The following is a 60,948-nucleotide window of genomic DNA, read 5'->3' as shown; positions in this document are numbered from 1 at the left end:
GAGTTAGTTGGAGGTAAGATCATGAACACCCCTATAGGTGAACTCCAATAGAAAGACTAGACACAGATGCCACTAGAGACAAAGGGTCCTGATCTCACTCCTCCTTCTCCACCACAGGTCACAATGGTAGATAAGAGTTATGTAACTCCCCCACCTCCAAGTTTAGAAGAGGAACATGTTCAAAAGGAAGCATCATCACAAGATAAAATAGAACCAATGGTTACTGATGAGGCATCAAAAGAGGCAAAGATAGTAGAATATGTGCAACAACCTTTTCAAGATGTTGAGGATCAAACTATAGGATCTACAGAGACTGAGACTACAGAAGAAGAGTCCTCATAGAAAGAGACTCTGAACAAGAGTAATAAAGGGAAGGAGGTAGTTGAAAACACCCCTTCATCATCTAGAGCCAAGGTTATAGAGAGACACATCCCAAGATGGTTCTGAAAAGAAATAATGAGAAGTGCCAAGCATTAGTTTTGTGATTCAGAGGACAACATTTGTGATATTGTAGGGATCTATAACAAGCTTGAGTCTCCATTACATGGTGCAATGCCATTTTCATTTCACAAGTGGCTCACCCTTCTGAAGATACAAATGCAAAAGTTGTTAGTCTTGAGGACTATGAAGTGAAAGATATTATGTTGGGAAAGCCTACATGGGATACAACCTAACACATGATGACTATGGGAGTCAAAGACATTCTCAAGCACATGGAGTAGGATGAAATTGAACTAAAAACTCTTTTAAGGAAAGTTGAGATCCTAAAGGGATATTTTGCCAAAGTTGTTGGTCCTCTTGATCTTGAGTGCCCCGAGGAGACTCTAAATACCATTCTTAGAGGAGGGGAAGGTGTACGGATCAATCCATTTTTTAAAGCTTGTTAGGAATAGAAAGACAACCTTGAGGATAAAGGTGTCACTATAATCATAGGAAGTTTGAAGTTGTTGCATGCTATGCAAGAGAATGTTGATAAGATTGTGGCAATTTTGAGGCAGGACTTCAGTATCATGGATGAGGTATGGGCATGGAGCAAAGATTTGCAAACTCTACAAGCCATAAAGGGCCAAATGTACCACACTCTGATTGATGTATATACTAGAGAAGAGTTAGACATGATAGATGATTGGATATAGAAGATAGTGGATGGAAATAAATTGATGGAAACATTACATGAGGAAATCCATAGGCTCAAGGACCAAGCCTAAGAGTGAATTTTGGAAGTAGAAAAGATGTACAGTGTTGCATGCTTGGAAATTTTTGAAGATGAATAATGAGAGAATTTTTTTTCCAATTGAGGTAGTAGTGGATAATTTTAAGAAGATTGTAGACAAAGCATCTAGTGATGAAGACATCAAACAAGCCTTCAGGACAAAGGAAGCACTATTAGAGTTGGACACTAAACTTGGAGATTTTGCAAAGACTCAAATTAAGGTGGAAAACTATAGACATAAGGTCAAGGACAAGTATGAGGCTTTAGATCTTCTAGATGTGGTCAAAATTACTGAGATGATAGATAAATTCAAGGGCAAACATCCAAACATAGCTTTGGGATGAAGAAGAACAAAACCCCGATGCCAAAATTTCAATTTTTTCACTTAGTAAAATTTTGAGTTTTTCACCCAGTCAAGGTCTGTAGCTCCATAGGTCCATAGCTCCACAATTCAGAGGTGAGCTGATAGTTGACTACCAATTCTAAAAATGGCGCTTTCCATGCATCAGGAGCTCATTTTAATGGCAAGTTAACTTCGACACATACCTAGTGAAGGGTTAGCTTCTATTTTTGGTGTCTCTAGGCACTTCCACTTCAACTGATGGCTTCCTCCTACTTTCTCTCTTGTTTCTTCTTTATTTTTTTAATGTAAAGGACTCATGCATCCAATTAATGAATAAAATATGGATCGAGTCCCTCTAAGCACCAGATTAATTGATAGTTTGTATATATTTAGTCTTTTTATTAGCTAAAATCATGTTATTGCATGAAATATATCTCTCACTCTCAACACAAATTGAGGAGACAATTTCTTATAAATATCCCATTGTAAATTGTTATAAATGCCGCCACTATTATGCAATAAAATTATGCTTTTGGTGCTCACATTTGGAGTGTAGTGATTCTTGCCTGAATGTGTCATATTTTTGTGAATTTTATTCATGAGATTGTGATTGAGACAAAGGTTTATTGCATTGTTTCTAGTTGTGAGATCTTTTAGTTATGGTGTTTGCTACAAATTTATGAATTCTGCTGATGTAATGAGCTTGATGAGAGATCATCAAATTGTGCCTACATAACTCTTTGTCTTGCATGAGCACACTTTTCCTGGCCTTGCAATTTGATGAAGAGTGAAACATCCTTCGATTTGTTAAATATTCTCACCAACGATTGCATCAGTAGATTCTAGGAAGTGTTGCTCCTATTTTCATTGGTTTCCTACCAATTTTTTTGAAGGTTTAGCTTGTAGCTTGTTTTGTTCTGTAGCTTATGTTCATTTAGGAATTTCAATTTCAAGTCATTTTGATTTCATGTTATTTGCTTCTAATTTCATTATTTGCTTTACTAACCCCCTGTTAGAATAGGACCTCATAATAGCCTCATTGTTAGAGGTGCATTCATTGAAAATAGAAAATACAAAAAAAATATTGTTCTTTTGGTATGATATTTTGAGATAGGGAAGAGATTTACTTTAATCTCAAGATAAAAGTGTCTTTTAGAACCAGAAAATGCCTCCTCATGATCACTCACATTTATCTTCTATTGAGAGGATTTTGGTACGTCATAAGACAAACACTAAACCTTGGCGCAGATCCTTGAAAAGATTTTCTTTTCAAGTGAGGAATTATGCAATGGATTCATGCCATTGACCTCATGCAAAATGAAAGCCCAACAAGTTCTTGAGTCAAACTCATTGATCCACGTATAGATTGGAACTTTCAATTTTTTAAGATGTAATAAGTCATGCATATAACTTAATTTATCAAACTTTTAACTTGCATTGCAAATGTTATCATATTTTTTAATGACTCTTACAATTTGTTTTTGCATATGGGTTACGAAGTAGTTCTAAAAATGTTTATGTAATACTTGTCACAGAACTTCATGGTAGAGACTTCAAGGCCACCTATAGATGCATATAACATAGATGATACAGGATATAATTGTTATCCCAGTCAAATCTCTATGTACGCTTCCCCATGGCAAAATACTGGGCACGATGGCCATTCTACTGGAGGTTATGATCCAAGTGCAGGCATTGCTAGAGGTTATGGTCCAAGTGCTGGGCATTTTGGCCCAACTAGAGGTTATGATCCAAGTACTGGTCATTCTGGTGCTATTGCAAGTTATGGTCAAAGTGTCAGTCACTCAACCCCAACTGGAGGATATGGTCGAAGTTCTGGACATTCTACTGGGGGTTTTGGTTCTCACTATAGTAGCTATTGATATTAGATGGAGAAGCAAGTACATTGACTATTTATGATTTTTTTTAGGGAACCTTGAGAAGGTTTTTGGTATTGAATGCAGTTGAAATGACTTGGATGCTTATTTAGACTAATTTGCATATTACTCAAGTTGATGTCAACGCAACAAGACTACTGAAATTCTTGAAATTTTGCAATATCTTTAGGAATCATATAGTGTATCCATAGGTAGGATGCACTTTTTCTCTTGTATGGTGTGATTCCTCTACTTTCATAGGTTCCATTAAAAAGTTAAATATTATTGGGATGTTTATGATATTCAATATTTTTCAATGTTTACATGTTCCTAACATTTAACTTCATTATTGATTCAAAGTATGTACCATGTCATCTTTCTTTTGTATTTAGTTTTTATACTTGCCTATTTCTCCAGTTAATGTTTCTATAAAAGAATTGATTCCCTCTTTCAAAGTGGTAATAAAATGGGTAGTTGCTTTTGAAATTTGTAGTCTTGGCAATGTTGGCATCTTCACTTGCAGTATGCCATATTTGAGATTGAGGAAAGTGCAATGGCTAGTACAAATCTAATAGTAGATGTCCAATGTCTAACCTATGGTGTATATGTTGTCTTCTTGAATTGGTTTAAATTTTTATTATTATTAGTGTTTCAATTTATTTTCACTGAACTTGTTCTTTCTAATGGAAATTGTGAACTTAGGAGAAACATTAACTCCAGAGTTTCAGCTTATGGATTGCCTTGTCTACATGTGAAAGCATAAATAATAGATTAACTTCATAGTAGTGAGGAATATTTTTAATGAAATTTTATTTGGGGTCTTTGCACTATGAAATCCATATTGGGTTTTATTCAGTGTGTTCTTGGTGGTAAGTTGTCTAGAATACAATGATAAACAACTTTTCCTAGAAGCCATCTTTAATTACATGAATGCATGAGCCAACTTAATATTTCTACCTTAATCATTAATCATTTAGTGGAGGCTTTATGTTGCTAGGATCTTCGATCATTTTATGAATATGATGCTAAGTGTGGTGGGTGCCCTTTTTTTTGTGTGTGGATTCAATCATTTTTGTCATCAAATTCTATTTGTGATTGCACTATGAAAGCTTTATTGGGTTTTATTTAGTGTGAGCTTGGTAAAAAATTGTCTATATTTTTTTGTAAATTGAGTAAATGTTCTAGATATTAATGTTGGAGTCTTCTACTCAAAATGGATGGCAAAGCACATTGATTTCTAAATGTGGGCAGGCATAGTTTCACTGGGTGAATGAAAGTTAAGAGTATTGTGATTTTGATATTTAAGTGATTGTTGTATTGTGATGTTGAATCCTATTGTGTGATTAGAGGTAGCTTCCTAGGTCAAACATGGCATCCTTTCCTCTTGCGATCAGTCTATATCATTTCTAGAAAATTCATCTACATAAAAGAGTATGGTTTAGCATTTGTTCTATGAGTTTTATCAGCTCAAACTAAATTCCTCAGGGAACCCTTTGTTTTTCTCGAAACCTCAAATTTTGATGTCATAATGCTCGATCACAGAATGCAAATGTCAAATGTTCAAACTCTAGTGTGCATTTTTCTCATATTTGATTCATTTAAAATTAGTTTGGGCACCCTAAAACATGCTTCAAATCATAGCTAATTGGAAGGAAACAATAGCTAATCATTTTGACCATCTCTTTGTGTTGTCAATATATTTCATAATTATTTTGGATAACTATTATTATTGAATTGAAAATTGAAATATTTTTGGTTTGACTTTATTTTGTTTCTTTATCAAGAGATTTTATTTGTTTTCTATTGTGGACACATACAATTGTGTGGATCTTTGGACTCTATTTAAAATATTTTTTAATTAGATAGAGTCTTCAGACATAGAAAATTGCTAATGACTAATAGTTTTAAATTTATGTGGTGAAGTGTTAAGATCTCTATGTTGATACTTGGATAGGTCCAATTGCAACAATTGGAAAATGTCAACAATATTAGAATCTGAGCAAGAACCTAGAAATATCACTCCTAGTCAAAAAAGATGGCATGGCTGGCCTAGAGAAAGTTTATTTTGATTGCTTATAACTAGTTAAAAGGTTGGTGGAATAATTGGTCGCAAAGGAGAGTTTGTGAAGAAAATGTGTGAGGAGACCAAGTCTCACATCAAAATTTTAGACGAAGTGTTAGGCATCCTTGATCATGTTGTAAGTTACATTTTTATCTAGCTTAAGTAAAGATTTTTTAAAAATTAAAATATCTTATTTGTTAGAGTCACATTTTAATGCAAGCTAAACAATGGTGCTCTTGTGCTATGACTTTGGTGAGTTCTATTGCTTATTTTTGGTTTCTAGCATGTATTTCAATCTAATATTTAAACTATTGCATCCTTGTATTTTAAAAACTAATAAATGATGTTTAATACCAAATCTTAACTTGTATTAAATGTTGTTGATTTTTGTTGTACTTAAGGTTATGATCTCAACAAAGGATGAACCTGATGTAGTTATCTCCCCAGTTATGGATGACATTCTTAAGGTTCATAAACACATAATAGAGGGCATAGATGCAATGATAGATTCTGGTCGAGGGCAACAAGGTGTTGGGGGGTCAATTTCAACTCAGATGCTGCTACTTGGGACATAGTCTAGAAGTTTAATAGGAAAGCAAGGATCAATAATAAAGTCGATTCAAGAAGGTTTTGGTGCCAGTGTTAGAGTACTTGGTCCTAGTATTATCCCAATTCTCCTTTTTTATTAAAAACTTGTTTATATTAAATTTATTTTGGTAATTTTGTTAATTTATTGATTTATATTAGTCAAAGTTAGCTAAAAATTCAAAACCAATGAATTATTGAACATTTCACATAGAATTTGGGTTTACTTTTTAAAAAATGATTTGATTGACAAATGTAATTTTTGAACAATGAATACTATATCCATGTAAACAAGAATTTTGCACATTGATTCTATCTTTGACATCCATAGCTTCAAGATTACATCGAAGCAAGGTTCATGAAAGGTGGAATTTGTGCATATTTATGAGAGAGTAATGCACAATGGGTAGATTAGTTAGATATTTTGGAGAATTGAATAAGTTGAGAGCATTGAGATGAAATTTTTTGATGGAATGGTCATATCTGTGTCATTTTCTTACTTTTTTTTGTCCAATGCAATGCAAGATGAAAGACGTGTTTGTCTTCTTCAGAGAGATTTGATTGAACCTAATAGAATTGTGGGGGAGTTTTTACAGTCAGGTGGTTACTTGAAACCTGTTGAGCTTGGTCTTCAAGGTAAGTCTTCTCAATCTGTTATTTTATACAACTTGTTGTTCCTCTTTATGTTTTAGGTTGGCAATTAGTTGTGTATGAAAAGGTATTCCTTTTGTAGCTATTTGGTCATTTGACTTCATTTCTAATGTACTAGCACTCACTTGATGAGAACATATAATCAAGTATATTTTTCATCTATTCTACCATATAGTGCTATATGAAATGTGGTTTTGTGTATGGAAAGCATTGGTGCTAATATTTTTGTTGTTGTAGAGGCTTGGGATGAGCTGTTTGTTAGGATTCACTTATTATCTAATTGTTTTGTGCAGATTGTGTTGATGGAATTGATGCCTAACATGTACTTGGATATGGATTGTTTAAGGAAGGTAGGCACACCAAAGTATCTTTTCCATTAGAAGGACACCATGCAGATGTGGCTGGGCATAGTTTCCATAATGGACACTTCATTCAGGGCCTATGGGAAAAGGCCTCATCTCTACCAACATACACATTATCTTTTGTTTCTCTTTGTATTCTCATCATAAAGTATCTTGGCATCATTTTTTTAATACAAAAATTGGTGTCTTTATTGGAAGTTGCAAAAGTTGCATGAGTTATATGCATGACTAAGTTCTTTAATATATATATATATATAGTATATACATATTCTTCATTGAAAATCAGATATACATGCACATGTGCCTATATGTCTATTCATGAATGTATGAATTTATGCGAGCATGCAAGTATTAGTATGTATGTATCCATGCATATATGTATATATTTATGTGTGTATAGATTTAATATCAATTAAAAGTCATAATATGATAAATTTTATGTACATATGCTTGCATAGTACTAGAGTGATAGCATGATACCATTCAAGAATTGGATACTCCTATATGGTTATAGTATGATCTTTAATAGACAATAAAATGAATTAGACTTTTTAAACTAAATTTCACCTAATGCATTGCCAACAGTATGCATAACAAACCTATAGTGCATTGACACTTCTTTCAAATTCTAAAATGCATTGAAGCTTTCTTACTCTAGATCTTTGTATAGATTGCCTATTCACTAAAATTCTAGAAAATAATAAAAAACATATAAGAATAGGAAGAGAGAACCCAATAACAAGACACCTATAGATTCATACCATTCAAGTGATTCTAAGAATTCATATTTCAAGGCTCAAAATCTAAGATATAAATAATAGAAGGCTTACCTTTTGACCTATTTTGGATCAATGTTTGCATCAAGTTCCATCATTGAGGATGATGATGAAATTTTAGTCTTGGTGGTCTAGAGTGGTTGCTCACTTTTGTTAACACTTTGAACTTCTGGCTCACTTTTGAACTAGCCAAATATAGTCATTACTTTCTCTTCCATTGAAGGCTCATTAATACCATTGTGATCAGATGGAGTTGAGGGATTCTTAGAGGTTGCCTATCTGTCTGAACATCTATTATCCAAAGAAGATGTTTGATGATTAGGAGGATTAGAAGATTTGGGTTTGACTAATTTCTTTTGAAAGGATCAATATCATTAAACATGGACATAAGTTGCTCCTCATCCAATATATCAAAGTCTTGAGATCCTTTGCAAGGTATAGATGTTGCACTTCTACAATCAAACTCATCTTCCTTTTCAATTTCCTCTATTGGATTAGAATTTGTGGGGGCTTCTAAAAATGCAAGTGAATCACTTGTTGATTGTTTGTAATGGGAACCCTTATTTTCTAGTATCTTAGAAGGTGTGTCCTATAGATCATCTATACATGATGGTTGGAATTGTGAGAGATAGCCTACTAAATGTGTGCACTGATGTTTAGGGCTATGCCTTTGGAAAGAGAAATTATGCTAGCCCATGTATATATTATTGTTATCTTGACCACTGGAACCCATAAAGGGTGGGGTTTTAGGAGGCAACTAAGGTAGCTTTGAGGATGTAAATCCCCAATTTTCCGAATAATTATCATTGGTTCCCTATTGTACCATTTGTAATAAATATGAAAAAAATGGTAATGTGGAGTAGTCTAAAGGTTTTTTTTAAATTCTTTTGATGATATGCAAATTTTAAAATAAATTCTAAAATTTTCCCTCTTCTTCCTTTCTTTTCTTGATTCTTGCTTTACATCTTTTAAGCTTTTCATATACATTTTTTCTTTGGTTTTTATTGTTATGCTAGTGGTGTTTGTCAATCCAGGTATTAGTTGGATGCATATGTATAGATGTATGTGTTCTAAACTTTGTATCAACTATTCTATCTATAAGAAATCATGTCTTTATTCCACCTTTGGAGGAAGTTGTGGTATACTCTCAAGGATGTGCAACTTATGATCTTCTTGTCAAGATTGCAAAAAAAATTGAAGGTACATTTACTCATCCATAGGTATGAAAAGGCTATTTTTTTTTTTTTTAATGGGAATATTGAGATAGTAATGAGATGGTTCCTAATATTTTTTGGAATCAAATATGTTTAATGTGTTCATTTCTTTCTTTGTAATTTTCACAATTCTTGTTGCAACAAGTGGTGCAATTACAACTCATACATTAGAGGTATCTTTTTCTAGTCTATTAGTTGTTAATGATAAATTTTGTGGGAAAAAATAGCTTTCAAACATTAGTTTCAACATGAACTCTAATTTTATCATTTCTAGTTCTTAGATAACTTTTCTTTTTTACATGGAGGAATGGTATTATCTCTATATTGGCTAGATTTCCATCGCATCTTTCATGACAAAAAATAAAATCATCTTAGCTTGATAATGATTTCACACTTTTAAGATCAAACAACATCCATTTCAAGGGTAGATTTGTTAAATAATGCACACAGAAGCTCATCAAACAAGTTGAGTTGAGGAAGGTCCATATGATTATGAGGAGTATCATTAGAAATGCTACCACCGATATATTGTGAATGTGATGATGAATAATGTGGGCTGGATATGATATCATTCTTCATTTCAAAATTATTTGAATCATCATTGTAATGGTAGACCATAGAATGTGATTTTAGCTTCTCCTGTCTAATCAATTTATTTTGATATTAATTGATCATAGGTCCAACACATGAAGATTCTACTTCATGTTTATTATAGAGTTGATTACATTGGTTACTTGCATTAAAATCTTTAATTTGACATTTTGAAGAGTATGCAATGCTTTCATCTCTATAGAATGAAGAACCCAGGTTATATCATTTGTATTACTAGCTATATGGTAGTTTATTGTGTCTCCACTTCTATTTAGAAAATTTCTTTCTCCAATTTTGTTTAGGAAATTTATTTCATGTGAAAACTGTTGAGTGACTACAGAATCCATAGTATTGCTACTCTCATTGAACACATTAGTATTTGTGAACTTTCCTACACAAGGAGTTGAGTTTTCCCATTGTGTATTTTCCACCACATAGTCACCCATTTTAGGACATTCTAATAGTCCATTGAAGGGCTTTAATGTGTTGATCTCTATGATGGGTGATAGAAAATAATGTGTCTTGTAATTGTGGGTTGTGCGAAGGATGGAATTTTGGTGGAGTTTCTTGCTCAAATGAGAGTTCCAATAGTTCTTTATTTCAGTATCAATTCTACCAATGCCAAATTGAAGATTTTAATATAGGAAAGCAATGTAATCAACAACACATGAAATCTATTAATATTTCCACCCTCATTACATCCCTTGCATACTTACTTAAGCCTATCAGGGTGTAAAATAGGCTAAGTGTCATCCTTGGCTTAGATAATAAATCGGGACATGACAAGTGTAGTATCAGGGGCCAACATTCTATTATAAACTATTAATGCACATTCCTTTTAACTGTATGTATCAAAAATTCATGAAAGCATAGTTACTTCTATAATATTACAATTCAAGGGATCTTTGATGCTTAAATATTTTCTTAATATTGGTTCTAGATGACTTGTCCTATAACTTGGAGTAGGAGGGATAGTCTGCTAAGTTTTTGTCATTATTACTTTAGTACTATCAAATAAAAAAAAAACCAAATCATTGTTGAACATTTTATGATAAAATGCTTTAATTAAGACTGGTGTGTTCACAAAATAATATATCTTCCATAAAATTATATCGAGTATTTGATTTGTTGCTTGAACTTATTTTTAGAGGTTGTAGACTATTGCAATAGCTTAAATGTTTGATAAAATATCCTTGCAAGAAGTTGTGTATATTTTGGTTCAATTCTAGACAAGAGTCTTATACAACCACACATTTATTATAGAATAACCCTTAGATCAACAATGTTGACCAAGTCAAGGTTATAAACCTTATTCAACATGCTTTCACTTTTTTTTTTTTCCACTTTAGCTTCTACATTAGCAATCACATAGGGGATAGGAGCCCACAACAAAGATGAAGACCATCAATCTATGGTGAAAGTTAATCGATGATGAAGTGGACAATGAAGAAGTCTACTCTCCACATCCCTTACAACCACAATTTCGACCTCATGGAGGTTAAAAACCTTATATTAATTATGGATTTGACCCTACATCACTCACATAATTGATGATGCCCTATGCATAAATGTCCATTTGTTCTATGTTGTATTAAGAAATTGTTTCTTATCCAAGCCATTTAATTTGCAACCTTCTAAATCTCTAGAAAGATAAAGTTGGAGTAGGATAATTTTTCTTCTCAAAGGTGTCCTCTAATTGTAGAGTGTCCATTCCATTATCAGCTAAAGCATCCATTCCATTATCTGCTTGAGTAGATAATGGAATGGATACTTTACAATCAAAGGACACCTTTGAGAATAAAAATTCTCCTGCTCCAAATTTATCTTTGTAGAGATTTAAAAGGTTTCAAATTAAATGGCTTAGATAAGAAATGATTGCTTGATACAACATAAAAATAAATTTGACCAAACATTGGTGGATATTTTGACCAATTCTTGATAGTTTTCTACCAAGAATTAGTCAAAATTTCCACCAATTATAAAAAAAATTTGACCAAACATAGGTGGAAATGATGATGTTGCTTCTGGATTCGATTGTGTAAGTTTTTTTATCATCAACATTTCGGATCACACTCTGTGATCCATCATCAGGATGAGAGAAGGAAGTAAAAAAGTATGCAGACTAGCCAAGCCCAGCAGAATAAAAAGAAAGAAGAGAGGGGGAGGAGCACACAACACGAGGCAGAGAAAGAAAGAAATGAAGAGAAAGAATTTTTTTTAAAAAAGTGGGGGGACAAGAGAAGAAAAAAAAAAAAACAACAAGATAGAAGAAACACAAGAAAGAGGGAAGAGTAGAGAAATAACTCTTTAATTTATGAATCTATAGCAATAATTTTTAAGAGAGAATTAAAAGATTAAAAATATTAAAAATAAACATAAATAATTGAAAAATAAATTAAATCAATCTAAAAATAAAAATAAAAAAATAAAAGAACCAAATGTATAAATATATATAATTATAAAGGAGAGATCGCAAAAGAACCCGAGACCAACTCGAAACACGAGACAAAGTAAATGAAAACAAAAAATAAGAACATAAAAACCATAAAAATAAAAAATATTAAAAATAATGAATAAATTAATAAAATTAAAAAATTTAGAAAAATAATAAAATTAGAAGACCAACAACATAAAGAGAAGCAAGCCGCACGCGAAAAGAAACAACCAAGAGACCGAAAAGAAGAGGACAGAAAGGAAGTAGAAAAAACAAAGAAAAAACAAGACAAAGAAAAGCCAACGTACCAGGACACCAAACCACAGACAGGGGAGGGGGCTATCCATGCTGTTGTCGGCAATCGAGCGAGCGAAGCAAAGGTTTCCATGAGGGGTTCAAGGACCACCCATCATCTCTATTAAGGTTGAGGGGGTGGTGGCTAATTTCAATGGCTTCTTTGAGCTTTCTCTTGAAATAATTGCTCTCTTTGCAAAGGATTTGCGCTTTCTCCAAACAAATGTGATGTTTGGTGGTGACAGAGTGCTCTGCTAAGGCCGATTTTTGGACCCTATCATGCAAGATGTCTGCCCCGTGCTCACGTATCTTGGTCCGAAAAGAACGACCAGTTTCTCCAATGTAGGGGGTGCCACATGAGCACACAATCTTGTAGACTCCTGAGTCAAGAAATGAGTCTTTGGAGTCCTTGAGCTGCGGGACAAGATTACTTAACTTTGAAAGGGGTTCAAAAGCAACTCGGAGGCCCCTTTTTGTTAAGATTTTGGCAATCTTTTGGGAGATGCCATCCACAAAAGGAATGGAAACATGCAGAGCGGGGAGGTTCGCGGACAGGGAAGGCCTAGAGCAAGAAAGGAAGAAGGATTTGGCCTGGCGAAGAGCCCTAGAAATTTTCTTGCACGGATATCCATTCAAGGAGAAGACCTGACGAAGATGAGATAACTCACTATCTAAGTGTTCTTCATCACATATTCTGAAGGCTCTCAAGGCAAGGGTTCTAAGGATGCTGGCTTTATGGCTGGGGTGGTGGTGGGAAGAGGAGTGGAGATATAAGTCAGTGTGGGTGGATTTACGATAAACCTGCCTACCAAAGGTGCCATCCCGCTTCCTGATGAGAAGAACATCAAGAAAGGATAAGCGGTTGTCTGACTCTAGCTCCATGGTAAACGATATGCCATGGACCAAGTTGTTGATGTGCTTGTGAAACTCCTCAAGTTTTTCAAGCCCATGGGCCAACACACATTGGTGTCATCTACATACCGTTTCCACCATCTAGGTTTCAGGGGAAAGGAGTGGATGGCAGTCTCCTCAAAATGTTCCATGAAGAGGTTCGCAATGATCGGAGAGAGAGGGGAACCCATGGAAGGGGTTGCCATGGGTTCCCCTCTCTCTCCGATCATTGCGAACCTCTTCATGGAACATTTTGAGGAGACTGCCATCCACTCCTTTCCCCTGAAACCTAGATGGTGGAAACGATATGTAGATGACACCAATGTGTGTTGGCCGCATGGGCTTGAAAAACTTGAGGAGTTTCACAAGCACATCAACAACTTGGTCCCTGGCATATCGTTTACCATGGAGCTAGAGTCAGACAACCGCTTATCCTTTCTTGCTGTTCTTCTCATCAGGAAGCGGGATGGCACCTTTGGTAGGCAGGTTTATCGTAAATCCACCCACACTGACTTATATCTCCACTCCTCTTCCCACCACCACCCCAGCCATAAAGCCAGCATCCTTAGAACCCTTGCCTTGAGAGCCTTCAGAATATGTGATGAAGAACACTTAGATAGTGAGTTATCTCATCTTCGTCAGGTCTTCTCCTTGAATGGATATCCGTGCAAGCAAATTTCTAGGGCTCTTCGCCAGGCCAAATCCTTCTTCCTTTCTTGCTCTAGGCCTTCCCTGTCCGCGAACCTCCTCGCTCTGCATGTTTCCATTCCTTTTGTGGATGGCATCTCCCAAAAGATTGCCAAAATCTTAACAAAAAGGGGCCTCCGAGTTGCTTTTAAACCCCTTTCAAAGTTAAGTAATCTTGTCCCGCAGCTCAAGGACTCCAAAGACTCATTTCTTGACTCAGGAGTCTACAAGATTGTGTGCTCATGTGGCACCCCCTACATTGGAGAAACTGGTCGTTCTTTTCGAACCAGGATACGTGAGCACGGGGCAGACATCTTGCATGATAGGGTCCAAAAATCGGCCTTAGCAAAGCACTCTGTCACCACCAAACATCACATTTGTTTGGAGCAAGCGCAAATCCTTTGTAAAGAGAGCAATTATTTCAAGAGAAAGCTCAAAGAAGCCATTGAAATTAGCCACCACCCCCTCAACCTTAATAGAGATGATGGGTGGTCCTTGAACCCCTCGTGGCAACCTTTTCTTCGCTCGCTCGATTGCCGGCAACAGCATGGATAGCCCCCTCCCCTGTCTGTGGTTTGGTGTCCTGGTACGTTGGCTTTTCTTTGTCTTGTTTTTTCTTTGTTTTTTCTACTTCCTTTCTGTCCTCTTCTTTTCAGTCTCTTGGTTGTTTCTTTTCGCGTGCGGCTTGTTTCTCTTTATGTTGTTGGTCTTCTAATTTTATTATTTTTCTAAATTTTTTAATTTTATTAATTTATTCATTATTTTTAATATTTTGTATTTTTATGGTTTTTATGTTCTTATTTTTTGCTTTCATTTACTTTGTCTCGTGTTTCGAGTTGGTCTCGGGTTCTTTTGCGATCTCTCCTTTATAATTATATATATTTATACATTTGGTTCTTTTATTTTTTTATTTTTATTTTTAGATTGATTTAATTTATTTTTCAATTATTTATGTTTATTTTTAATATTTTTAATCTTTTAATTCTCTCTTAAAAATTATTGCTATAGATTCATAAATTAAAGAGTTATTTCTCTACTCTTCCCTCTTTCTTGTGTTTCTTCTATCTTGTTGTTTTTTTTTCTTCTCTTGTCCCCCCACTTTTTAAAAAAAATTTCTTTCTCTTCATTTCTTTCTTTCTCTGCCTCATGTTGTGTGCTCCTGCCCCTCTCTTCTTTCTTTTTATTCTGCTGGGCTTGGCTAGTCTGCATACTTTTTTACTTCCTTCTCTCATCCTGATGATGGATCACAGAGTGTGATCCGAAACGTTGATGATAAAAAAACTTACACAATCAAATCCAGAAGCAACATCATCATTAACAATGGATTGTGGAAACTTGATATTATTAATAGGTGGAAATTTTGACCAATTCTTGATAGTTTTCCACCAAGTGATTGGTTGAAATTTCCACCAATTCTAAAAAAAATTCGACCAGACATTGGTGGAAATTTTGACCAATTCTTGATAGTTTTTGATTAGGTAAAATAGGTTTTACAGGGATCTTGAAACCCAAAGTTTGACAGTGAAAAGAGAAAGATGAAATAGACTAAACAAACAAAAAACTGCCACAAAAGGCTGGAGACAAAAGAAGGCCCAAAGCCAAAGTACAAAAGCCAGAGACAGAAAAGAAAAGCTAGGTGAACAGGCTAGTGGCCATCCGTGTCCATGGCCTACAGGGTTTCTACAACATCATTGTCCTTCTGACTAGCCATACCCTCCTAAATGTTGGTAGGAGTGTTCATCTAGTTCCCCTGATTCACTTGATCACTGGCCTCTTTCTAAAATTCATCCTGGTTGAATCCTTGCTCTGTGTTCTACTCTGCATCCCTTTCAAGGCCAGTTGTAGTCAGATAGTCCCCCAGATTGACAATATTCTCATTCAAGGTGTGAAGGGTGTCCACTATCTATTTGGTGATTATCTGGTGGACATAATCTAGCCTTTGGACCTTTTGCTCAAGTTGGGTGAGTCTATCATCCTGATGGTCTCTGGAGATCTAGCCTCTGTCTTTCTCCTAGCTACCCACCTAGTCCTTGCTTCCTCTGGCTTCTTGGTCCTTGTCAAAATCCTAGTTTTTGGGCTGGTTGCTCCTATCCTTTAGAGCCTCAATTTCCTAAAAAAGCCACTTGATGGAATGAAAGTTGTCAATCAGGTTGTTCTTTGCATTGTTCAGGAAGTTGAAGCCAGTTTCTTGCACATTGTCAGAGATAACCAAAAGAGCCTGGTCAATGAGCTCATTGTAGTGGGTACTTTTGTCGAGGTCCTCTAGCACCTGGATTTTAGCAGGTTCTCTAACAATACCCAAACTAACCTTGTCCCCATAGAAGTTCCTCCAGGACCTCCTCTTTTTCTTTCTGATTACCTCCCCCCTTTTTCAACCATGATTTCAATCATCGCCTTCGAGGGTAAAATGGGAACTTCTTGAGGTGAATTGGGCAGGGTGGGGTTGGGGGGCACATCAACAGGGTCACTAGGATGATCTTGGGGCAAGGCCTAGTTCACTTTTCTTTTCTTGGAGTTAACCTTGGGATCCATAGGGGTCACCACCTCCTTGTCATTTTCTCTCCCCTTATCTTCTTCCATCTCACTTTCCTTCCCTATCTCTGAGTCCTCCTTCTCAAACTCTATATCAGACTCCACATCATCATCACTAGCCTCTTTCACCACATTAGGATGAGGAGAGGGGGGGATAGGGGGAAGAAATCTAGGGCTCTTCCTACTAGGGATGCAAGGATCATGGGTAACAGGGATAGCTATGCTTGGGGTGTCAATTTTCTCTGATTTCACTACAAGCTCATCCCCAAAATCAGAACTGGCAGTGTCCTTCGAGGCACTACCCAAGACTCCAATGGTTTTACCTCTAGTTTGGGTTTTCAAGAACTCATAAATCAAAACTAGGAGACCCTCATGGAGGGCAGGATTTCTGACAGGGTATTTCTTGAACCCCTCTATATTCTTGGCCATGGAGGTGAAAATGTAAAAAGGAAAAGAAATTTTCACTTTGTGTCTAAAATTCTTGATAGTTTTCTACCAAGAGATTGTTCAAAATTTCCACAAATTCTAGAAACAATTTGATAAAACATCGGTGGAAATTTTTACCAACAATGACAAATTAGAGATAGCAAAGATTAAATTATTTTTGATGAATGTATTGGTTGAAACTTTGACCAATTGTAGGTTAGTCAAAATATTGACAAGAAAATTTACCATGAACTGCTTGGTCTAAAATTTGACCAACTTGGGTCAAAATTTTGACCAAAATTCATCAAAAATTTAGTTCAAATTTACTAGTGGAGCCTTGTTAGAGGACTTTAGACCATTCACTTGGAATGTCACTTGGTTAAATGATTTACAAATGATTTTTAGGTCAACCTTAATCCAAATGATTTATCCTAGATTGATACAATTATTAGAGAGTAATAGTAAGGCTTGATCTGATAATGACTTACAACTTCATTTGAAAATTAAATATTTGTATTTTAGTCCTCCATTCTACTTGGCCTTCATACATTTCAATTCTGATAGCTTGTTCACCTTTCAAGCATCCATACCCTTAAGCCTTCTTGCTTAAAATGCCTATGTAGACTCTTCTCTTAGGTCACTTGATGAAGCAATGCCCTTGACTTATTGTCTTCCTTAGGTTCTCACATATGAAAACCCTTGCTTCTAACTAGCCATCCCTATAAATAGGGAATTGATATCTTTATCTATTCATTCTCCATCATCCAAATTAGGGTTAGGATAGATTAAGTAGGATTCAATGAATCTACCCCTAATTCCATATCACTTCTAGAAACTTCTCCTTTAATCCTCTTTGAATTTTCCTAAAAATGGTTTACCATGAATTTTGTGCCACCAAATCATCAATCTTATCTTCCACCTGGTTCACATAATCCAAGAAAACAAACTTGTTAGCTTAGATCCATCAAATTCATGATCTTTCAAGTAATGCAACCATGGCATTGACTTTCTTTCGATGCTCAACACACATTGCATTGCTCGCCATCCACTATGGAATCAATCAAGATGAACTAAAGTTTACTGGTGCTTGACATCAACTAAAATTTACTTGACATCCACTATTTTTCTTGGAATACACTAGAGTATACTTTTACTTACGTCCAATTGATTTTTTTCTCTACTTGCACTAACTTTTCTTTCCACCTACTCAACACTCGGTCAAGCTTTGCAAATAAACTTTGTTTAACTTGTTCTTCTAAAATTTCTTAGTGTAACCAACCTTCTTAACCTTAAGAAGATTATCAATGCATCATGTTATCACTATATTAGCTGATTCTTGTACTCCTTTTCATAACATAACTCAACCTTTCCTCTAGCTGCTATTGTTACATCTTTTGATCAAATCCTCTCCATCAATAAAATAAGTGATAGTATTTAAATAATATATGTAGTTGTCTTACTAGTAAATAGTAGGTTTGACATCAGTGATAAAATAATGATTGAAACATCTATTCTCAATCAATCTCCTTCAACAACAATAAGGAAATTGATGCAATAACTACCCTAGCTTCTATGTTACAAAATTCCAAAAAATGACTTTCAACATCAGCTTTTGGTGGAAACATTATCCTACCTTGCCTATGACACCCCTAAATTGTAAATGATATATTCTTCATATGACATGATTCATCTCACTACCACCACATATACTCTTACTTACTTAAGTAAATTATTTTGAAGACTCTAACACATAATGAGAAATGACACCTTATCTAAACTAATTCATGGTATGTCATCATTAGTAATGACTTTTTTAGGATAGGTCTCAATAGTACACTCCTTAGGTGTCTAGAACCTAAAGATTCAAAATTCATGTTAACTAATTTACATGAAGGCATCTATGGACCACACTCACATGGCTTGAAAGTAGCTCACAAAATTATTAGAGATAGTTACTATTGGCATGAAATAAGGAAGGAGGCAATCAAATATGCAAGTCTTTCAAGAAGTGTCAAATCAATAGAAATACGTTTCATGCTCCATCTAGTGAGCTAATTTAGTTCATCAAACTTTGGCCATTTCAGCAATGGACCTTTGATTTTGTGTGTTAGATTTATCCTTCCTCCTCAAATGGACATAAATTCATCATAACATCTACAAACTACTTCACAAAGTAGATAGAGGTGGTACATCTTGTTGAGGCTAATGGAAAAACTATAGCTATGTTCATTCTCAACTACATCATCTATAGGTATGGTGTACCATTGTCCATTATCACTAACAATGGAAGACAATTAAGAAAAAAAATCCAAAAGAGCTATGCTCAAAGTTCAAAATCACACAACATTGGGTTTCCATCTACTACCCCCATGGTAATGGACAAGTAGAAGCATCCAATAAGGCTATTCTCAAAATCCTACATTACATAGTTATGAAATCTAGAAGGGACTGGAACCTTCACATCAATCTAGATCTATGGGCATATAGACCAAGTATGAAAACTCATATGGGGACAACACCTTTTTCTTCAGTATATGGAGTAGATGTTGTGCTTCTAATTGAGGTTTAGATTCATACTCTATGAATCTCTCTAAAGGGCCTCATTACTAATGATTACTATAGAATACCTCATTTACAAGAGCTAGAACTACTGGATGAACATCAACAAGTGGCGTTCCATCATTTACAAGCTTCCCAAAAGAGGATGTCCAAGAGCTACAATAAGAAAGTTAACGCATGGGACTTCCAAATGGGTGACCTTATTTTGAGGGAAAACCCTAATAATTATCAATATTAGGTATAGAAGGGAGAGTTTGATACCAACTAGTTTTGTCCATATGTCATCACTATAGTGTTCAGATAAGGCACTTATCAACTCTCAACTATTGAAGGAGAACTTCTCAAGGAGTCGATCAATACCCTTCATTGAAAAAGGTTCTATAGTTGATACTCTTTGAATCTCTTTGTACATGCCTAAATATCTTCAAACAAGTCTAAAAATTGCAAAAAGCCTTCAAAAAATCTATTATCTTTGTGAAAAACTATCAATAGGAGCCTTGATAATACCAAAAAAGTTGAAAATTTTGAAAAAAGAAAAAAAAAAGAAAAAAGAGAAGAGCTAAAAAAAAGTGAAAGACAAGAAAATTTTCATTGATGAAAACCTAGACAACATGGATCATAGTAGAAAATAATAGATTCTTTGCCAAGAAGTTGAAAACCTAGTAAATAGGTTCCTCTTGATTCAAATGCTCCATCTTGTAGTCCACCTTCTTACTTATGTACAATTGCTTTCCTACTTTAGTTTTCTTCTTTTTCTCATGATGCATATACTCTCATTTATCTTTGAGATTCTTCTTAAACCTAGGGGAAACCTACCTAGTCTAGGGTACAACACCCTATATTCTTGGAGAGTCTATTTTGCATTAGTCACTAGTTTCCCAAGCTATGTCTACCTATGGTCTCTTAGTTTATTGATGAGAATCCTCTTGGATAATATCTCTCTAAACTCATTCACTAGTTATCCTAACTCCATATATCTAAGTGTGAATCCCAAGAAGATATTTATCACAATATGTTATCAACTTCAACATTTGACATCAATCCTCTAACACTAAAACTTAATTTGAAATGCTAAAACTATTTGAGAAATGCTAAGATTTTCTTTGTGTGATTTTATTTTTCTTTATCATTCCCATTCAAGGAACTCTAGGATGTCTAGTTTGACTAGAGGAGTGAGGACTAGGAGCATTATGTTCTTTTGTTTTTTGTTTGTTGGTTTACTCCCAATGATCTAAAGGATCCATATAAAAGTGTTGTCTACTATAACAACCTCTATCTTGTGTTGGATGGCCATGTGTACCTTGAATCATTTTATGTGTACCTATACTCATCCTATGAAGTGAAGGTATAGGTCATTGTGATTATGCTTAGCACACTTATGTCTTAGCTTTCAAATGCAAGGGTCATTGTAGAAAAAATACTTAATGATTACTTAGTATGAGAAGGATCTCTAACATGCCTAGTGTTCTTTACATATGAAACATTATGTTCATCATAATTTTTATTATCTAATGCTTATGTTCACTTTCTAAATTAATAAGAAACAATGTTTTGGTCATTGTGGCATCTTGTGCCTTAATTCTTACATCTCATTTTGAAAAAACTATGACTCATTTTGTATTCATATCCTCATTATTGTAATTTCAGTGAGGGTTATACAACATCTCTCAGCCTTAAAAAAAGGGTCTATGATGAAAAATATGTCTTATGGATTTAGTAACCAAGTCCTAGAATTGTATATAGCTCAAGCTTGCATCTCATCTTAGATTTGCACTTAAGTATTGTTTTAATTACTCATTGGTTGAATTCATTGACTTGAGAGATATAAGAGATCTCATATGTGTCACATTTTTTGTTCACAATACAAGTGATTGATTAATCTCCCTCTTGGCTAATTTGGTCGCTATAAATTCATTTTTGGGATCAAAATTGAAATATGACATTCTTAAACAACTCAAAATTATGTTATTAAAATTTTGGGACCTATCCAATCGAACACTTATGTAGTCCATCTTTTTGATGCAACATTCATACTTGAATCTCATCATATCAACATTTTCTCAAAACTATCCATTTTTCAACAAAAGTCAACTCTAGTCAAACTTGGTCAACTAAACCTTCAAATCACTCTAAATCAAGTCAATTTTTTTTACATGCTCTTCTTATCTATTCTTCATTCTTCTAAATCCATGATCACATTATTATCTTCAAATCTTATGCTTTACATCATTATTCTTATATGTCATCTTTCAATTTTTGTCCCGAGCGAGCAGGATGATTACATCATTGCATCAATCAAATATTGCTTCATTTATGATCTAAACTCAATTTCCTTATCACTTGGGGCATCACATCACTAGGGGAATCCTTGTTTTCTCTATGTGGCATCATATTCTATCTATCCCATTTATCAATCAGTTGATCAAACTTATATCATTCTCTACCATAGCTCGATGGACAAGTATGTAGATGTTCTGGGGACAATCCTATGACTCATTATAGATCTTGTTGTCTCTTTTATGGGCCATTATTCATGTGTTCTATCAAGATTATAGAGGATTAATATTCATTCTACAAATACTCCTAAGCTTTCTTTTAGTCACTATTTAATTAATAGGTATCAAGATATTCCAACCTAGACTCATGAGGATTAAACCTCATTTTGAGGATGATACATTGAATTATGATTGATATTGTCATATTTTAATGGATAGGAATTAGGGAATTCTAACCCATGCTCCTAAGGATTGAGCCTTGTTTTGAGGATAATTCTATGAATCATTACAATCTTGTTTCTATTAGATAAGTATCTACGGGTTTTATTTGGACTAGGGAAGGTTAAGCTTCATTTTAGAGATAACCCTCAAAATCTCATTAATTAGTTTTTGTGTCATCAATCTTGAAGCCAATCTTAGTTCTCATTCTATAAATTATAATTTTGATTATTCTTTGAATCAATGTGTTTCTCGTACATCAATTCAAAAAGGGGAAAATGTAATTCCCCAAAATTGGCACAATGTCATTCTGAACCAGTTTTAGTGCATCAATCTTACAACATCAATTCCTTGATTATTTAAGCCCTATTGTACTAGGCATATATTATTCTAATTATCTTTGTTTCACCTAAGTGTAGAAGGTAGAAAACCCTTAATCTATATTCATTCCTAAACATTCACTTAAATTGACTAAATTAACCTTCTAATCAAATTAATTTAATTACAAGTACTAGCACTTTAATTAAATTAAATCCACCCACTTTAGCTAATACATGTGATACAAGGAATTAAATATATTTGATTTAATTAAATACCCTCATCCTAATTTTTGAATTTAATTATTCAATTAATTAGAATATTCAATTAAGAGGTCATATTTAATTCTTTAAATCAAATAATCTCTCTAATGTTTTTTTCCTCAACCATATCATAAGCAAGAAGTCAACGCCTACAATCACGAAAACTTTCTATTTTGACTCAACTCTCTAGTCTAAATTATTCATCTAATTCAATCCTGGCCGTTGATTGGTTCTTAGATTATATTAAAGAGATATTTTTCCTCTTATTTTAGAGGATGCAATTAATAAGTTTCAAATTTATTTTGGTTTGAGTACTTAAGGATTTTGCATTCTAGAATCCATTTCTTTCATATGCTTTCTCATATAGATTACAATGCATACATTTAGAGTAATTTTTTCAAATGTTGTTCTTAAATTAATTTACATACATATTAGTTTAATCTTGTATTCATCTATATTAAATCCGTCATTCTCGTTGGTTTGGTTACTAAGCACTTGATTATGAGAGTGCATAGTAAAACTTTGTCTAGTTAGAAGACAACATATCACCTTGTGTAGACAATCATGATAAATAATCTCATATTCATTCCTAGATGAACATGAAAAAAATGATCATGTTGAGGTGTGTGGCTAATGGAGAGGCCCATATTTAACATATACACTTGTAAAAGCATCATGTTCTATAATTGTGAAGAAAAACACTAGGAGTAAGGTTAATTTGATTCAAAATGAGGATTATGAAGAAAATAAATATAAAATTCCTCTTGTAATTTTGCACAAATAGATGAATGTGGATAATTTTCCTCAATTTCACCTAGTGTTTTATTATTTCATGATATCTATGCATTCTATCGTTGCAAAATTGGAGAAGTTGCATGAATATGATTTCCATGAGACCTACAAATAGTTATGTGGATGGAAAACTAAAGGAAGAACATAAAAAATTGGAACCAAAGGTGATAATTCATGTGCCAAATTTTCAAAAATTATTTAAGAGTGAATGGATATTTATAGTATTGAGTAGGGTTTAGAATATAATAAAGTGGTTTGATGAGCATGTAGACATTAAAATATATGTCATTCATATGGTCATTGGTTACTCAGTTACTCATGTAGGAGCACCCCATCAAACCAAGTACTCATAAGGTCTTCTCATATCAAACCAAATGGTTTTAAGGTGTTCTAGGCCTTTTCAAATTAGAATCTAGCATTTTTTGGTTATTTCTTGCAACATGACCCTATTGTGTGAACCCTTGACAACTTTGGTATTTCTATAAACTAGTTGATTCATGAGGTCACAGGGGTCTAGTAGTCTCCTAGGGTCTTGTTAGAAGTCATAGGAGATGTTACAATCCTTAGAAGTCTTAATAAAGACATAAAAGCAAAATAAGTTGCATAATTAGAACAAAATTGCAACATTTATGCAATAATAAGGTTTTTTGTTTCTAATGGTTCCCTCCAATGGTCACAAACTTTAAAAATCTGTTGGACCAATTAGAGGAAGGTCTTCATAAGCCCTTACAAGAAGGTGGAAGACATAGATTGTACTTTTTCTTTGAAATCAATAAAGAAACCATCATTTTTCTTACAAAAAGACTATTTTTTCATGCATTGTATGGATTGTACAGATCACAGGGCTTGGAAAGTTAGATTTTATTGAAGGTTACTAAATCACCTTTCAAATGAGCCTACTCTAAGCTCTTGAAATGCTGGGAGGTTGAAGATACAAGGTTTTTTTGTGAAAGTTGTTCTCAAACCCTAACCACCTAGGGTTTTGAAGAAAAATGTTGATTTCTCCCATTTCCACCATTGGAAAATTATGATTTTGGTGGAATGGGAGGTTTTTGAATATACATTAAGATTTCAGTGGTTTCTAGGCTGAAGCAGATGGTAGTTGTATGAAATTTGCACAAATGAGTTGGCATTACCATGTGACAACTCTACTGCATTATAGTATTTGCTGATTTGCATGCCTTAGTGTTTGTGCCAGTAAGTGACACTTTGGCATATGGCTTCCCTTGTCCTAACCTAATCATTGGATGCATTGGTTTGGTCTTTCTCACTAGATTTTTGGTACTTCCTTTATTAAGGTGACCTAATTGGGGCAATTAGGCCTGTATAACAATCCAATTTTGGAAGGCTTAGAAATGGCTTCAGCACTTGTTCTTTTGTGGATATAACAAAATCAATAAAGGGTACTTGGAGTTCTAATTAGTTACTAAGGTCTTTTGGAAGATATTGTACTTGTTTCATATTTTTCCTTTGGAAGGGCTAGTAGCCTAAATGCTACATTATTTGGATGGAGTTATGAAATTTGAGTTTTGATTGTTGTTTGGCCATGGTTCCTTGGTATTGGTATTATGTTGAACCCATTAACATGTTGAGAGTCCTTATTTGTGAAAATCCACCATTCATGGGTGTTGAATCAAGTTTTCCAAGTATGGAGTTGTATGGATTAGTGATGTTCCATTAGTATTGTCTTTGTGTCATGGTGTAGAAGTTTGGGTATATGTCTGTCCTTTTTTATTGAAACCAAAATTGTGCTTATTGTGCACTAACCTCTGCATCAATTGGTATCAGAGCCTTGAGATCTAAAGGCTTGAAGTTTTTTTCCCATCATGTCTAAAAAAGAGGGAGATGGATTGTCATCAAGGATGACAAACACTGAGATTGTGAAGTATTTGAGGGAGCAAAAAAAAAATGAGACTAAGAAAAGAAGTAGGGATGATCTCAGGAATATTGAGATTATGCAGATGAGGGATGAAATAATTAGGCTTAAGGTAGAGCTTCTAAGGAGCAGTGGAAACTCTAGTGATCTTGAACAAGGGAGTGATGATGAACCTATTTTGGAGGAAGAATAAGAAGAATGCCTCCATATCAGAGGTTTCTTATAAAGACTCTAAAGTCCATGGAAAGGAGATCCTTGGATACTAAGTTTGATTTTCCTACTTATGATGAGAAGATGGATCTTGATGCTATAGTGGATTGGGTAAATGTCCTAACAAGTTTCTTTGATTGTGAAACTATCCTTGAAAATTAGAAAGTGAAGATAGCCAAGTCAAGGCTAAGAGGGTCTACATTAGTATGGTGGAACTTTATCCAAGATGATAAAGAGAGGCAAAAATCAGGTCTCCACATGGAAGAAAATGGTGGCCTTGCTTTGAGAAGCCTATGTACCTATAGATCATGAAGTGCAACTCCATAAGAGGAGGATAGAATTGAGACAAAAAGATATGGATGTCTTAACATATACTGAAGAATTCCACAATCTTGTGATGAAGTCTAGTATTGTAGAACTAGAGAAATTGAAGCTTGCAACGTATTTACAAGGACTAAAATTGTCAATTCAAGATGAATTGAGCCTAACCACCATAATCACTATTCAAAAATGTTTCATGTTGGATTCCAAGGTAGAAGACAAGTTCAAGAGAAGGAGTGAACAAGGTGGAAGAGATAGAGGAAGGAATGATAGATCAAGAACAAACTCTTGGAATAAAAGAAAATCAGACAAATTAGATAAGTTGTCTGATCAAGTGTCTAAAGAACAAGGAGAATCAAGTTCAAGGGGACATGTAAGAGGTAGAAGATCCTTTAGCAGGGGTAGAGGAAGGTCTAATAGGCCTCCAAAGTGTTTCAAATGCAATCAATTAGGCCACTACTCCAACAAATGCTTGGAGAAAGAAAACAAGAATGAAGGTGAAAGGAGGGCTCAATTGGTTTGTAAGGAAAGAGACCTTGAAGCAGAAGAAGACATAGCATTGATGATGAGACAAACATTTTTGCAAGTGCTACATACTAAAGAGCCTCCATAAAGAAAGAATTTATTTAGAACAAGGGTCAAATGCCAAGGAAAGGTATGTAATCTGCTCATAGATTCTGGTTCCACTAAAAATTTAGTTTCTAAAGAAATTGTGCAAAAGTTAGAATTGGTTAAGACTCCTCATCCTTTCACTTATCATGTTTCTTGGCTCACCAAAGGTCAAAAAACCCTTGTGACTAAACAAACCATGGTGAAATTCTCCTTGGGTGACTTTAAGGATACTATCCTATGTGATGTAGGGGAGATGGATGCTTGTCATCTGCTACTTGGTAGACCTTGTCAATATGACGTGGATGTCACTTATAGTTGTAGGAAGAATACCTATACTATAATCAAGGATGGAAAAACTTATACCTTGCAACCCTTGCCTGACCAAAAGCATGAAAAGGAGCCTCTAGTTGTTTTTGTAAGTGAAAAGTAGATGTTTGAAAATATTAAATAATTAGAGTAGGGGTATGTGTTGATCCATAAACCAAGGGAGGAAACAAAGTTTGATAAAGTTAAACATATCCCCAAAGAGGTGCAAAAACTCCTTGAAGAGTACCATGAGATAGTGGAAACTAATCTACCTTCTTCCTTAACACCAATTATAGATGTGACTCATCAAATAGACTTTATACCTGGTGCTTCCTTGCCCAGTAAGGCCCCTTACATGATGACACTTGTACAAAAGATAAGATTGCTAAATAAGTTAGTGAGTTGGTAGGAAAAGGTCTAATACAAAAATGTCTAAGTCCTTGTGCAGTGCCTATTGTTTTAGCTCCAAATAAGGATGGAAAATGGAGATTGTGTACTGATAGTAGGGTAGTTGATAAGATCACCATTAAATATAGGTTTCTAATACCAAGAATAGAGGATCTACTTGATCAACTAGGTGGTGCTTTCTAATTCTCAAAAATTGATTTAAAATTAGGTTATCATCAGATAAGGATAAAGCTAGGGTACAAATGGAAAACAACATTTAAAACAACAGAGGGTTTGTATGAATGGCTTGTTATGCCATTTGGATTAAGTAATGCACCTTCAACCTTTATGAGATTAATGAATGAAAATTTTCAAGACTATAATGGAATGTTCTTGGTTATCTACCTTGATGATATATTGATATTTAGTTGTATTTTGGAAGAGCACCTCAAACATTTGAGCATGGTTTTCAAAAGATTAAAAGAACATAAACTGATTATCAACATTGAAAAGTGCACCTCCTTGCAAAAGGAACTTACCTTCTTGGGATTTGTGATCTCTCAAGGCACTTTGAAGATGGATCCTTCAAAGGTTGAAGCAATAGTTAATTGGCCTCCTCCTAAAACACAAAGTGATGTCAAAAGTGTCCATGGGTTAGCCACATTTTATAGGAAGTTTGTGAAGAATTTTAGCCATGTATGTGCTCCAATTTTAGATACCATTAAAGGAGGGAGAAAGGTTAAGTTTGTGTGGAAAAAAGAAGCCAATGTTTCCTTTGAATACCTTAAATCAAGGATTGCACAATATCCTATACTAACACCCCTAATTTCAACAAGGTTTTCATAGTGGAAATAGATGCTAGTAACCTAGCCATTGGGGCAATCCTAAGTCAAGATGGCAAACCAGTAGCATTTTTTTCTTCTGAAAAACTAAATGATGCCAAGAAAAAGTATTCCACCTATGACTTAGGGCTTTATGTCATGGTTCAAGCTCTTATAAAATGGAGACATTATCTCCTACCTAAGGAATTTGTAGCTTTCACTGATAACCATGCATTAAGCTATCCAAAATCATAAGATAAGCTAAATGTCAGACACCTTAAATGGATGGAATAGTTGTAGGCATATTCCTTTAGCATTAAGCATAAAAAGGGTCAAGCCAACAAGGTGGATGATGCATTGAGTAGGAGGATCACTTTGGTGCAGCAAATCGAACTCCAAAGCATTGGATAAGTGTTCTTAAGGACCTTTATAAAGATGATACTAATTTTGGCCATATTTATTAGGTTTGTACTGCATTGGTGGGTAGCTATAATACTGATTTCTCAGAATATCTCATTCAAGATGGCTTACTTTTCAAGGAACATCAGTTATGTATCCCTAGGTGTTCAATGAGAGATAATATTATTAAAGAAAAGCATTATGGGGGAATGAGTGGACAGTTTGGTCTAGATAAAACATTAAAGGTAGTTAGGAGGTATTACCATTGGCCAAAGATGCAAAATTATGTAAGAAAATTTGTGGAAACTTGTGTCATATGCCAACAAGCCAAGGGAATATCCACTAACCAAGGTCTTTACCAACCTCTTCCTATACCTTCTAGGCCATGGCAAGCTATCTCAATGGACTTTGTTGTGGGACTTCCAAGGAAAAAACAAGGGTATGATAACATGTTTGTGGTTGTGGACTATTTTAGCAAAATGGAACACTTTATACCCTAAAAGAGTACTCATGATGCATCACACATTGCACAATTATTCTTCAAGGAAATTGTTAGAATTCATGGGTTGCCTGAGTCTATTGTGTCAGATAGGGATGCTAAGTTCTAAGGTTATTTTTGGAGGACCTTGCATAAGAAGTTGGGAAAAAATTTACAATATAGTTCTACCTATCACCCTCAAATGGATGGGTAAATAGAGGTCATAATAGATCTCTTGGAAATCTCCTTAGGTGTTTGACAAAATAGTACACTCAAAGTTGGGATCTTTTGTTGCCACAAGCTGAATTTGCCTTTAATGACTCCTTGAATAGATCCACATGTAAAACACCTTTCCAAATAGTCTATGCCATGCATCCTAGGGGTCCTATGGAGTTGAGGGAACTTCCAAATTATTTTAAAATTAGTGTTAAAGGAGAAGAGTTGGTAGAGATGATAAAACAAGTGCAAGAATAGGTAAAAGATAGTTTAGAGAAATCAACACAAAAGTATAATACATTGATAGATAAGAGGAGAAGAGAGGTGAATTTTAAGGTAGGTGATAAAGTATGTGCATACCTAAGAAAGGAGAGGCTTCCCAAGGATTAGCACACCAAGCTTTAAATGAGGAAAATAGGGCCATGCACAATACTACACTAGTTTGGTGAAAATGCCTATGAAATCACTCTCCTAACATCTCTTTCAATTTCTCCTATTTTTAACATTGCTGATCTAACTCTTTTTAAATTAAATACTTATGTGATAGCTACTAATGATGAGGAAGAGACACATGTTGAATGGTTGTAGGAACTTCCACCAAGTCAACCCCTTCAATTGGAGAAGATCCTTGACACTAAGATCTACCAGAATACTAGGCACAAGACTTATTTGCATTACCTTGTCAAGTGGAGAGGTCTTCTTGACATTGATGCCATTTGGATGACATAAAAAGACATCATTAAACATGGGTAAACTTTGGAACAACTAGCCTCAAGTGGGAGCTTGAGTTTCAAATAGCCTGAGTAGCATGGTACAAGAGCACCCCATCAAACCAAGTAGTCAAAAGGTCTTCTCCTATCAAAACAAATGGTTTTAAGGTATGGTCTTCTAGGCCTTTTCAAATTAGATTCTAGCATTTTTGGTTATTTCTTGCAATATGACCCTATTGTGTGAACCCTTGACAACTTTGGTATTTTTATAAACTAGTTGATTCATGAGGTCACTGTTAGAATTCTTTAGAATAATTGAGAGGGGAGTGAATCAATTATTCATGGTCCAATAATGTCCAATAAAACTTTCTAATAAAATAGAGGTGAATAAGAAGTATTATCCTTTTTCCTTTCTTATCATGCATGCAATTAAACATTAAACAATCATGAAAAGTAATCATGCATCACCACATAACATAAAGGATTTTGATGACCTAGAAACCCTCCAGGAATAAGAAGGTAAAAATGGAGTGGGGATGACACCCACAAAATAACTGTGCAATTTATTTCAACCACCTCTGATGGTTTGCCCTATTAAGGGCTTGCCTTGTTAAAGGCTTTACACATTGTTAGGTGTGACCCTATAAAAGGATTTATACACCTTGTTAGGAGTGTGCCCTATTAAAGAACTTAAGAGAATTCAACTTAGAATGTCACCCTATTAAAGGATTTACATAGAGCTGTTAGGCTCACCCAAGTCCATGGGATTTATAGTCACCTTCTCAAAAGAATATTTTATCCCTCTCTAAGGATCTCCTATCCTTCTCCTAAGGATCTTTTATCCTTCTCCTAAGGATCTTCTATCCTTTTCATGAGGTTTATCCACCTAGCTGTTAAACTAACCTAGCAATGTAGGATTTTAATATCTAATACAATGGTAAGAGAGTATTAGAAGGGTTTTGACCTGATAAAGATTGCAACCCTAACCTTGCAGATTTTAGATCACTCTTCAGTTACTTTCTTTGCTTGGCTTTTCTCCCTTGTACTGCTAACAACTTGTTAACCCTTCAAAATCTATCTCCTTGAGTTCTTCTACTCGTTATGCCAATGCATGTTATGGCCACTTGATCTACTCAGAGTCTCGATGCTCTATACTTACTCCTCACTGTGTACTCTTCTTGACACTTCACATTAGCCTTCTCTTGGCTTCTTAACATGATCAAACTCATGAACAACTCCCTCTCACACTCTTTATCTCTGACTTGTAGCGCCTTATAAAGAGGTTTTGTTAGATTCATTTCCCACTCAAATCTTGATTTGATCTTGAGAAAATGGTATTGTTTTCCCTCCAAATTGCTTCTTCTAGAAACTTCATGATAAGTTCGCCAACATTCACCTTGAATTGGCTTGCATGGTTTACATATAATTCTATGACATCTACTCATCATCCTTATCTTCCAACTAATTCACAAAATTCAATGTAACAAACTTATCATTACAGATCTGGCGAATCTTTTACTTAACAAATAATGTAGCAACTTGGCATCATTGGTTTACTAATTCTTGGCACCTTCTGTATTACTCAGCTCCTACTATTGTTTTACTAGTGCTAAGTACTTATAGAATTTCTTCTTTTCTTGGCACTTGAAGACTTACTCGGCATCCATTACCTTTTTTTTTTATGCTTGGCTCCTGAACAATTATGTGTTACTTGACACCTAAAGGATTGCTCGACACACACTAAAGTTGATCTTGCTTAGCTTCAACTAAGAATCTGTTCAGCTCTAACTAGCTTGCTTGGCTCTCTCTAATGAACTTAGTTAGGCTTTACAAATGACTTAGGTAAACCTTACATCTTTGATGTGTCTAAGTGTGTCCATTCTCTGTGTCTTAGAGTATGTCATCAATACACTATTTTATCAATGGCTTAATTGATCCTTATACTTCTTTTGAACATCATAACTTCAACCTTTTTTCTAGGTGCTCTAGTTACATCTTATTGATTGTCTCCTCCTTGTCAATCAACCAATTGATAATACTTGGATCACTTAAAAAATTGTCATTCCTACAAGTAGCAAGTTTGACATCATTGACAAAAAAATGATTGAAAACATTCTTTACTAGTTCCATTATACTTCATTCATGATCCTTTCAATCATTTCCAACAATCTTCCTCTTTGGCAATGATGGCAAACCAAACTGATCAATTGATTGAGCTGATAAACTTAGTTACCACCAAAATTAGATACCAAACAAAAAACTTGTTGTCATTACATATCTTCCTCTTGACTGTTGCATCCTTACTACTGATCTCATACATCTTCATATCTTTACCTTCCATTGATTAGTTTCTCCTAAATCTCCCTCTTTGACTTAAATGCCAAAGATATAGAATCTTCAACATGCTAAATATAAGCTTTGCATCTTCATGTTTTCTTCCTCTATCACCATGCTTGTGACTAATCTAGAATTTCTATTCCTATTGTCATCCTCTACATCATTCTACTAATATTTCAATGATCTACTCTTGTTGATGCAGGGTCGCTTCTTTGTTCCTTTAGAGTGCTTGAGTTAGGGGCATTACCCCCAACTTGCCTCTAAAATATTCATAAGTATCCTTGGGCAATGGTTTGGTGAAGATATCTACCATTTGTTCCTTTCTATGAATGTACTCCATCTTCACTTGTTTTTCTTCCACCAATTCTCTTACATAGTGATACTTGATTGCAATATGCTTGGTTTTTGCATGCATTACTGGATTCTTGGATATGTTTATAGCACTTGTATTATCATAATACAGTATCACAGGTTTGGTTACCTCTTCTTTCGTTCCTTTCAATAGATGTTTAAGCCATACAATGTTTGTACAAGTGACTATTGGTGCCACATATTCTACTTCTGTAGTGGACTGAGATGTGCATGTTTGTTTCTTGCTAGTCCAAGTAACTAGCCTTCTTCCTAAGAACAGTGCTCCTCCACTTATGATTTTCTTGTCATCAATGTTGCCTCACCAATATGTGTCTATGTATGCATTGAGATCAAACTTCTCATTCTTTTTGTAATATAGGCCAAAATCATCAGTTCCTTTGTGATACCTCATTATCCTTTTTACTACCATCAGATGATTTTCTCTAGGATTAGCGAAAAATCTAGCCACTATTCCAACTGCTAGTGATATGTCTAGTCTACTATGTACAAGATATTGTAGTTTTCCAATCATGGATCTATAGATTGTTTGAATAACTTCAGCTGATTCATCATTTTTGGATAGCTTATGTCCTATTTCAATTGGTGTATTCATTGGTTTGAAATCTTTCAATCCAAACATCTTGAGTATCTCTTTGATGTACTTTGATTGTGTCACAAATATACCATGTTTTAGTTGATGTAGTTGCAATCCAACAAAGAACTTAATTTCTCCAAACATAGACATTTCAAACTCATGTTTCATTTTGTCAGCAAAACTTTTGCAAAGTGCTTACTTTCCTCCAAAAACTATGTCATCCATAAAGATTTTAGATACAAGAATATCCTTACCTTCTTCTGATTTGATGTACATGTTGTTGTTATCATCAATTCTTTCAAATCCTATTTGCACTAGATACTTGTGAAATTTTTCATACCATGCTTTAGGGGCTTGCTTTAATCCATATAGAGCCTTATGCAATTTGCATACCTTGTTTTTGTTCTTTTCATCAACAAAACCTTCTGGTTGCTCTATGTAGACTTCCTCTTCTAGTATACCATTCAAAAATGTAGACTTTACATCCATTTGATAGACTTTAAATCCTTTGAAGCCACATATGCCAGTAAGGTCATTACTCCATCCATTCTGGCAACTAGAGCAAAAGTTTCTCCATAGTCTAGTCCTTCTTCTTGTGTATACCCCTTACAAACTAGTCTTGCCTTGTTCCTTGTGATTTCACCATTCTCATCTAACTTGTTTCTAAACACCCACTTGGTTCCAATCACATTCTTGTTAGCTAGTCTTAAGACTATGGTTCATGTCTTATTCTTTTCAATTTTTTTAATTTCTTCTTTCATAGCATTGTACCAGTCACCATCTTTTATGGCTTCACTTACTATTTTTGGTTCCATTTTGCTGAGCAGACATGTCTCACTTCTAAGTCTATTCCTTTTCATTAGTCTTGCCTCTTTGTTTCAAATAATTTGATCTGTAGGATGATTTCTTCACACATACTTTGCCAATACTGGTTCCTTCCTTGTTTGCATGTTGTCTCTTTCAAAATTTGAATCCTCATGCATATTTTCATCAGGTATTTGTTCATTTCCTTCATGTTGGCTATTCTTAGATTCTGAATGAAATTTTTTTGTATTTTGCATCTCAGCTTCTGAATGTCTCTGCTACTTGGCATTCACTGTCTGTGATTTGGCAAATGGTAGATTTTGTTGCTGATTGTCATTCTGAGTTTCACCATTATTAGGTATACCTTCATAAAAGTACACAAAGATCTTGTATTCTTCTACTTTCTTAGTTTTCTGAACACTTTGAGCTTCTACAAGCTCATAAAATTTCACATTTGTGCTTTCTACTACTTTCTTAGTATTAATATTCAAGCACTTATAAGCTTTGCTTCTAGTAGAATAACCAAGCAATGTGCATTCTTCACTCTTTGTATCAAACTTTCCATTTCTAGAATCTTTATATATATAGCATTTGCATCCAAATATTTTGAAATTTTTTACATTAGGAGAATGCCCATACCATAATTCAAAAGGTTTTGCATTTGTACCTTTCTTGACTTGAACTCTGTTGAGTGTGTAGACTGCAGTACTTACAGCTTCTCTCTAGTACTTGAGTGCAACATTTTTATCCATCATTAAGGTCCTAGCATAGTCAATAACTAATCTATTCCTTCTTTCTGCTATACCATTTTGAGGTGGAGTCCTAGGTGCTGACATCTACCTTTTGATTCCTCTATCATTGCAAAAAAATTAAAATTCTCTTGATGTGAATTCACCTCCTCTATCAGATTTGAGACATTTTATGCTCTTCCTAGTCTCTTTCTCAACTTAGCCAAGTACCATTTGAACATTTGGAGTGCATCTAATTTTTGTTTTAGGAACATGACTATCATCATCCTTGAATAGTCATCTACAAATAGCATTATGTATCTATCACCTTTGAAGCTTTGCACTTCAATAGACCACACAAGTCAGTATGAACTAGCTCTAATACTTCATTAGAAGTATAAGTTTTTCTTTTGAAAGTTGACTTGGTCATTTTCCCTAGTTGGCATTGTTTGCACATGGTGTTATTAGGCTTTTTCAACTTTGGAAGACCTCTGACTTTTTTCACTTTTCTGATGCTTATTAGATTGTAAAAATTTACATGACATAGCCTCTTGTGCCATAACCATACATCATTAGTTTGAACAATGAGACAAGAAGCATCTTCCATGTCTAGGTAGAACAAATTACTCCTAGTTTGATCACCTTTTCCTAATAGACTTCCTTGGGAATCATAGATCTTGGCAACTCTATTTTCAAATTCAACCTTGCATCCTATGTTGCCTAACTATGAGACACTTAACAAGTTATAATTCAAGCCTTCAACATAGTATGCATTATCACATGTTATCTTTTTAGTAAGCTTGATACTACCTTTCCCTTTGATCTAACATGGTGCATTGTTACCAAATATAACATTGTTTCCTTCATATTGAGTAAAGGAAATGAACTTACTTTTATCTCTAGTCATGTGATGAGAGCATCCACTGTCTATGATCCATTTTTTATTCTTTTTCATGTAGGTTACTAGGGTAGTTGCTTCATCTTCATCTAATTCATCTTTCATAGCCACATTGACTACTTCATCATCATTCTCATCAAAGTCTTCTTCAACAATGTAACATCTTTTTCCTTTACCTTTGTAGTCCTTGTTATCCTCCTTTTTGTTCTTGAAGTTGCCTCCATCCTTGTTATTTTTTTTTTGTGTGCATCTAGTTGCAATATGATCAAATTCATTATCGTTGAAACAAATGATTGGCAGCTTACCTTTGAATTTTCCTCTTCCTCTATGAAATATTCTTGCTAGTAATGCCTCTAATTGAACTACATCATCTTCATCAGTGCTACTATCACTAGATACATACTTTCCTTTTCCACTCTTTTTCTTTGTTTGTATTTCCTCATTTTCTTTTATTGTCATCTTGGCTTTGAATGCAAATTCAAAGTTTTTTGGCTTGTAGTTGTCAAAGTTGGATAGCTCAAAGGTAGTGAGTCTTCCAATTATTCCTTCAAATGGCAATGTGTTGCCTGGTACACACCTTAGCTCTTGGATGGCTGATACTCTTATAGCATAGATAAGAAGTAAATTTCTCAAGTATTTTCTACATACTATTTCTTTTGCTAATTGTCCTCCTAGGATTCTTATGGCACTAACCACTTCCTTCATCCTTGCACCATATTGAGCAACATTCTCTCCTTCTTCAATTTTCATGTCATCAAACTTTCCTCTTAGGCTCTCTTGACATTATTGTCACCTCCATATATTTTTGATAATGTTCCCCACATTTGATGTGTAGTACCACATTCTTTGATGTCATCATACTTAGCATAGCTTAGTGCTGAAGCAATATCTAACATTGCTTGATTGTGCTCCTTCTTCTTGCTCATGTCATTTGCAGTGAGGGGTCTTGCAGGTTCTACATGATCAATTGTGATTGAGGTCTATGCATAGTCATCTATTGATCTGAGGTGTAGCTTCATCAGAATTTACCATGCAACAAAGTTGTCTTTATTTAGCTTGGGAACTTCTCTCTTGGATATCTTGATCTTCTTGCTGCTAGTACCTTGAAACAAATCAGCAGTGTGCTCTAATACCAATTGTTAGAATTCTTTAGAATAACTGAGAGGGGGGTGAATCAGTTATTCACAATCCAATAATGTCCAAAAAAACTTTCTAATAAAATAGAGGTGAATCAAAAGCATTATCCTTTTTCCTTTCTTATCATGCATGCAATTAAACATTAAACAATCATGAAAAGTAATCATGCATCACCACATAACACAAAGGATTTTGATGACCAAAAAACCCTCCAGGAATAAGAAGGTAAAAATGGAGTGGGCATGACAACCACAAAATAACTATGCAATTGATTTCAACCACTTTTGATGGTTTTCCCTATTAAGGGCTTGCCCTATTAAAGGCTTTACACAATGTCAAGTGTAACCCTATTAAAGGATTTATACACCCTATTAGGAGTGTGCCCTATTAAAGGACTTAAACGAATTCAACTTAGAATGTCACCATGTTAAAGGATTTACATAGAGCTATTAGGCTTACCCAAGTCCATGGGATTTATAGTCATCTTCTCAAAAGGATCTTTTGTCCCTTTCTAAAGATCTCCTATCCTTCTCCTAAGGATCTCTTATCCTTCTCCTGGGGATCTTCTATCCTTTTCTTGAGGCTTATCCACCTAGATATTAAGCTAACCTAGCAATGTAGGATTTCAATATCTAATACAATGGTAAGAGAGTATTAGAAGGGTTTTGACTTGATAAAGATTGCAACCCTAACCTTTCAGATTTTAGATCACTCTTTAGTTCCTTTCTTTGCTTGGCTTTTTTCCCTTGTAGTGCTGACAGCTTTTTCACCCTTAAAGATCTGTCTCCTTGAGTTCTTCTACTCATTATGCCAATGCACATTATGGCCACTTGATCTACTTAGAGTCTTGATGCTTTGTACTTACTCCTCACTTGATCCTCTTCTTGACACTTCACACGAGCCTTCTCTTAGTTTCTTTGCATGATGACACTCATGACCAACTCCCTCTCACACTCTTTATCTCTAGCTCCTTATAAAGAAGTTATGTTCTTCATTTCTCGCTCAAATCTTCATTTGATCTTGAGAAAACGGTATTGTTTTCCCTCCAAATTGATTCTTCTAGAAACTTCATGATAAGTCCACTAGAATTCACCTTGAATTTGTTCGCATGGTTTACATATAATTTTTTGACATCTACTTATCATCCTTATCATTCAACTAATTCACAAAATTTAATGTAACAAACTTATCATTATAGATCTGGCAAATCTTTGACTTAACAAATAATGTAGGAACTCAACATCATTGGTTTACTGATGCTCGAAACCTTCTATGTTACTCGGCTCCTACTATTGTTTTACTAGTGCTCGGTACCTATAACATTTCTACTTTTCTTGGCACTTGAAGACTTACTCGACATCCATTACCTTTTTTCTTATGCTTGGCACTTGAATAATTCTGTGTTACTCTACACCTAAAGGATTGCTTGGCACACACTAAAGTTGATCTTGCTCAGCTTGAACTAAGAGTCTACTTGGCTCTAACTAGCTTGCCCGACTCTCTCTAATGAACTTAGTTAGGCTTTACAAATGTCTTAGTTAAACCTTACATCTTTGATGTGTCTAAGTGTGTCCATTCTTTGTGTCTTAGAGTATGTCATCAATACACTATTTATCAATGGCTTAGCTGATCCTTATGCTTCTTTTGAACATCATAACTTCAACCTCTCTCTAGGTGCTCTAGTTACATCTTATTGATTGTCCCCTCCTTGTCAATCAACCAATTGATAGTACTTGGTTCACTCAAGAAATTGCCATTCTTGCAAGTTGCAAGTCTGAAATCAATGACAAAACAATGATTGAAAACATTCTTTACTAGTTCCATTATTCTTCATTCATGATCTTTCCAATCATTTCTAATAGTCAAAGGGGTCTATTAGTTTCCTAAGGTCTTGTTAGAAGTCATAAGAGATTTTACAATCCTTAGAATTCTTCATAAAGACATAAAAAGCAAAATAAGTCACATAACTAGAACAATAATGCAACATTTATGCAATAATAAGGTTTTTTGTTTCTAATGGTTCCCTCCAACAATCACAACCTTTAAAAATTGGTTCGACTAGTTGGAGGAAGGTCTTCATAAGCCCTTATAGGCTGATGGAAGACATAGATTGTACTTTTTCTTTTAAATCAATAAAGAAACCATCATTTTGCCTATAGAAAGACCTTTTTTTGTGCATTGTATGAACTGTATAGATCAGTGGACCTAGAAAGTTAGATTTTATTGAAGGTTTCTGAATCACCTTTCAAATGAGCCTACTCTAAGCTCTTGAAATGCTAGGAGGTTGAAGATACAAGGTTTTTTGTGAAAGTTGTTCTCAAACCCTAACCACCTAGGGTTTTGAAGAAAAATGTTGATTTCTCCCATTTCCACCATTGGAAAATTTTGATTTTTGGTGGAATGGGAGGTTATCTAATTTACATTAATATTTTGGTGGTTTCTAAGTTGGACAAATGGTGGTTGTATGGAATTTGCACAAATGAGTTGGTATTACATGTGACAACTTTGTTGCATTATAGAATTTGTTGATTTGCATGCCTTAGGGCTTGTGTCAGTAAGTGAAATTTTGGAATTTTCCTTCCCTTTTCCTAACCTAATCATTGGATGCATTCTTTTGGTCTTTCTTACTAGATTTTTGGTAATTCCTTTGTTAAGGTGACCTAATTGGCACAATTAGGCCTATATAATATTCCAATTTTGGAAGGCTTAGAAATGGCTACAACACTTGTTCTTTTGGGGTATAAAAAACTCAATAAAGGGTACTTGGAATGCTAATTAGTTCCTAAGGTCTTTTGGAAGATATTGTACTTGTTGCATATTTTGCCTTTGGAAGGGCTAGTAGCCTGAATGCCACATTATCTGGACAAAGTTATGAAATTTGAGTTTTGGTTGCTATTTGGCCATTATTCCTTGGTATTAGAGTTATGTTGAACCCCTTAACATATTAAGAGTCCTTATTTGTGAAAATCCACCATTCATGGGTGTGGAATCTGCAAGTTTGCCAAGTATGGAGTTGTATGGATTAGTGATGTTCCATTAGTATTGTCTTTGTGTCACGGTGTAGAAGTTTTGCTATATGTTTGTACTTTTGAATTAAAACCAACATTGTGCTTATTGTGCCCTAACCTCTGCATCAGTTACAAAAAAGAAAAATGCTATTAGGGATACACCAAATATGTAAATTGAATAAAATACTGGTGTTGAATGGGATGGCAATGGACTAAACGTGGCTACCATTATCAAACCTAAAATAACATTTGGAACTTATGTTGATTCATACAAGATATATATATATCCTATTAGCCTAATAGTGTATGATGTGGACTTGTTGACCTACCATAGAAGAATTTGAAGAAAGGCACTAAGATAGACCTGGTTGAGCTTGTACTAAAGAAAATAGATGAAAGCATGAAGACCATATGAGTTACACAAACCAATACTTCAAAATATGTTTCCTCTTTTACTTGCGAAATCATTTCCCCACTATTGGAAATGTGAAATTGGATATGAATAGACTTTCAACATACCAAATTAATGACTACATTGAAAAGTTAGGAGATAAATTTGATAGTGTTATCTTTGCATACTCTAATTAGCTTAAATCAGAATGCATCAAAGATAAAGGATTCCACCTCCACTTGTTGAAAACTATATAGATGATATATGAATTCTTGTGGACATTGACAACACATTTATTCAAGTTGTTAACTAAACAATTGCATGGTTAGAGCCCATGGGATATGAAATTAATATTGATCAAGCCACTAAGGCCATAAAATCTTTGTTAAATGAGATAGTGAATAGGATGGATAAACATTTTGGCACCTATGAGAAAGAAAAACAAAGAATAAAAATAAACATTATTACTCCCAAGTTTGAGAAGAAAACATAGAAAATAATTTAAAATATCAAGAAAGCACCATGAGATGAGAAGAAGAAGCCAACCCTAATTATTACTAAGGGAAAAGGTAAAGATGTTGAAGGTGAAGAGGATAACCTTAAAATCACTTACCATTGTAGTACCCAAGGAGAAGAAGAGAGAAAATAAATTTTAACTCCTATGAGCCCCAAAATTACAAGGTCAAGGACCAAAGCTACCACTACTTGCATCCCTCTTATGAAAAAGGGAGCTATTAAAATAGATAAGGCTACACAATCTGAAATAAAGAAATATCAAAGAAAAAAGATACACATGAATTGTCAAGCCAACACTCAAGGGGAAGAAGGAGGAAATGGATATTAGAGGAGTTCAGTGATGAGACTGAGTCTAATAATGTTAGTCCATTCAAAGTTGTGAATAAAAGACTCAAAACTATTGACAAAGTGGCTAATTCCATAAAGGAACATATAATATTTTCAAAATTCAAATATATTATGTATGATATAGTGAATGATGAAGATAATAAAAATATTGATGATACCTTGATTTCAATGATACCTTAACTTGAATATGCAATTATAGAGATTAGGAATATGATCCTAAATAATTATGTAAAAAGATTAATAATAGGTGGAAATATGCATTAATCACCAAAAATTATATGAGAGAGATCGCTAGCAATATTAATCTAGAATTATATGTCATAGAAATTGGTGGTGTAGTGAAAAGGCATAAGAAAATATTGTTTCAATAATGAAGAGCATTGAATATTTTGACAAGTACACTAAAAGAAGTTTATATGGATGGAAAAATAATATGGAAAAAAAATTCAATTTCAAGGATACCAAGGAGAATAAACAAGAGGGAGGAATTAATTAAAAATAAAAATCATGATATCGATGATGTACATATGACCATCTACGACATTTCTTATGATGTATGCAATATGGTGAAAGAGATAGCTAACAAAGTTGATAACATAACTATTGAAGACCTCACTGACGAAGACCCAAATGATAAAGTAAAGAAGGATGAAGATGTTACAGCTAAAATATGCATATAGTAGATAGTCAAGAAGTCATAGGATTAGTCCATGCACATATATCAGGCTATGGACTTATAATTCAATAAATCAAGGAGTATAAGAAGCCTGCAATGCAAATTGAATCATTTAATGTAAATATTAACACTATTGAGACTTTGAAATAATTATACTAGTGTTCCAATGCATATAGATGCAAAAAAAGTAGACAAAAATGAACAAGCTACTCAAGGAGGAGATACTAGTACCAAGAAAAAAATAGAAATGCTAATGATGATACCATATAGACGATAGGAGAAACAAGAAAAGAATAAAAAATATGACTCTACTACTCGCACTAGCCCACCAGCTTAGGGACCTATAATTAAGGGATTGATAGAGAATTTACATGATGCTCAACACATGAAAAGTTCACTAGATGAATAAAATAAGTACACCTAGACATAATATGAGGTTAAGCCTTATGTGCAAGAAGTCCAAGTAGTTTGAAGACCAACACATTATCGAGAATTGAAACAAGATAAGAAGAAGAGAGTTGAAGAACCTAAATAGAAAAATTAGTACTAGAAGGCTCCATTTCCACCAAGGCCTTTACTAAGCACAAGTATTGATACATCAAAGGATGAGAACCACGAAAAGAAATGGCAATGAAGTCCAAAATTATTATAGTTGATGAGGTTATTGTTATATCAAATTTCAACCCCTATACCTTGGACTCAAATGCCATAGAAAAATTTGAAGAGGTGCTTTTGGAAGGCAGAGAAAGATCTATTGAGGAAGGAGAAAAAGAAAAAATGATTTTTATTTTATATCAAGGGTATTTTAATGGATGTTATCATGATGTCACATTTGATGAGGAAACCCCCATTTTGGAGAAAATAGTCCAATTATTTGACAAAGTAAATGAGTTTTATGTGGATGCACATGCAAAATTAATGGAAAGATCATAAAATAAGTTTCAAAATAAAGTTTTGGAAAATGATGCACAATCTATAGAAATCCAACAACTAGAGATGTTCACTCCTATTATTGAGGTAGAAAATATTGTATATAATGATCTTTCTTTTATTTAAGAAGTTGTGTAACATTCCCCATCTCAATCAAGAGATAAAAGAAAAACTACACAAAATTGAAGAGGACATAAAGTATAGTTCAGATGCACTAAATGCTAATCCATGAACCTACATGGTTCACTACTCCTGAGTGAAATTATATATAGGAGATTAGTATGAAATATTACATAATGATGCCAAGAAAAATGACTAAGATAATTGAAATACAAGTATTATCAGTACCTCATCTTGAGTACCCAATATCACATAAAGAAGGCTAAGGACATGATAGCTACACATGGCTTATCAATTGTAGATCACATGATCGATTTGAAAAATAAACTAAAATTGAAGAAGAAGGCCCTAAAAATAATTAAGGCCAACTGGGATACCACTATAACTATAATAATTAAGAATTACCATAAATATCTTGATCAATTTGTGGTACATCTTAGGTAAGACATTTCATATTTTTTGCATTTTTGGCGAAAGTAAAAAAAAATGGAGAAAATATGACCATGAGTATATGTATATAATTGAGCCTAACATAGATATTCACACACACACACATGCACATACATACATATATAGATACATACATAATCATACATACATATACATACATATTTATACACACACACACACACACACACACACACACACACACACACACACACACACACATAAATAGATACATACATATATAACAAATATATGCATTGTACACCTAGCTTATCAATTGCAAATGACACATTGGATCTCGCAACTAAACTAATAATGGAGAATAAGACTCTAAAAATATTAAAGACCAACTATGATGTAATAATTAAGAAGCACCATAAATTTCTTGATCAATTGAGAGTACATCTTAGGTAAGACATTTCATATTTTGTTGAGTTTTTGGCATAAGTATCAAAAAAGGGGGAAAATAGGAATAATATGAGTATTTGATGTGTGTGTGTGTGTGTGTGTGTGTCTATATATATGAAATATATACATTGCGTAAAAATATTATCTAACTACATGTTATACCGAGTGTAAGAATATTAGGAGAAGGAAATCTATATTCAAGATAGTTAAAAGATTTTGACTAAGTCACTTTTTGAGATATCATAAGATTTTTTTACAAATGCCAAAGGTACAAAATTTTCATCCTATAATTAATTCATGTTTCATTAGCACCAAATAAGTTAGTGAAAGAAAAATTTATTGATCAATAAACATTGTTATCGAGCCACAACATATACACCAAATCAAGCAAACAAGAAGCTTTAGAATGAGATTATTATAAATGAGTAATATATACTAAGAAGTTATATATACACTGAGCATACACTTGATTGAGCTAGAAAAGCTTAAGCAAGTCAAAAGGACAACTAGCAATAATACATCTACTAATAATGAATGCAATATTCACTAAGCTATATACAGAGCACATAAAAGTTTTTAATAGTATATTTTTTTTAATTTATTTTTATTGCACTAAGAGGGAAAATATTTTTTCTTAGATTGAGGAAAGTATTTGGTAAGATTTATTCAAAAAAATATATGATTTTTTATAATTCCAAGGTAGAATAGAGGCTAAAAATATATAAGAAATTAACAAAAGGTGAAAAAATGATAAGAATGATTCTAGATCATTAATTTTTTCTAAAGGATATTCGAGATGATTTACAAAAACTAATTAGGTTATGATTCAATAAGGAAAATATATTATTATATAAGGATCTATAAGGAATATTTTAAAGTTTTTTGTTGATGCTATGTCATGATGAGAAGTGTTGGAATTTTGTTCAACACTTCCCTTAGGATACATGAAAAGGGCTTAACCAGCTCTTTTGTACTATAAGTTGAGTGGTTATATTAGGCATTGATAGATGTTTCTTTTGTTGAAATGACAACCCCACTCTAATAATGGTATGAGAGATTGGTCACAGGTTTGAATCCTCAAAGCCTTAAGTAATGTTGTGGGGGGTATTTTTTAAAATTTGTTCAAACCTCCCCTTGGGATTCATGACAAGGACTTAACTGCCTCATTTCTATTATAAGTTGAGTAGTTGTATTTAACATTAATAAATTGGTCTTTTAGTCCAACAAAAACCCCACTCTAACAAGAAGGGGATATGCCAAAGGAATAAATAACTAAATATAATAAAGAGAAGAACACCAAGAAATATAAGGAAGGATCATACATATAAGTCACAAAAGGTGATCAATTATTGAGAAGAAGAGGGATCTGAACAACAAAGTAACTTGCATTAATACATATATCAATTTTATTTTTTTTTGATAATGATTGTAGTAGATAGATCACTTAACAGGGTAGACATATCAATCTTTTTTTAAGTCTATTAACCAAGTGGTCACTTAGTATAGTGATGAAAAACCATTGAGAAAGGTATATTCTAGAAGATCTCATTTTATTACTCATGGCCATGAAAGTCACCAGAAGTGAAAAAATATTATAGCCCTAATAGGAGAAACTCTTATTGCAATAGTGATGGATTTGTATGTGTCATCCCCACCATAGTTTTCCCACTAACCAAGGGTTTTTGTATGACCAAATCTTTGTGTCATGTGTTGTAATTTTATGGTTTATGTTTACATGCATATTTTGAAGTACATTAGTTTTTTTTTTTCATTTTTCTATTGAAGTTAGTAATGTGCATGTCGACCAAGTTTTTAAATTACAAAGAAAAAATCATATTTGAATGACAATAAATTTTCAAAACATATTTATGTTGTAAAATATTCTTAAATTGTATATTGTCATTAATGTTTACACAAATTTTAGTATTAACTAAGCAATGCAGAGTTCACAATATTAACCTTATATATCTCAATATTAATCAAGTAGTTAGGTAATGAAGAATTTCTAGTATTAACTGAGCAAATGGTTAATGAATATATTCCTACTTGCAATATTGATCAAGTGTTTGCGCATCAAAGGTATGGAGTATTGACCGAGTGCTCGAGCATTAAAGGAGTCATAATGTCAACCAAGTAATTAGTTCTAGTGTTGACCAAGTGACAAAAAAATGTGATTGCCAAATATTTTATTAGTTTAAGGTTGGTTATTTGGATGTTAATGTTGGAAATATAAGAGGAGTAACTAGATCCCTTAAATGTCAATACAAATCAAAACTCCATGTAAACAAAACTCTTTTGTAACTTGACAAATATTGAAATAAATTGGCAAATTCTTTTAATGAAAATCTTAAGATATTATCTATAATTGATCTTACTTTAACTTAGTTGCATGAACATAAAATATATAACATGAACACAATTGACACCAGGATTTAACATAGAAACCCAATTTGGGAAAACCCACTTATTGCAACTAGTTATTGATTTTCACTCTTCTAAAGTGAGCTTTGTTAGGAGACAATCCTATTTAGGGTTACAAAACACACTTTTAGGTGTGACCCTATTAGAGGATTTAATCACCTTGTTAGGAGTGGCCTTGTTAGAGGTATTTAGACTACTAAATAGAAATGCCACCTTGTTAGAGAATTTACAAATAGATGTTAAGCCAACTCTGTTAAGAGATTCAGATAAGTGCTAAAATGGTTAGAGAGTAACAATGAGAGGACCTAATTTTTGATGCAACTAAATTGTTGATCAAAGATCTCAATTTTGGCACGTATAATTGATCCTTCATGATCGAATGTATCTTTTCATCTCAACAAGTATATTATGTTTATCCTTCTAATTTTCTTCCTCTAAGCATTATTAAATCTTCAATTATGTTCCACACATTCAATCTTCAAATTCACCTTGTATTTATATCTTACACATTGTCAAGTTAGCTTGAATACAACTTAGGATAATTAATATTCATCTCTTCAGTCATCTAGAACCAACAAATAATTCAATTAAACTCAATATGCAAAAACACAAAAATCCTTTGTTATCTAACCCTACTTGGTAGATACTAACTCAAGGAGATTTCTATGAGTTAGCCAAGTAAACTTAGTTAACACTACATATTCACAAAGTTCCTTTGGTAACCAAGTGAGCTTAGTTAACATTGGTTCCATCCAACATTTCCTTCATTAGATGAGTGAGCTTAGTTAACACTCAACTTCTGTAAACTTTTATTTTGTGTGCAAGTGAACTCGATAGACATTGTCTTCTGAACTAGGAATACTCTGGAATATTCAGAAAATGAAGAAAACTATCTTCAATGCCTGAGTGAGCTTGGCATATACTAACTAAAAATGATATGAAATTTTATGTAACATCAAATAGAATACACAATTAATAAATTGTTTCCAACAATCTCCCTCTTTGGCATTGATGACAACACAAAATGTCATAATGCAATCAAATTTTAGAGAAAGAATAAAATAAGGAACATATCTTTAGTTTCACTCTAATTCTCATTGATGAGAACTCCCTTTATCAATGTGAACTCCTTTTGCCTTTAGTTACTCCCTCTATTAGGAAAAATCATCTTATACATCTTCTTCTAATAGAAAACTCTATGTTTGATATCCGACCAAGTTCATTCTCCCTATTTGACATGTCTTTATAAAATTTCTATGAGATATGATAGTAAACATATCCATGTTTGACATCTCATGCCAAAGACAATATTCAATGAATATCAATGCACCTCATGTATTAATTCATTTACAATATACCCTTGGCAATACTACATCAATTGATTGATGTTCAACATGCTCTACTTGCTGCATCACTAAATTTTATTTAGTGAGCTTCAGATAGGGGAGTGACCCTTAACATACCTCTGAGATAAAAAAATACATCCTTAGGTAACAACTTAGTAAATATATCTACAATTTGTTCTTTAGTATTCACATATTTCAATCTTACCTCTTTATCTTATACCAATTCTCTCAAAAAATGATATTTTAAAGCAATGTGTTTTTTTTTGGCATGCATCAAATGATTGTTTAATATATTAATTGCACTAGTGTTATCATAGAAGATAACCACTAGATCATTTATTTCTATCTTAATACCTACTAACAGTTTCTTGAACCAATCAAAATTTGAACAATTAATTGCTACTGCTACATATTCTACCTCTATTGTGGACTAAGAAATACAATTATGTTTTTGGCTTGTCCAAGACACTACTCTTTTACCAAGAAAGAATGCTCCACTATTGGTGCTCTTTCTATCATCAACAATTCCTGTCTAATCAACATCTATAAATGCTTTCAAATCTAAATTGCCTCTTTTCTTGTACCATAAACAATAGTCTTTAGTACCTTTAAGATATCTCATGATTCTTTTGATTATCATAATGTGATTTTCTTTGGTATTTTATGAGAATTTGGCCACCATACCAATTGCTAATGCAATATTAGGCTTTATATGCACTATATACTACAATTTTCCAATCATTGATATGTATGTGGTCTGATCTACCTCTTTGGAATCATCATTTTTGGAAAGCTTATTGATGACATGAAGAAATAGAAGTCTTTTTGGCCCTTTTTGTGAACATTTTTCTATAACATATTGAACTTTATCATCTTTTAGTATAAGTGTTTTGAACTTTTGATGTATAAAGTATGGACATAGGGAATAACAATGATAATCAAAATTATATCTAAAAAGGGGTTCATTTTGTGGTAAGAATCTTTTTTCATGAATGTTTGATATGGGTAGATCTTCCTACAGCCAAAGAGATTGCAAAAACTGTTAATTGAATAATTAATGTCTTTTCTTTATAAACTAATAAATAAAAATAAATATTTGCAAGAAGTTTTGTGTGCATTAAATGTTGATCACAATAATACAAGCTAAGCTAGAGTTAATCAAAAAAAATTGTGAAGGAATAGTGCTAAGGCATTGATGGTATTAATGAGAAGAATTATGACACCGTTGTAGCTAGAGACTTGGTGGCAAAGTCAGAAGGGACCTATTTTAATGAATAACAAAGAGGAACCTAATAAAGTGGCTGAGCAAGGAAGCAAACATCAAAGTGATCAGTTAAACATGCAAGGCATGATACTTAGATTCTTGGAAGCTGTTTAAAGTTAGATAAAAGAGCAGATCTAGCATTTGCTATGATCTATATTTGTGGGGAATTTAAGGGATAACTAATGTCTTTACAATTGCATGCTTGTAGTCTTAAGTTGTAACTGACTTTCCTTCATGAGGAAGTCATAGTTATAGGAGTTTTTTGTTTTCCTTCCTTTTAAATATGACCTCATCTATATCTATGAGGTTAAGTAGTGAGGAGACAGATAGAGTTGATAGACATCTTGTAGTTTTCCCAAGTTATTGTAATACTACATATTCGAATGAATACATGAATTTGTTGAGTTTCTATACTTTTTTTTGAGTTGATCTTTTCCTTCATTCTTTCATGTGGATCCACATAGAAGGTGGAGTTTACTTTATTAAGTAGGAGTTAGACTCAGTTTTCTAAGTTAAGATTACAACTGTCATTCCTGCAGCCACTAGAAACAAAACCAATCACTATTCCTACAGTAGTAGGTGCATAGATGTATGGTTAAATAATTAGAATTCCCTTCCAAGTATTTGATATTTGTCATTCATTTGGATAAACTAGATTTCTTTGATGGTTATTACATTCAAGGTAGTAGTGACTTTTAGCAAAAACTAGAACATATACTTTGCTGACATCATCTCAAGTTCACACTCTCGGATTGACATTTAATGAAGATTAGCATAGTACTTTGGTAGTAAGGGATGTCCAATCCTATAACTAAAAAGGTGATATATTGATTAGAAATTTTTGGCACCATTTTTGGGGATGGTTTCAGTCTAGTATTCACTATTGAGTCATTTAGTTTCATTTTTAGCATTTTTGCATGCATAAGAGAAGAGATCACCTTGGAAGATTTCTTCCCAAATTCAATCAAGAAGATCCTTTTTATCTTGAACCTAAAGAAAGAGAAGAGAGAGAAGAAATAAAAGAAGAAGAAGAACTATTTGAGAACATATTATCAGAAGTACCAGAACAAGTACAATCACCAACCACATCTGAATAATCCTTCCATTTGAATAATCTTTTTGCTGAGTCAAAATATCAAGATAATCCATTAGCTCTAGTCATTTATCAGCCACCACTAGGACATCCACAAATGGCAGTAGCTCAGCCTACCTTTCCCTTTTCAATTCCTCCTTAGTAAGGTAACCAAAATTTGAAAAATATACCCTCAGTTGCCTTGCCTAAATTCTATGGCCTTATTACTGAAGATCCAAAAACTTTTCTCTTTGAGTTCACCATCCTTTGTCGAAGTTATGACTACACAAATAATTCCCATAAGCTGAAATTGTTTCCATCAACTCTCAAAGAAGCTGATTTAAGATTATTCATGAGTCTAGGTGCTAATGTTGTGATAGATTGGCCAACTATGAGTAACCTGTTCCTTAATAAATATAAGGAATATTGCAGAGGCCATGATTTGAAAGGAGATAATATTTTTAAAATGTCACAAAAGGAGGATGAGACTTTGGAGGACTATGTTGCCTGGTTCATGTTTAACTTATAGCATAACATGCAGCATCAGCTGAATGAGGAGTCCCAAGAGTATCTCTTTATGAAAGGATTGCATGACAAGAGTATGGAAGCTTTAGACTTAATGGCTGGAGGTGACATTATATAGAAGACGTGGGCTGAAATATGGAATATTTGTTTGAACTATTCCAGAGAAACAATAAAAAATGGACGAGGTTTGAGGGAATTACTCCAAAAAACTCCTGGGGCAGGAGTATCTAAGATAGAACTGTCAAACCTCTTGTCAAATTTCAAGCAAGACATCATTAATGATGTTGCTACACAATTGGACACAATGAAAGAGCAAAGGAAGAAGGAGGATGTTGATATTATGTTGGTAGAATATTTCCCCCATTGTAGAGAAAATAAATGCAACTGTCGATGTAAGCCTATCACTAGCTTGGAATCACAGCATGTTCCTACTAAGTTCAAGGCAATTGATAAAGATAGAGAAGTCTTCTATGTTGCTCAACAAAGGCCATGGGCATCAAGATTGGGTATTCCTCAAGACCCACTCCATAATTATGGTGGTAATAGCCAATGGCAAAAATAACATGGTAATTATAATAATTGGCAGTAGCCTAACCAAGGATGGCAGAAACCTAACCAAGGGTGGCAACAGCCTAACCAAGGTTGGTAGCAGCCTAACCAAGGGTGGCACCAACCTCAACAGGGTTTGCAACAACCTCAGCAGGATTGGCAGAAAACCTAGAACTGGCAGTAGCACCAACATCAACCAGCATTGACTCAACCTCCTCAATAATAAGCCTTAATGCCTCCTACAACCAATACAAACCCTCCAAAATAGCCATAGTTACCTGCATAACCTACACCTAATCTTAATAGTGCAAAACCTTTAGCCTAGTAACAAAGTTATTCCATCACCCTGAATGATATCCATCTATGATCTGGGACAACACTTGCCTCACCTCAGTAGCCCATTATAATAGAAATAGATGATACAAATGCTGAGTCAATTCAAGAGCCTACCACCACTATCTCTCCTATAGCCAAGAAACCACCATTTCCTAGTAGGTTAATAGAGCAAGTTCTGCTAATTGAAAATCAAGCTGCACTAGATTTGCTTGAGAAACTCAAGTAAATGACAGTAAAAATTCCCTTTCTTGATGCAATAACGAAAGTACCTATATATTCAAAAGCCATAAAAGAAGCTTGTGTTAAAAATTGAGGAAGAAAAAAGAAAGACCCAAAGACTATCCATGTCCTTGGGCAACTTTATGATCTTATGCTTGATAACTGCAAAATGCCTAAGTATGCAGACCCTGGAAGCCTAGTACTAACCCTCACCATTTAAGGAGTGCAAGTGTAGAATGTCTTAATAGACCTAGAGCATCCATTAATGTAATGACCAAGGAAGTCGTGTCTAAATTAAGCATCATTGGTCTCAGGAAAACACCAATAATATTGCAGCTAGCAGATAGTTCTACCATCAGTCCTAATGGTATGCTAGAAGATGTCACTGTCACATTACATTCATGGGATTATCTAGTTGATTTTGTAGTACTCTCTCCAAAAACAAGTACTAGGGGTTATCCTATCATTCTAGGATGACCATGGTTAGCAAAAACATATGCTTATATTGCATGCCAATCAAGAAAAATGTCTATTTTAGATGGAACAAACACTAAAAATTTAACCTTGTATTTTCCTACTCAGCCTTTGTTGTAGGATGATCAAGTTGTCTAGCCAAATATGGGTGACTCTGATATGGACATAGATTCTATTCAAAAATTGATGACGATCTCATAGGACTCATTTGTAAACATTAAAGAAGAAGATGATGTCATTTCTTCTGTCATACTGAATGAGTATGGAACACAACCTAAGACATCTTCTAAACAAGAGTGTGTTTTAGAAAGAATTCTACCTTCACCTGTTGAACTTCATTATTCTAAGTCTGCCCAGATTATGCATTCACTCTTGCCACATGAGATAGATTGGCAACCAATTGTGAAAATTTCAATGGCTTAAAAAGTAGTCAAAACAACAATCATTTCAGGGATAAAATTAAATATAAGAAAGTCCTTATCTTAGGCACAACATCATAATACCCTGTAGCTATTACAAAAGCACCAGGGTTCTTTTTCTTAGGAGTATATAGGTATAGAAGGTTTGGATCCTGCACTATGTACCCATAGGATTTATATCAATCTAAATTGCAAACTTGTGAGACAACCTCAGCATAGGATAAACCTAGCATTAAGAGATATTATCAAAAATGAATTACAAAAGCTACTCAATGTTAGCTTCATATATCCTATTTTAGATAGCCAATGGGTGTCACCATTGGTTTATTATTCCCAAAAAATGGGGGAAATGGTGAGTCTGCATAGATTATAGAGAACTTAACTCAACTTTCTTGATAGTCTTGCAGGAAAAAAATAATTTTCATTCTTGGATGGCTTCAATGGCTACAATCAAATCCAGATGGAACTAGAGGATCAAGAAAAAACCACATTCACATGTCCATGGGGAACCTTTTCTTATGTTGTCCTACCATTTGGTTTGTGCAATGCACTTGCAACTTTCCAAAGAGCTATTATTAGCATTTTTTTTGACATATCTATAGATTGTTTGGAAGTGTATATGGATGACTTCACCACATATGGACAAACATTTTAAGAAGCCAAGGAGAACTTGGACAAGGTTTTACAAAGATGCAAAGACTACAATTTGTCTTTAAATAGTGAAAAGTGTTTTATGATGATGCAAGAAGGAGTGGTGTTGGGAAACTTTATTTCTCCTAAAGGAATTAAAGTAGATCTAGCAAAAATAAAAGTCATATGCACATTGGCTGTACCAGCTAAATTGAAAGAAGTCAAGAGTTTTCTAGGACATGCAAGGTATTATCGATGTTTCAAATTGCAACACCTTTATATAAATTGCTTCGAAAAGATGTAGAATTTATATGGGATTCAGATTGTACAAAAGATTTCTTATAGCTTAAGGAAGTCCTCTCAACAACACTAGTGCTTCGAGGAGAAAATTGGGAGTTACCTTTTCACATACACATAGATTCTTTAGATCATGCCATTGGAGTGGTACTTGGCCAAAAGATAGATTCAATAAAAAATGCAATTTTCTATATCAGCAAAAATCTTCAGGGAGCCAAGTATAACTACACTGTGACAAAGAAAGAACTACTTGCTATAATTTATGCTCTGAATAAATTTAGATATTACATTATAGGATACCAAATATTTGTACATATAGATCACTCTCCTATCAAATATCTAATGAACAAGCCAACAATCTCTGGATGATTGGCTCGATGGTTGTTACTAATGCAAGAATTTGACATCACCATTATTGACAAGCTAGGTAAAGCAAATGTTGTAGCTGATTTCTTGTCTCATCTTCAAACACCTAATGATCTTGTAGCCATAGAAGATAGCTTTCCAAATGAACATTTATTTCTTTTGTCAGCACAAAACCCTTGGTATGCTGACATTTCCAACTACCTAACTAATGGAAAAAAATCCCCCACATTTCTCAGCAAAAGAAAAATGATTGCTGGTACAAAAGAGTTTTAACTTTTCATGGATCTCCAAGTTCATGTTTTATAATGGACCAGATCAGGTAACACGAAGATGTCTTAGAGAGGATGAAACTTATGACATCCTTTGTGCTTGTCATAATGAACCCTGTGGTGGCCACTTTACTAACAAAAGGATTGCATTACAATTTTTAAATATGGGTTATTATTGGTCCACACTTCACAAGGATGCATCTCAATATACAAAAAAATGTGATAAATTTCAAAGAATGGGTCAATCGAAAAAAATAGATAAAATTTCCCTATAGCTACAGATAGTAGTAGAACCATTTGATAAATGGGGAATTGATTTTTTTGGTCCTATTGAACCACCATCAGAAGGGAAAAGTTACATACTAGTTTGCACTAATTATGTTACTAAGTGGGCAAAAGAAAAACCCATGAAGCATCCTTGTGACAATAATGTTGCAAAGTTTTTGTACAAATGTATCTTTACCAGATTTGGTGTTCCAAGAGAATTACAATCAGATCAAGGGCCTTAGTTTACATCTAATTTGATAATTGCACTCATGGAGGAGTATACAATTTGGCATGGAAAATCTTCTTTGTATCATCTATAGGCCAATGGATAGGTAGAAGTGACAAATAGAGAGCTAGAACATATACTACTAAAAATAGTGCCTTTACATCATAAAGATTGGGCAGCTAGACTTCCTGAAGCCTTATGGGCATATAGAATAGCATGGAAATCCACTACTAGGTTTACACATTTTTAGCTCCTAGATGGGAAGACAATTGCTATGTTCATTGAATTTGAACATAAAAATCTACAGACAGATTTGGAACTTGATATTACCCTTCTTGTAGACCAACAGGATTGCATTTTGCATCTCAATGAGTTGGATGAATGGAAAAAGTCAGCGTTTCATAACACAAAATTAATTTAGAGTCAAAGAAAGTAATGGCATGAAAAATTCATTAAAGACAGAGAATTATCTGTTGGTAATTGGGTGCTCTTGTATGATTCACGATATCAGCATCACCAAGGAAAATTTTAGACTTTATGGCTTGGTCTCTATGAAATCATTGCAATTTTTAACAATGGAGCAGTTCAACTGTCAACAATTGATCCGATCAAATTCAAACTCCTAGTTAATGGGCATCGCTTGGAGTTATATCATAAACCAATAAGCCAGGAAGAATTTCTTCAATAGTTCAACACAATAGAAAAATCTCTTTCTACAGCCACTCTATTTGAATCTCCCACTCAGACACTTGTAGCCCCTTGAATTTATTTTCAAGGCCTTCATAATAAATTTTTTGCATTCATGCAAAATTCATTTCTTTTCTTTCCATCATATGCCATCTCACTTTCTTTCTCTCATATGGTACTACTCGGACCATCCTTCTTATCGTACCTTAGGTCAGTCACACTTGACCCCTTTGCATTTATTTAATTTATTATTTATTTAGAAAAAGATGTTATTTTGATTTTTAGAATTTACAATCTTTATGGTTTGGTGGGACCCAATCTCTGCTAGGTTGGGGGGAGGGAAAATCAAAATCATGAATGCAAATGCAAATCAAGGAAAATCTTAAGTTGGCATGTAGGATGTATGAGGAGGGGTCATTTCAATAATGAGATGGTGCTCTTTTGTACTTCTGAAATGTGTTAAATAATATAAAGAAGGCTAACCATTAAATCATGGTTTCACATAACCCCTCATTAATATGGCATATGTTTTGAGCATGATCTTTATCCTCATTATAGTTTGGTGATTAAAATGTCATCATGAAGTACTAAAGGATGTGATGTTTGGAAAGTATTGAAGTATTTTAAAAAAAAAAATTCCTTTGTTGAAACCCCTATAGCCATCTCTATCCATACTCTCAAATCACTTATAGTGAATTTTCCAGTAATAGCATTTTTTTTTCAAAAAATATAGGTGGAGAACCTCAACAGCATGAACCAACAGACCACAGAGTCTTACTAGTAGACCCAACAACATGTAGTTTGTGTCAACAATGTGGTTGGCTAGCTTACTAGCTTAGTTTGAAGTAGTTTGATCAGAAAATTGTGCTCCAATTTCATAATACATTAAGGGATGAATATGCAACTTTTAAGGGCATTCAGATAGGGTTTACAGAGGAGGTGGTGGCAAAAGTTTCTAGTTTGCCCACAAATGGAGAATGATGGATAGAGGACATGGATGCATGACAAGCAAAAGAGAAATTTTTAGTACCTAGAGATCCTCATCTAGAGGAAAATAAAATACAAGGTACATTATGATTATCTCTCCCTCTGTAATTCATCCACCCTGTTGAATTTATCATAAGGTATTTTACCTATGAAGGAAGGTATTCCTATTTGCATGTTGTTCATTTCAAAATTTTGAGTGGTTTGTGGCATGGTGATTGTCTTTTAAATCTCCCAAGTTTCCTTTATAATATTATCAAAAGGCAAGCTACCTATGTAGAGCAAGGCAAAACCTAGTCGATATCCCACCATTGCTTGATTAGGGCTATAATTGAAAGGGAGTTGACTAGGTAGCACTTGGGAACATGGGAGAATTTTGTAAAACTCAAGACAAAGGGACCTAAAAGGGGTGGATCTAAAGGGCAAGGAATGGGGACAAGAGAGAAAATTGTTGTAGGATTCAAGATAGTAGTATCTAGAATGGCTCAAGAAGCTTTAGCTTCTACATCTATACCTAAAACTGTGAAAAGGAAAATTCTACCCATAGAAGCCTCAACTCCTAGAAAGAGAAAATCACACACAATTGCTACAGAGGAAGGTTCAGAAGAAGTATCCCTAGTATCACAAGAACCTGCACTCAACCTTTAAAGGAAAATCTATTAATAAGAGTAAGACACTAATCTCTACCCCATGACGAGTAACTAGATTATTTGAGGTGCATCCAAAAAGGGAACCTTCCATTCCACCTATTGATTTAGAAGCTCCACCTCTACAAACCTCAAAAAATATAACTCATACTCTTGAACATGAAAATGATCTTGAGGAAATTCCCACAAAGCCAAATAGCCCTATTAATATTGACAGTGGCATGGAGTCCTCAGAGAAAATATTGTTTGGGTTTGAACAACTAGTAGAGGAAATTGATAATCTACCACTAGAGGAATATCCATCTATTGCACAAGAAATGGTTCAAGAAATTGTGGAAATATTTTGAGCTAAAATGACTATTGCACCCTATCCTGCAACCATTGTAACTTTAGAAAAAATTGATAACACTCTTACCTATCAAAATAATAGCTCTGTTGAACGTCAACATTCTCAAGATGGTAGCACTACTAACCACCATCATGCTGAGCACCACCTTGAAGATTATAGACCTATTGTCCATCGTCATACACCACCAAACATTTCTACTCCATTAAGTGCCAGCTTTAGTTTGTACCAATAGTTTCAATGAGAAAAAGAAAACTGGGACTTAGAAAGGAAGCAATTTTTCAAAACTATTAGGGAACAAGCACAAAAAATTGAAGAGAAGGATAGTGAAATTATAGTTCTATAGCAACATGTCACAAAGATTACAGAGCTCATTCTAGAGCTTGTAAATTGTAGGTCACCATCTCTAGTTTACACATTATTCCTAAAGGAGAAAATGATTAATTTTCAATTGTCACAAATTACTTGGGGGTTAAACCCTTCCTTGCACACTCCCAAAGAATTCTATGCAGCATTCAAATCAGTTCTAATGGCTTTGTAGAATCTCCTCTATGAGTTATATGTTCATAATCTTGTTGTTCTAGATGATAAAGATTGGAATTCATTGTTATATGTGGGAAATGTACAATTTAGGGTAGTTATGTCATGGATGCAGAATGAGATTAGTCGAAAGAGCTAGGCTACTCCTTATAGGGAAAAAAAATGTTTGAACCATTGTACTTTCTGCTAGAGTTGCAACACACTCACAGAGTATTCTTCAATTGGCTTTCTGTTAACAATAATCAAAGTGCTGCTACCAAAATTCACCCTATCCATGAATAAGTATTTTTGGATTGGGAGCAGCATTATTCTTCAAATGTCCCTGATGCTATACAAGTCTACCTTCAAAGATGGATTCAATTACTAGAAGATCTAAAAATAAGAGAGTTGTGCTCTCCTCAAAATTTGGAGTTGGCCATCAGTAGGATGCCCAGGTATATGATGTTAGGTAGAAGTCAAAAAAATTATTGGGTACCTCATCATTTCCAACCGCCAATACTCTTGCATCCTATGCTTGGAAAGTATAATTCATTTGTTGAATATAACATGATTGTTGAAGAACAAAAATGGGAAAGGTTGCAACAAAATCATGGATATTTTAGTTACAGAGCTCATGAATCAAGGGAGAAAATTGCCAATGATCTCAAGATCCAGATGAGAATCAAAAACCTATAGATGCTGAAGGGACCAACCTTAGGATGAGAAAAATGATGAGATGAAGAAATAGAAATCATTTTGGCCCTTTTTGTGAACATTTTTCTATGACATACTATACTTTATCATCTTTTAGTATAAGTGTTTTGAAATTTTGATGTATAAAGTATGGACATAGGACATAAAAATGATAATCAAAATTATATCTAAAAAGGGGTTCATTTTGTGGTAAAAATCTTTCTTCATAAATTTTTGATATGGGTAGATCTTCCTATAGCTAAAGAGATTGCAAAAACTATTAGTTGAATAATTAATAACTTTTATTTGTAAACTAATAAATGCAAATAAATGTTTGCAAGAAGTTTTGTGTGCATTAAATATTAATCACAGGAATACAAGTTGAGCTAGAGTTAATAAAAAAAAACTATGAAGGAATAGCACTATGGCATTGATGGTATTAATGAGAAGCATTATGACACCATTACAGCTGAAGACTTGGTGAGAAAGTTAGAAGAGACCTATTTTAATGAATAACAAAGAGGGACCTAATAAAGCGGTTGAGCATGGAAGCAAGCATCAAATAGATCAATTAAACATGCAAAGCACGATACCTAGATTTCTGTAAGCTGTTTAAAGTTAGATAAAAGAGTAGATCTAGCATTTTCTATGATCTATATTTGTGGGGAATTTAAGGGATAACTAATGTCTTTACAATTGCATACTTACATTCTTAAGTTGTAACTGACTTTCCTTCATGAGGAAGTCATAATTATATGAGTTTTTTGTTTTCCTTCCTTTTAAATAAGACCTCATCTATATCTATGAGGTTAAATAGTGAGCAGATAGATAGAGTTGATAGACATCTTATTGTTTTACCAAGTTATTGTAGTACTGCATATTTGAATCAACACATGACTTTGTTGAGTTTCTATACTTTTGTCCAAGTCGATATTTTCCTTCATTCTTCTATGAGCACCCACACAGAAGGTAGCGTTTACTTTAGCAAGTAGGAGTTAGACTCAATTTTCTAATTTAAGATTAGAACTGTCATTCTTATAACCACTAGAAACTAAACCAATAACTCTTCCTATAGTAGTAAGTGCATAGATGTATGGTTAAATAATTAGAATTCCCTTCAAAGTATTTCATAGTTGTCTTTCCTTTGGATACACTAGATTTCCTTAATGGTTATTGTATTCAAGGTAGAAGTGACTTTTAGCAAAAACTAGAGCATATACTTTGTCGACATCATCTCAAGTTCACGCTCCTAGATTGACATTTAATGAAGATCAATGTAGTACTTTGGTAGTAAGGGATGTCCAATCGTATGAATAAAAAAGTGTTATATTGATTAGACACTTATGTCCTAAAGAAATAGAAGTTCCAATTGGTCTTGAATCTTCCATTCCAAACTTCTTTAGTATCTCCTTGATATATTTAGATTGAGTAATGTTGATATCATCCTGCTTCTGCTAGATCTGCTATCCAACAAAGAATTTTATCTCTCCAAACATAGACATCTCAAATTCTTTACTCATTTCTTGTAAATAAAGTGTCATCCACAAATCATTCTGCCAATGCAATCTTCTTTTCTAGTCCTTTGATACATAAACTATTGTTGTCATTTATTCTTTGGAAACCAATCTTTATCAAGTAGTTATTAAGTCTTTCATACCAAGCTTTGGGAGCTTGCTTGAGACCATAAAATGCTTTGTATAATTTTCAGACAATATATACTCTTCTAGGAACTACAAAACCTTTAGGTTGTTCTATGTAGACTTCCTCGTCAAGAATTTCATTCAAGAATGCAAATTTTACATTCATTTAATAAACTTTAAATCCTTTGTGAGTTGCATATGCTAGTAAAGTTCTAACACCTTCTAATCTTGAAATAGGGGCAAAAGTTTCACCATAATTAATAGCTTCTTCTTAAGAATAACCTTTACATACTAACCTTGTTTTGTTTAAGGAAACTTCTCCATCTTCATTTAGCTTATTTCTGAATACCCACTTTGTGCCAATTACATTTTTATTATTGGGTCTAGGAACAAGAGTCCAACTCTTATTCTTCTCTATCTATTCTATTCCTCATTCATAATTTCAATCCAAATTTCATTATCCAAACCATCTTTAACATTTCTAAGTTAAAATTCAGCAAGAAAACATGTACCTTTTAATTTGTTTCTTGTCATGGTCCCATCTAACTTATCTCCAATCATCTAATTAGGTACATGATACCTTCTAACATATGTCACTAACATGAGGACTTTGAATTTGGAGTTTTTTTCTCTAACCTCTTCATGATCTTCTATATTAATGTCATGTCCCATTGTCTATGACTTGGGTCCATTAGACTTGGATTTCTCTAGAACTAGCTTGGTGGCTTCTAACTATGTCTCGAGTTCTTACGACTCTAACTTAGGTTATAGTAGGTGCAACTTAGTAGCTCTTTGAGATTTTGGGGACTCATGAGGTGAAGCTTTCTAACTTCTAGATAGATTTTCCAATGTATCAAGTTCATAGTAAACAAATGCTTTGATCATCACTCTTTTTCACAAACTCATCAATTCTAACATGTGCACTTTCTATGATTTTATGAGTAGAAAAATTCAAACATTTGCATGCTTTACTTCTGCAAGAGTATCCTAGGAATATGCATTCATCACCTTTGACATCGAACTTACCTTTCCTAGATTCTTTCAAGATATAACATTTGCTACCAAATACTTTTAAGTAACATGCATTAGGTTTGTAGCCATACCATAGTTCATAAGGATTTTAACTTGAGTTTTTCTT

At 33.9% G+C, this 60,948-nt stretch overlaps 2 protein-coding genes and 1 pseudogene across 2 annotated transcripts; 1 reads left to right on the top strand and 2 right to left on the bottom strand.

The window, feature by feature from the left end:
• Positions 1–7,692: 7,692 nt before the first annotated feature.
• On the bottom strand, positions 7,693–8,856 carry LOC149553500 (basic leucine zipper 34-like; annotated as a pseudogene).
• A 3,591-nt stretch (positions 8,857–12,447) lies between these two features.
• LOC149553499 (uncharacterized) lies at positions 12,448–13,284 on the bottom strand. The gene has a single exon (XM_089790339.1). The coding sequence runs from the start codon at positions 13,282–13,284 to the stop codon at positions 12,448–12,450; it is 837 nt and encodes a 278-aa protein (XP_089646465.1).
• Positions 13,285–13,299: 15 nt separating this feature from the next.
• On the top strand, positions 13,300–14,535 carry LOC149553498 (uncharacterized). The gene has a single exon (XM_089790338.1). The coding sequence runs from the start codon at positions 13,300–13,302 to the stop codon at positions 14,533–14,535; it is 1,236 nt and encodes a 411-aa protein (XP_089646464.1).
• The last annotated feature ends 46,413 nt before the right edge of the window (positions 14,536–60,948 follow it).

Source organism: Cupressus sempervirens, chromosome 6 (assembly GCF_028749045.1).
Source record: "Cupressus sempervirens isolate cs-2001-9-10 chromosome 6, ASM2874904v1, whole genome shotgun sequence".
Taxonomy (NCBI): Eukaryota; Viridiplantae; Streptophyta; class Pinopsida; order Cupressales; family Cupressaceae; genus Cupressus; species Cupressus sempervirens.
The sequence above is the reverse complement of the archived record's forward strand: the minus strand, read 5'-3'. Positions and strand labels throughout refer to the sequence as shown.

Bases quoted from the DNA above. Each gene is read 5' to 3' on its own strand.
- LOC149553499 (XM_089790339.1), bottom strand. From the start codon at position 13,284: ATGGAGCTAGAGTCAGACAACCGCTTATCCTTTCTTGATGTTCTTCTC.
- LOC149553498 (XM_089790338.1), top strand. From the start codon at position 13,300: ATGGACCAAGTTGTTGATGTGCTTGTGAAACTCCTCAAGTTTTTCAAG.